Below are 72,089 nucleotides of genomic sequence, written 5' to 3'. Positions count from 1 at the left end.
TGGTCTCTATCTGAAATATCTTCATTTGCCTAAAACAAAAGCTTTGTGAAAGGGAGCAAGACTTTGATATTTGTTCCTTTCTGTGTGCCTTTATATGAGGACAGTGCCTAAGGACTCAGACATTTTCTTGTGTTTATATATGAATTTTTTGGTAAGTTGTTTTTTAAATAAAATTTTGCACTCTTCAGAAAAGCAAACTCTGTTTTCATCACCTTTAGCAGAGCATGGTATTTTCTCTCACTGTCCCCATAGCATAATATGTAAATTTGATAGCCAATGTCTTAGTTACTTTCTCATGGCTGGGACACAATACCCAACATCCACAAGTGTAGGAGGAAAGAGTTATGTTATCTCACAGTTTGTAGAGGTTTCAGTCTATAGTCAGCTGATTCCAAGGCAGGGTGGAATGGGAGAGGAGAAATAGGCCCTGGTGTGGCAGGCAGGAGGCAGGATGACTTCTTTCTTTTTTTCCCTTTTTATTCCATCTAAGCTACAAGCCTATTGGTTGGTGCCACCTGTACCCAGGGTCAGTCTTCCTTCTTCAGTAAGTCTACCCATCATCCACACCCAGAACTATACTAAACCCACCAGTGGACGAATCCAGCATCACTCACCCATGGTCTAGTCACTCCCAATCACCCCACCTATGAGTGCACGAGACTTTGGGGGGACATCTAGATATAAGCCATAACAAGCAGTTTTACTTTTAAATCATTAATAAGGATAAATTATTTTTTAATATGTTAGCTAGTTGTATTTTTTATTAGTTGCCACTACTTTCTGTCCATTTAAAAAAAATCTGAATTTTTTATTAGAATTTTAGATACATTTTCCTTTGTCATACAAGTGTTTACTTTTGATATCATTTGCATTTAAATTTTATGTTGCTGTAAAAAATTAAATTTCTTTGAATCTATGTATGCTTTTGATCTTTGATCTCATTACTTTTATGCCTTAAAAATTCATTTCCCATTTTGAGGTCAGAAAAATCTTTTAATTAAAAACTAACTTCCTTAATCTTGCTGCAGCATATTTTCTTTTTTTTCCATTAAGTTTATTGGTACAATTTAGGTATAAAATACAGTTACATTCATCATTGGGATCTTGGTTCTTATTTTTTCCCCTTCCCCTGCCCTCCCTTCACCCCCTCCACCCTTCCCTATTTGCAAAGACTTTGTTTCCTTTTTTTTTCTTTTCCCTTTCCTTTTCCCTACCCCTCCCACTTCCCCTACTCCTTTAGACCTTTTCTTCCTATTACACAATATCAATTATACATTTTTAAAATTACAATATTAAGATCTAGGAGACATTACCAAGGATTTTACAGAATTTAAAAGGATATAGAAAGCATATTACAAAGCTCTTTTTTGAAATAAATTTGACAACTTCTAAGAAGTACCTTGGAAGACAAGTTAATGAAACTAACTCTGGAGGAAATATAAAATTTGAATAGCACCTATTAAAGAAAGTATATTCCTAGCTTGAAAACCTACCTATATGACAACAACAGGCTCATAAACATTTTAACTGATAAATTATATCAAACAATTAAAGCAGAAAAAAGAAGGAACACTTCTCCCCTCATTTTAGGAACTCAACATTGTGCTAATCCTAAAACTGGATAAAGATAATAGAAAAAAAAAGTATGAACATAGATAAAAATTTGTTTAACAAAACAAACTATTAGAAGTCAGATCTGGCAGTATATAGAAAGTGGTTTTATTATAGGGATGGCAGTGTTGGTTCAGCATTGGAAGATCTACCCCCAAAAGTCATCATTTAAACAGAGAAAAGGAAAAAGCTGTATGATCCTGTCAGTAGTTGCAGAAAAAGTACTGGACTAAATTCTACAGCTGTTCATGGTAAAAGCTATCAGAAGACTAGATGTAGAACAGAATCTTCTCAACAGATAAGCCATGTACTCTATACTTCCAGCAAAAATGCCTTATATGAATGGATGCAGCATATTTTCTCATAAGGTAAAAGTGACTCTCTAATTAGACTGCTTATTTTTAAAGTTATTTATCCCCAATTTATAGCACTGTCTTTATAATAAATTCTTATATTTAAAAGACATTTTCCAGGGAAACATGCCTTTATCATTATTGCTTATTGAAAGTTCTGTGTGACTTTTGGCAGATTTATGGAGGAACTCCTGTAATTTACCAACCTAGAAATTCTGTGATGTGAAATTATCATCTATAACCTTGTGGAATTGTTCTGGCTCTTCAGATTACAGCTAACAGGACTACAAGACAGTAATGGAAATCTTACCTCTGATTTGAGTTATACAGTATTTTATACTATACATGGTATGGTTCTCCCTGTGGGAACTAGTGATTCCATCAAGAGTTGTATTCATCTCTACTTGTTCCAAATAAATATTTGATCAATTCTTCAAATAGTATTTTGATATCATCCACCCTAACATGTCACAGATGCTTCTCCTTGGATATAATTCACTTCTTCCCTGCTAATATTTGTGGACTACCAACTATGGACCAGGGACTGACTCTGGGTAGTTCTGGGGATGGAGTAGTGAGTAGGGAGAGGACACATGACACAAAACAGATCGTATATTGTGTGGAAAGTTTAAGGCAAGGGGGATGAATTGAGAAAGGTGAGAAGTATCTGGGATGTACGTGCCATTATATATGATCAGCAAATGCTTTTCTGAGCAGGTGACACTTGGATATTATGAAATGATACTGAACTATTCCTAGGAGTAGATGAGTTTGACTGTAAGAAACTCCTATGTTATTTCCACAATTTCTTAAAAGAACTTGAATCATTTTTAGAATTATAGCTATCAGTTTCCCTTCCATTTTTAACTTAGTTTCTCTAATAGAAGACTAGTTTCTTCAATAGAAGACTGTAGGCAAAAAACCCTTATTTTTTCAAAGAAAACTTTTGAGTAGGAAATGTTTCCCATTGTGGATTTTTGTGGTGAGCTTTTTTCTTTTTGCCACCCTACCCCAGTACTGGGTTAAACCCAAAAACCTTAGCCCTGAGCTATATCCCTGGCCCTTTTTTATTTTTAATTTTTGAGGTAGGGTCTTGCTAAGTCACTAAGTTGCCCAGGCTGGGCTCAAATTTTTCATCCTGCCTCAGCCTCCCAGAGTACTGAGATTACAGGTGTGCACCACCACTTGCAGTGTGGTGAGATATTTTAAATAAACGGATTACTTTTCTAGGAGAAAAATAACACATCTGGTCATATTTAAGATAAAATGGCTTACTACCAACTTTCCTTTAAGAAGGCATTGTAGACTGAGACTTTTTGGAGTCATGTGGATCTTAGGTCGATACTCTATCAGCTGACTTTGAATATGTCATTTGGGTTCTGCAGACCTGTTTCCTCCACTGTGCAAAATAAATTCCTGCCTCATAGGTTAAATTAATTGTTCTGCTCAAAACACAGAAATTGCTAAAAATGTGTTTTTATTTTAATAAAATACATGTAGATATTAATAAATAAAATATAAAAAGCATTCTCCTATGAAAAGTCATAACAAAAATAATTAGAGAATAACAATAGTTAATACACTGTTCACCATATTCTTAAAAGAATGTCCAAAATGTTATTCGGAGCACAAGTCATAGACAAAAAAGACACTCTCTTACAAAAAAGAAACAAACATAATAGCAAAAAACTTTCTTTTCAATGAACTAAGAGAAACTAGTAGTATGAATGAAACAAATTAGCATATTTTATTGAGGAATTTTTGAGTCAACAGAATAGAGAATTTGAGGAATTATTTGACCTTCTCCCTATTTCCTATTTCTCTATCTTCTATTTTGCTCTTTATTTATATATGCATATATTTTGAATTTCTCATATAAGAGAAACTGTAATATTTAAGCTTATATATCTCACTTATTTCACTTAACATTATGTTTTCAAGTTGCATCCATTTGCCTGTAGATGGCTCAAGTTTATCTTTATGGCAAAGTAGTCTTCTACTGTGCATAAATACGAAATTTTCCTTATCCATTCATCTGTTGATGGACATATACGCTGCTTCCAAGATCTAGCTATTACAAATTGTGCTGCTATAAACATGGGGATCCATGTATCCTTGTAATATGATGACTGTAACCCTTTTGGGAAGATACCTAGAAGACAGCTAACTGGGTAAAATAGAATCTCTATTTTTAGTTTTTTGAGAAATCTCCACAATGATTTCCATTGTGGCTGTATCAGTCTACATTCCCAGCAACAATGGAGAAGTGTCCTGTTCTCCCCACATCCTCACCAGCACTTGTTATTATTAATTTTTTAAGTAAAAAGAATCTTTAATAAAGATAACAGTAATAGTGGATATTGATTTTGACAGTATTTTTCTGTAACTTGAAACAAAAGTAAGGCATTTTTTGAAATTAGATGTTTTGATAATTATTAACTTAATTAATGTCTTAAGAAATAGGCATCTAATCATCTAACACATAAGTTTTTCTTTCTTCAATGTAGTTTTCAGACCACTTGCAAGTTAGTTCTGGATAAAGACTTGGTTTATGAGGCCAATAATCTAGATACACTATATTACTTGTTCTTTGGGGAACAGGTATTTCAATCTGGGTTCCTTTATGTCACTCATTAAAAAAGGTGGTAGAAATTAAACTGGGGTTGGTCTGAAATGAGGCACCCAGAGCAATTTCATAATATGCTCCATTGATTCAGTTCTCTGTGTTTTGAATGTTCCAAGGACTGATGCTGCTATCTCTGTATTCTGGACCCACTCTTTAAGGAAAAAATATTAAGCTGTATTTATCACAAAATAATTTTAGGCTATCCCAGTTTTGATGTGAGGATCCATAAGTAAAGCCCAAAATACACATAAACACCATCAAAACCACTTTGAAGAATATCATATTTTTCTGCTACTAGAAGTACAATAAATAATTCATCTTAAGGGGAATTGCGAACACTGTGAGACCTGGGGTGGTTAATAGATTGGCCCATTTTTCAGGCTTTGTGATATAGGAATCTTAGACATAAAACATAGCAAAAGATTTCCCAGTCCTTGTCTTGTCCTGTAAGACTAGATGTTTTCCATATCTGTTTATAATATATTTGACATTTGTGTATGTTTTGATCCTCTTGATTACTATATGGTTTTGTGTGAAAAGTGACCTTGAGATTATATTTATGAGCCTTATCCAAAATATTTGGTACTAAGTTATCAGCAGCTTCTCCATTCTCATCACTTGAATCAGTGATTACCAAGATGGAGCTAGTACACCAGTAGAAGCTGAGCACACTTGTCTCATGTGAGTTTTTATGACAGGGGGGTCCCCAGGCTGCAACTTCCCAACTCAGGATAAAAACTGGAGCCAAAGTCATCTGAGGGGTTATGTCTCCCTTGTGGAAAATTTTTGGCTATTCTAGGGTCCTAGTGTTCTAAGACTGCATGGTTTTAATGTGTATATTTACCATCAAGTTTTGGATTTCCATACCAACAGGCTCTGGTAGTTGGATACCAGCAGGGAATTGGCTGGTAAAGCAAGAGCAACCTGGAATACAGGGAAAACTGAGGACTGTATGGTCTGAGCTGACCAAGACCTCTAGAAAGGCTGGCTCAGGGTGTTTCAGGAGCCTGGTGGAGCAGGCCAGTGGGGCAGGGCTCTATTATTTGATTTGTTGATGTTAGCCATTCTTTCTGGAGTAAAATGATATCTCAATAGTGTTTTAATTTGCGTAGCTTGAATGGCCAGCAATGTTGAACATTTTTTTGATGTATTTATTGGCCATTTGTACTTCTTCTGAAACCTATCTGTTCATTTCAGTAGCCCATCTTTTTATAGTGTCTTTTATTTTGGTGGGGAGGGTTCTAATTTTTTTGAGTTCTTTACACATTCTAGATGTTAGTCCTCTGTCTGAGGAATGGAGGACAAAAAGTTTTTCCCATTCCATCAGTGGTCTCTTTACTAAGTTGGTTGTTGCCTTTGATGTATGGAAGATTCTTAATTTGATATGATTCTATTTGTTGTGTTTTTAAAAATTAGTTTGTGTTTGTTTGTTTGGTGACCAAGGTGACTTATTTTGAAGTGGGCTTTACCCAGTGACTCTCATGCACTCTGGACCACTGGTGAAGGTGACCTTTGATTCCCTTATATAAGGTGCTTCTGTCGTAAGCTCTATTGTCTTTAGAGTCCAAAATATATTGGTCATTTTATAAACTTATAAAGATTTTAAAAAATAAATGTTATTTTATTCTCTTTAGAAGTATTTCAAAAGATGTATAACATTTTGTAAGAAGTTATGTTTCTCTGGGGAAGGAATTTGAAAACAAATATTAAGTTCTAGCATTACTAATATAAACCATGTAATCCAGAGCTGTATTGTAGAACATGTAATTAATTAGCAAAGCTTTTTGGTTCTTGATCAATATGGACAACTGAAAGCTGGTTTCTCTTCTTGGCAACAAAAAGCATTACAGAGAATGTTTTTTAGGCCAGTGTATATTGCATGGTAGGGGAAAAATTAAATGAATAGTAAAGAAAAGCCTTCTTATCATATAAAAGCTTTCTCTTAGAGAACTGTACTAGGAATTTTGGTTTCAGATGGAATTGGGCAATTAAAGTACCTTACCTATAGTAATTTAATCTTTCATAGATCTAGGCTTTGTCAAATATGATGTGCTTATTTTCTGCACTTTTGAATGTTCAAGACTTTTTGTGAAACCAGCCACTTCTGGATAATTTTTTTCCTAAGACAATGAGGGAAGAGAGCTAATTGCTTAAACTGCAAAGGCATTTAGGAAGACTGTTTTAAAAGATTAGTTTAGAATCAGCCCACTGCAGACAGGCAGGTCTGCACACACCCTACCGAGGTCCTCAGGCATGTGGAACATGCTGAATCAGCCCGTGCCCTGGCAACAATCCATTGGACCCCCTCCCCTCTCCTCTGTACAGACACCTGGTTCCATGCTAAAAAGACCCAGAGGACACTGGACCACCAGACCATGGTACAGAGTCCTGCTGCTCCCGGCCGAGAGGTAGGGGCTTCTGAGCCACCGTCCCACTGCTCCTGGTTCAGAGGAAGGGGCTTACCAGCCACCATCACTCCCACTGCTCCCAGCCCAGAGGAAAGGGCTTTTGGGCCACCTTCTGTCCTGCCACTCCTGGCCCAGAGGAAGGGGCTTCCGGGCCACCATCACTCCCACCACTCCCAGCACAGAGGAAGGGGCTCTGAGCTGCCATCCCACTGATCCTGGTCCAGAGGAAGGGGCTTCCCAGTCTCCATCCCTCCTGCTGCTCCCAGCCCACAGGAAAGGGCTTTTGGGTCACCATCCCTACTGCTGCTCCCGGCCCCTGTCCCACCTCTCCCAGCTCAGAGGAGGTAATCCATGCAGGCACCAACAAGCCACCCCCCACACTCTAAATGAGAAAACATGTAAATAAGTCTCAAAACCAGACTTCCAGATCACCTACAGCAACCTCAAAGGGAAATGAGATGGAACACTCTGATACTCAACCACCTGGACCCACTGAACTGGCAACAAAAGGGGATCTGGAAAAAATGAAATCAGAAATAAATAATTTCTCAGATAACAGGAGAAATTGTGCCCCTAGTGCAAGACGTGATTAATAAATCTAGAGAGGAGCTCAGGAACATGATAGAATCCCAATACGGGAAACAAATGGAATCCATGAAACAGATGCAAATAGATTTCCAGGTCATGCAAAACTCCATTGAAATTATACACAGCAGAATGAGCCAATGTGAGGACAGAATTTCAGATATAGAAGATAAGATTGCAATTAGTGACCAGGAAAAGAAAAATTGCTTCAAAATTATAAGGGAACATGAGAAATCAATCCAGCAGCTGCTAGATGATGCAAAGAAACATAACATAAGACTGATTGGAGTCAATGAAGGAACTGGAGAGAGTGGAGATGACATAAAAAAATCTCTTCACAGAAATAATGGCAGAAAACTTCCCAAGCAGGGGAAAAGAGCTTGACATACAGATAAGTGAGGCATATAGGACTCCAAATAGCCTTGATAAAAAAAAACCCTAAACATAGTCATATAATTGTTAAGATTCCAGAAACTCAACAGAAGAACAAAGTTCTACAAGCAGTGAGAGAAAAGAAACAAATCACATACAAAGGAAAGCCCATCAGAATCACAGCAGACTTCTCAACACAAACCATCAAGGCAACAAGAGCTTGGAGTGACATATTCCAAGCCCTAAAAGAAAACAGCCTCCAACCCAGATTGATGTACCCTGCAAAACTATCTTTCAAAATGGATGGAGAAATAAGATACTTTCATGACAAAGAGCACCTTAGGAACTTTGTGAATACCAAACCAGCACTCCAAAAACTTTACACAATATCCTAGGAACAGACATTGAGGATCACAATCCCTGGAAGCAAAGCAGAATGAACCCATCTGGCATGACAAGAAATTCAATGTAAAGGGGGAGAACCCAACAAAAAGAAAAAGTCATGGCAATGACAAGTCAATACGTTTCAGTTATAACCATCAATGTTAAAGGTCTCAATTCACCAATCAAAAGAAATAGACTGGCAGAATGGGTCAAGAAGCAAAATCCAACAATATGCTGCACACAAGAAACACACTTAATTCAAAATGAAACTCATAGACTGAAAGTTAAAGGATGGAAAACAATACTCCATGCGACAGGAACCTGAAAAAAAGCAGGAATAGCTATCCTCTTTGCAGATCAAGTGGATTTCAAACCAACACTGATTAAGAGAGACAAAGAAGGACACTACTTCCTTGTAAAGGGAACAATCCAACAGGAAGAGATGACAATCATAAATATCTATGCACCAAACACTAGTGCACTCAACTATATAAAAGAAATACTAACGGACATGAAAAGTCAGATATGCACTGACACAATTGTAGTGGGGGACCTCAACACCCCACTGTCACAAATAGATAGATCAACTAGACAAAAACTAAGCAATGAAATACTAGAACTCAATAGAACTCTTGAACAAATGAAGTTAACAGATGTTTACAGAGTCTTCCACCCCACAAAATCAGAATACACATTCTTCTCAGCTGCACATGGGTCATTCTCCGAAATAGACCACATACTCACACATAGAACATGTTTAAGTAAGTGCAAAGGAATTGAAGTTATCCCCTGTATATTATCAGATGATAGGGTGATGAAATTGGAGATCTATAGCAAAAGAAACTCAAAAAATTTCATAAACATGTGGAAATTGAACAACACACTTCTGAATAACCAATGGGTCACAGAGGAAATTAAAGAAGAAATCAGACAGTTCCTTCAATTAAATGACAATGACAATACAACATAGAAGAATCTATGGGACACAATGAAAGCAGTCTTACAAGGGAAATTCATAGCAGTGAATACGCATATTAGGAAAACAGAACGAGCCCAATTAAACAATCTGATGCTGAACCTCAAGCTTCTAGAAAAAGAGGAACAGGACAACCGCAGAGCTCATATGAGGGAGGAAATTTAAAGATCAGAGGAGAAATCAATGCAATGGAGACTAAGAGAACGATACAAAAAATCAATGAAGCCAAGAGTTGGTTCTTTGAAAGAATCAACAAAATTGACAAATCCTTAGCCGACCTTATCAGAAAAAAGAAAGAAAAGGCCCAAATCCATGCAATTAGGAACAAAAAGAGTGAAATTACAACAGACCCAGCAGAAATCCAGATGATCATCAATACCTACTTACAGAACCTATATGCCAATAAGATGGACAACACAGAAGAAATGGACAGATTCCTAGATACATATGAATTACCAAAGTTAAAGAAGACCTAAAAATTCTGAACAACTCAATATCAACCAATAAAATTGAAAGTGTATTTGAAACCTTATCAACTAAGAAAAGCCCAGGCCCTGATGGCTTCACTGCTGAATTCTACAAGACATTTAGAGAGGAACTGCTGCCACTACTGTTTAAACTCCTCCATGAAATTGAAAGGGAAGCAATACTCCCAAATTCATTCCTGGAAGCAAGCATCACCTTGATCCCCAAAGCAGAGAAAGACCCAACCGAAAAGGAGAACTATAGGCCAATCTCACTAATGAACATAGATGCAAAAATCCTTAAGAAGATAATGGCAAACAGAATGTAGAAGATCATCAAGAAGATCATACACCCTGATCAAGTAGGATTCATCCCAGGGATGCAGGGATGGTTCAATATATGCAAATCAATCAATGTAATACACTATATCAATAGAGCCAAGGACAAACACCATATAATTATCTCCATAGATGCAGAAAAAGCATTTGACAAAATCCAACATGCATTTATGATAAAAACCCTACAAAAAATTGGAATACATGGTCTCTACCTCAAACTGATAGAAGCCGTCTATGAAAAACCAACAGCCAATATCATACTAAATGGTTAAAAACTGAAATCCTTCACACTAAAATCAGGAACAAGACAAGGATGTCCACTATCACCACTCTTGTTCAATATAGTTCTGGAAACATTAGCCACAGCAATTAGACAAGAAAAAGAAATAAAAGGAATAAAGAGAGGAAACGAAGAAGTCAAATTGGCATTATTTGCAGATGACATGATACTGTATATAGAAGACCCCAAGAACTCCACCAAAAGTCTTCTACACTTAATAACCAAATTCAGTCAAGTAGCTGGTTACAAGGTCAACACACAAAAGTCAATAGCTTTCCTCTCCACCAATGACAGACTCACTGAGAGAGAAATAGGGCAAATAATTCCTTTCACCATAGCATCCAAAAAACTGAAATACCTAGGAATCAACCTAACAAAAGAAATCAAAGACCTCTTCTCTGAAAACTATGGCACTCTGAAAAGAGAGATTGAAGATGATATCAGGAAATGGACAGACATCCCATATTCCTGGGTAGGAAGGATCGATATAGTGAAAATGGCCATACTTCCAAAATTGCTATATAGATTTAATGCAATTCCAATTGAGATCCCAGCAGCATACTTCATGGACCTTGAGAAAACAATCCAAAAATTCATTTGGAACAAGAAGAGACCCAGAACAGCAAAAGCAATTCTAGGTAACAGAGACATGGCAGAGGGTATCACAATCCCCAACCTACAACTCTACTACAAAGCTACTGTGATAAAAACAGCATGGTACTGGCAAAGAAACAAACCTGAGGACCAGTGGAACAGATTAGAAGATGCAGAAACAACGCCAGACACACTCAACCATCTCATCTTCGATAAAGGAGCCAAACACCCTCACTGGAGGAAAGATAGCCTCTTTAATAAATGGTGCTGGAAAAATTGGGCTTCAACTTGCCAAAGATTAAAACTAGACCTATATCTCTTGCCATGCACTAAACTAAAATCAAATGGATTAAAGATCTAAATATTAAAATAGAAACTCTGAACCAGTTGGAACAGAGGTTAGGTAGAACCCTTGAAGACATCGGTGTAGGAAAAGATTTTATGAACAAAACCTCAGTTGCCCGTGAACTAGCACAAACAATCAACAAGTGGGATCTCTTCTTATTAAAGTGCTTCTGCACAGCAAGAGAAACCACCAGCAGTGTGAAGAGACAACCCACAATGTGGGAAAAAATCTTCACCTGCTCTTCCTCAGACAAAGATCTACTATCTCGAATCTATAAAGAACTTAAAAAGATCAGACCTCCCAAATTTAAAGACCCAATCTGAAAATGGGCATCTAAAATGAGCAGACATTTCTCAGACAAAGAAGTAGAAATAGCAAATAAATACAAGAAAAAATGTTCAACATCACTGGTCATTGGAGAGATGCAAATGGAAACAATGCTGAGATTCCACTTCACTCCAGAAAGAATGGCTGCTATCATGAACTCAACCAATAACAAATGCTTGTGGGGCTGTGGGGAAAGAGGAACCCTGCTCCACTGCTGGTGGGAGTGTAGATTGATACAACCACTGTGAAAATCAGTATGGAGATACCTCAAAGAACTAGGACTGGAAGTCCCATTTGACCCTGCTATTCCACTGCTGGTGATCTTCCCCAAAGAATTAAAAGAATCATACCACAGTGATATATGTGCACCCATGTTCATAGCAGCACAGTTTGTGATAGCTAAAACTTGGAAACAGCCCAAATGCCCATCAACTGGAGACTGGATAAAGAAAATGTGGTTTTTTAATAAAATGGAGTACTAGTCAGCCATAAAAAATGAGAAATTAGAGACATGTATAGCTAAGTGGATGCACATTGAAGCAATACTCTTAAGCGAAATAAATAGTACACACATTTATAAGTACCAAATAGTTTCTCTGGTGTGAGAAACTGAAAGTGTAAACAAGGACTAAATGTATACTAGGTAATGTGAAATAGGAAGAAAAAGGGCAAAGGAGAAGGAAGTCGGAGAGCTAGGGGAAAGGATAGAAGGGAATGGGATTAATATAAGAAAATGGAAAAATAGGAACAAAATCTTTGTAAATAGGGAGGAATGGAGGGGTTGAAGGGAGGGCTGGGCAAGGGTGAAAAATAAGAACCAAGAGAGACTATGTAAATGTGCACATTTCCAATGATGAATGTCATTATATTGTATACCTAAAATGTACCAATGATTAGGATGAATAATCGATAATGCAAAATAGGAAGAAAAGGTCCAAAGGGGTAGGGGTAGTGGGAGGGGCAGGGGAAAGGAAAGAAGGGAAAGGAAAATGATGAGAAATGGAAAAAATGGAAATAAAATCTTTGTAAATAGGGAAGAGTGGAGGGGGTGAAGGGAGGGCTAAGAATGGGGAAAAATAAGAACCAAGATGCATTATGTAAAGGTACAATTCCCAATGAGAAACGTAGTTGTGTTGTATACCTATAATGTACCAATAAAGGAATTTAATAAAGTTAAAAAAAATAAAGTAAAAGATTAGTTTTATTCACATTTGCACTACTTTCTTTTGTCCTGTGTCCAAAAGGTGGTAAAATAAACAGACTTCCCCAGAGTTTATACCAAGAATATATGGTCACTTGTGAGGATATGCTGACCCAACCAGCAAATACCAGGGACTGGCCCAGTCCCAAGCTGCCTGCTTGAGCGGTATGATAGAGGATAAAAGACAAAGACAATTTTGCAGATAAATGGAGAGCTAGGTGGTCAGTGCCTAATGTTAGGTGAAAGACAGAAGACTCTCCAAGCTTGCCACTATTTATTGAGTACATGTAAGCAATCAAAGTCATAGGAGTGACTCAAGGAATAGTGGTGGTGAGTGCCATAGGCTAGGACAAGAAGAACAAAGAATTCTTGTAAGGGTAGAATATAAATTAACAGGGAATCTGAGTCTACCCCTAAAGTGGGACTTCTACTGCATTGTTCTGAAGAGTCAGGTCCTCAGCAGATGTTATCTTGTCCTGTGAGCATCATGGCTTTATGGGTCTTCCCGCTGTGATTGGGAAGAAGTCTCCACATACCAAGTGGCCCAAGGGAAAAGTATCCATTGGCCTTGAAGTCCCCTAGCTTTGATTCACAGATTGTGGGCCCTTAGAAGCAGGAATCATACAGATCCCAAGATGTTCTCATGGAACCACTATGAATTAAGTTATGAGTTCCAATATGATGACAGGAGTATAGGAACAATCACTAACATCAAAAAAACCCAGTATATTGTTTGACATTCATCTATGCCATAGCTGCCTCTGGAGGTTAACAGCCACTTTAAATCACATCATTCACCTTTATGTGATCAAATTCCAGGTGGAGCAGATACCCTTGGCCCTTCAGGCACCTTTAGGTTTATTAAGGACTTGGACTAGGAAAAACACTAATCAGTAATTTCGATGATGAACTATGCTATTAATTGCCATGCTATTAATTTTCTTTTGTGAAACATCTTCATGTTGTTTTATGTTTAGCATGTGGCTTACATGTGATATAAACTAGTCTCTTAGGTGGTGTTGAAGTAGCCTTACTGTTACTATTCTACATTCACAATGGAGACTAATATAATACCCTCTCAGATTAAGGTAAAGACAAAATCCAACTTTATTCTCACATGGGTAACACTTAGACTAAATATGCTAAGATATGCTAAAAGATGGATAAGGCAGTTTTTGACAAGAAATGCAAGAAAATGGACCTTAATATTAATCAGGCAAGATAATATTCATAAGAAAAAGCATCTATCAATTAGGATTATCAATCATGTAGTAGCTAGAATCCTGGTTATGGTGACTAAAATTCATTTTGAAATAGAAAAGTCCAGGTGCATGGCTAGTTCAAGAGTTCAACTCCGCCAGCACTGGAGTTACTGTTATTCTTTTGGCCTTTTACTAAGGATTGCACAATTGTTATGAGTTCACACCATCACATTGGAGGAAGAAGGGACAGAAAAGGAATATCCTTTTTCAAGGAAGCAACATAGTGTGGGGTGTGGTGGCATATGCCTGGAATTCTGGCACTTAGGAATCTGAGGCAAGTTGATTACAAATTCAACTTAAGGCCAGCCTGGGTTCTATAGTAAGGTCAAAGCCAGGCTTGACTACATACTGAGACTCTGTCTCAAAAAAACAAAACAAAAAAAACAAGAATGTTCTTAAGAATCCTGAATCAGATTTAAATCTCTTTGGCCAGAATTTTCATGGGGTTACAGCTGACTGGAAGGTCAATAGGAAAAGGAAAATGGAAAAAGATTTTGTGAGGTCAACCAACATTTTGAAGACAATATGGCAATCCATAGTTCTGGAAATCTTTTGTTCCTGGGCCTATACTTATTTGTATCTCACACTATTTCAGAGACATTGGGAATGATACCAAAGCTTTCTGAAACTCAATTTTCTCATTTGTGGAAGACATTCCTCATCATCACATATGCATACATGTGAACTATAAATTCTCAATTTCTTTAGGCAGGAATACAGGTGTGAAAATGATATAGGGGGAAGAGATGTAACTCCCAAACCTGCTAGGTATCCAAAATGTGAGTTCATTTTCTCTAAAATTGAAGAATGAATTCTAGGAACAATGGAGGTTAAGTGTAGGAAAAATTTATTGAGAGGAAGAAAGCTTCTAAGAGAGACAGAAGGGGCACTAGAAAGTGGATTGCCTGCTCACCCAACTTCTCAAAGGTGTTTTATGGGACAAAGCCATGAGGTGAGGCAGGTTCAAGGTGGGACAAAACTGTAGTCAACTAGTAAGATTACAACTACAGTTGCTTAGGTAGTATTGATGAAATGGGGATCCAGTGGGGAAGCAAGTCACATATCAAATGTACAAGGAATGAGCAAGGACTTTTGGTGGTAAGGGGTGGGGCAGGGATCTTTCTGGGAAGATCTTTGTCCTTTAACCAGGTGATTGATACCTATTTAGAATATCAATCACTTCTATTTATCCTTAGGGAAAATACATGGGTAGGGTAGTTTCTCTTCTTTTACAATGCTGGCTTTCAGTGAAAGTGTCTTGATTGTCCTCCAAGTTGGCTTCCCAACTGTCTCCATGTTGGTTCCTTGAAGGCTGGCCCTGTCTAACTGCCTACAAGATATCTAATTAACTTACCTATCTACAATAAAAAGAAACAAGGTAACAGCCCAGAGAAAGATGTATGCTCTTTAGGTTAGGCTTTGGCTATGTAAAAAGGACCCAGATGCTGGTGTCACTCTCCATTCTGGAGTTGATGGAACAGTTGCTGAATCATTCTCCTTTTTCTTGTTTGGATTTACATTAAGACCTTAGAAGTGCACCTGTTTCTTCCTAAGGAAATGTTAATAAACACTGAGCTTTCTTGGATCCAGAGCCAGTTTTGTATGAGTAAGGTCACAGCTTCTTGTTGAAAGAATGCAATATCCTTGAAAATTATGTTTTTACCTGTCTTGCATTACAGAACCCCTGTTAACCATGCACTGCCTCTTTAGGTGTCTTGAGAATTAAGTAAGAGAAATAGTGCTATGCAAAGGGCACTGCAGAGACCAGGAGAATGGGTGGCTAAAGAATTTACCAAGACAGAAACAGAGTTGGAGTTTAATAGGTGTGACATAAAGGAGCAGGCAAGACACAAAGAAGGGCTTTGTCCCCTCAGAGTCAGAGCTGTTCTTAAAGGGAAATGTGGAGGTTGGGAGGAGGGTGTGGCTGAGTTTGTGAAGGCAGTCAGTGGCCAGCATCTGATCACTCCCTGATCCTGAGACCTTTGTGACCTTTGGAGCATGCTGTTCATCTCAGATGATGGAAGGGGTGAGCTAGATTTTAAGTGTAAACTTTATAAAAATTTTAAAAAATGTTTTCCTCCTTCCTCTGCTCTCCCTTCAACCCCTCTCCATTCCTCCCTATTTACAGAGACATTATTTCCTTTTTTTCATTTTCTCATATTAATTCCATTCCCTTCTTTCCTTTCCCCTACCCCTCCCACTTCCCCTTCCACTTTGCCCCTTTTCTTCCTATTTCACATTATCTATTATACCTTTTAGTCTTTATTTACACTTTCAGTTTCTCACTCTAGAGAAACTATTTGGTATTTACACATGCATGTCCTATTTATTTCATTTAAGAGTATCGCCTCAATGTGCATCCATTTAGCTATAAATATCGTTAATTTCATGTTTTTTATGGCTGAGTAGTACTCCATTTTATAAAAACAAAATAAAACACCATATTTTCTTTATCCAGTTTATAGTTAATGGGCACTTGGGCTGTTTCCAAGCTTTAGCTATTACAAATTGTGCCGCTATGAACATAGGTGCACATATATCACTGTGGTATGGTTCTTTTAATTCTTTGGGGAAGATACATAGCAGGGGAATAGCTGGGTCAAATGGGACTTCCAGCCCTAGTTCTTTGAGGTATCTCCATACTGATTTCCACAGTGGTTGCACCAGTCTACACTCCCACCAGCAGTGGAGCAGGGTTCCTCTTTCCCCACAGCACCGCCAACATTTGTTATTGGTTGATTTTATGATAGCAGCCATTCTTTCTGGAGTGAAGTGGAATCTCAGGATTGTATTCATTTGCATCTCTCGAATGATCAGTGATGTTGAACATTTTTTCATGTATTTATTTGCTATTTCTTCTTCTTTGTGTGAGAAATGTCTGTTCATTTTGGATACCCATTTATGGATTGGGCCTTTAAATTTGGGGGCTCTGATTTTTTAAAGGTCTTTATAGATTCAAGATAGTAGACCTTTGACTGAAGGACGGTTGGTGAAATTTTTTCCCACATTGTGGGTTGTCTCTTCACACTGCTGGTGGTTTTTCTTGTTGTGCAGAAGCTTTTTAGTAAGAAGAGATCCCACTTGCTGATTTTTGTGCTAGTTCATGGGCAACTGAGGTTTTGTTCATAAAATAGTTTCCTACAGCAATGTCTTCAAGAGTTCTACCTAACCTCTGTTCCAGCAGGTTCAGCATTTTTGTTTTAATATTTACATCTTTAATACATTTTGATTTTAGTTTAGTGCATGGTGAGAGATATAGGTCTAGTTTTAGTCTTTGGCAAGTTGAAACCCAGTTTCTCCAGCACCATTTGTTAAAGAGGTTATCTTTCTCCTAGTGAGGGTGTTTGGCTCCTTTGTAAAAGATGAGGTGCCTGAGTGTGTCTGGAGTTGTTTCTGCACCTTCTGATCAGTTCCACTGGTCCCCAGGTCTGTTTCTTTGCCAGTACCATGCTGTTTTTATCACAGTAGTTTTGTAGTATAGTTTCAAGTTGGGTGTTGTAATACCCCCTGCCATGTCTCTGTTACCTAGAATTGCTTTTGCTATTCTGGGTCTCTTCTTGTTCTAAATGAATTTTTGGATTGTTTGCTCAAGGTCCATGAAGACCATTAACATCGATGATTATAACTGATATGTATTGAGTTATCATTGTTGTGACTTTTTCTTTTTGTTGGATTCTCCCCCTTTGCTTTTAATTTATTGTCATGCCTGGTGGATTTATTCTGCTTTGCTTCCTGGGGTTGTGATCCTCGTTGTCTTTTCCTAGGATTCTGTCTAAAATTGCTGGTTTGATCTTCATGAAGTTCCTAAGGTGCTCTTTGTCATGAAAGCATCTTATTTCACCATCAATTTTGAAAGATAGTTTTACAGGGTACATCAGTCTGGGTTGGAGGTTGTTTTCCTGTAGGGCTTGAAATACATTACTCCAACCTCTTGTTGCCTTGAGGGTTTGTATTGAGAAGTCTGCTGTGATTCTGATGGGCTTTCCTTTGTATGTGATTTGTTTCTTTTCTCTCACTGTGTGTAGAAGTTTGTTCTCTTGTTGGGTTTCTGGAATCTCAATAATTATATGCCTATGTGTACATTTTTTTGATCAAGGTTAATTGGAGTTCTATATGCTTCACTTATCTGAATGTCAAGTTCTTTTCCCCTGCTTCAGAAGTTTTCTGCCATCACTTCTATGAACAGTTTTTTTATGTCATCTGCACTCTCTCCTGTTTCTTCATTGACTCCAATTAGTCTTATGTTATTCTTTGCATCATCTAGCAGCTGCTAGATTGATTTCTCACGGTCCTTTACTATTTTAAAGAAAATTTTCTTTTCCTGGTCATTAATTGCAATCTTATCTTCTACATCTGAAATTCTGTCCTCACATTGGCTCATTCTACTGTGCCAACTTTCAATGGAGTTTTTAATCTCCTGGAAATCTGTTTGCATTTGTTTTATGGATTCCATTTGCTTCCTATTTTTGGATTCCATCATGTCCTCAGCTCCTCTATTTTTGCATCTGTGTCCTCCCTAGATTTATTAGTTGTGTCTTGCATTATGGGCACAATCTCTGCTTTTATGTGAGAAATTATTTCCAATTTCATTTTTTTCCAGATCCTCTTTCCTTGCTAGTCTAGGAGTCCAGGTGATTGAGTATCAGGATGTTCCATCTCGTTTCCCTTTGGGCTTGCCGTCAGAGATCAAGATGTCTGGTCTGAGACTTGTTTACATGTGTTCTCATTTTGACGATGGGTGAGGGTGGGGAATGTGTGCAGCTGGTGCCCATGCAGCTTACCTCCTCTGTGCTGGGAGTGGTGGTAGGTTGTCCTGGAAGCCTCCTACTCTGCACTGGGAGCTGTGGCAGGTTGACCCAGAAGCCTCCTCTGCACTGGGAGCTATGGCACATTGACCCGGATGCCTCCTCTGTGCAGGGAGCTGTGGCCCCCTGACCTGGAAGCCTCCTCTGCACTGGGAGTGTGGGGTGTTGACCCAGAAGCCTCCTCTAAACTGGGAGCTGAGTGATGTGCAGCCCGGCAAGTTGGCCTATGAAAGCCGCAGCAGGATGGTGTCTCAGGAGCTGCTCCTGGAGGTGAATGAGACTCCAGTGGCTGGGCTCACCACCACGGGCATGCTGGCCATCAACAGGCACTGAGAGGGCCCGCTGTGGGTCAAGTGCATCCCAAGTGTAAACTTTTTTCTTGAGGCAGCCAGTCAACCTAAGATGCCTGCACTCTGTCCCCTTACCTGACCCTACTGATAGAGTTCTCTACCAGACAAAATGGACCTGATGATCCTACATTCTAAAATGGCTTCCGTTCCTAAAATGGTTCCCACTTATGGAAATGAACCACTTTGGAAAAGTGAAACCTACTCCCTTTGGAGAAGCAAAACCTAACTTGTTGCTCCACATTGCTACCCTCATGATCTTCCCCTTACAATAACCAGGCGGCAGTGTCCAGTTGCTCAACTCTCATGATACTCTCACCACTGCTGCCCTATATTAACCTCAACACAGTTAGCCCTGCCCTCTCTTGCCATTGTTCGAGGCAGCCTGGCAACTCTTTCCCCCAGTGAAGGCTTGCCAAAAGAGGTGCTCCTGTTTTGGCTCATTTTCTTTCATTCCACTACAACATGTTTATCAATGTGAAAAGAAAATTTTGTGCTGCATTTGGGTTAGCAATACCCATTCTAATTCTTCTTAAAATTGTGCTGCTTAGATTAGCCTGTTGTTTTCCTTTGGCTCCCCCCCTTGGGTGAGAGAACACACAGAGATTAGAAGAACAAAGAAGGAAAGGAAGAGGAAGAATATAGTACATTGTCAGTTATAACTCACATAAATGAACTGCTCACTTGTTGCCAAGGGAAAACATGAGGATGGAGCAACATTTTTCTTAAACATGTTAGTAGCTGAGCCTTTGACCTGGGCTGCAGACATACTTACTCATCCACCAGAGTTGACCTTTGAAACCTCATTAACCTCTGCTGACCTTCTGTACAATGGGCAACCTTCACCAAAACTACTGAGAATGACACCAGACCCACTCAGTTTCTTACAAGATAGCTTAATTTTTCCAAGCACCAACCATAATTCCTACCTAGAAAATGCTATCACTTCCAGCCTTCTTGTGGTTCGGTTATGAATACAGCTGCCATTTTGTAAAACCTCAGAGCATATTTTCTCTTTTTTTGCTTAAATTCTTTTATTTGTACATTTTAGGTATACAAAACATTTACATTTATCATTGTGTTCTTGTACCTGTACATGATGTATCTTTTTTCTTATATTTTCCCCATTACCTGTGATCCCTTCACCCCTCCACTCTTCCCTATTTACATAGACTTCATTTCCATTTTTTTATCTTTTCTCATAATTTTTCCTTTCCATTCTTTCCTTTCCCCATCTCCTCCCACCACGCCTACACCTTTTGACCTTTTCCTATTTTAAAGTATCAATTATTAGCTATTAATCTTTTTAATCCTTATTTATACTCTCAGTTTCTCATACTAGAGAAACTATTTGGAACTTACACATGCATCCTATTTATTTCACTTAAGAGTATGGCCTCAATATGCATCCATTTAGCTATAAATGACTCTAGTTTCTCATTCTTTATGGCTGAGTAGTACTCCATTTTATAAAAAAACCAAATCTTCTTTATCCAGCTTGCAGTTGATTAGTACTTGGGCTGTTTCCAAGCTTTAGCTATTACAAAATGTGTCACTATAAACATGGGTGCACATATATTGCTGTGGTATGATTCTTTTAATTCTTTTGGGAAAATACCCAGCAGGGGAATAGCTGGGTCAAATGGGACCTCCAGCCCTAGTTCTTTGAGGTATCTCCACACTGATTTCCATAATGGTTGCACCAGTCTGCCCTCCCACCAACAATGGAGAAGGGTTCCTTTCTCTTCACACCCCAACCAGCATTTGTTATTGGTTGATTTCTTGTTAGCAGCCACTCTTTGTGGGGTGAGGCGGAATCTCAGTGTTGTTTTCATCTGCATCTCTCAATTGACCAGTGATGTTGAACATTTTTTCATATATTTAATTGCTGCTTTAACTTCTTTGTCTGAGAAATGTCTGTTCATTTCAGATGCCTATTTTTGAATTGGGACTTTGAATTTGGAGGGTCTGATTTTTTTCAGTTTTTATATATTCTAGATAGTAGTTCTTTGTCTGAGTTATAGCTGCTAAAATTTTTTTCCTACATTGTAGGTTGTCTGTTAGCTCTGTTGGTGGTTTCTCTTGCAGTGCAGAAGCTTTCTAATAAGCTGAAATCCCAGTTGTTAGTTCTTTCTGCTAGTTCCCATGCTATTGAGATTTTGTTCATAAAGTCTTTTCCTATGCCAGTATCTTCAAGAGTTCTACCTATCTTCCAGCAAGTTTAGTGTTTCTGTCTTAATATTTAGATCTTTAATCCACTTCAATCTTAGTTTAGTGTATGGTGATAGATATGGGTCTAGTTTTAATCTCTGGCAGGTTGAAATCCAGTTTTTCCAACACCATTTATTAAATAGGCTATCTTTCCTCCAATGAGGGTGGTTGGCTCTTTTGTCAAAGATGAGGTGGCTGAGTATGTCTGAAGTTGTTTCTGCATCTTCTAATCTATTCCACTGATCCTTGGGTCTGTCTCTTTGCCAGTACCATGCTGTTTTTATCATAGTAGCTTCGTAGTACAGCTTCAAGTTGGGTATTGTGATACCCCCAGCCATGTCTCTGTTGCCCAGAATTGCTTTTGCTATTCTAGGTCTCTTCTGGCTCCAAATGAATTTTTGAATTGTTTTCTCTAGTTCTGTGAAGTATATTGGAATTTCAATTGGCACTGCATTAAATCTATATAGTAGTTTTGGAAATATGGCAATTTTCACTATATTGGTTCTTCCTACTCAGGAACAAAGGATGTCTTTCCATTTTCTTATATCCACTGCAATTTCTTTTTTAGGGTGCTGTAGTTTTTAATGTAGAGGTCTTTTGCTTCCTTTGTTAGATTGATTCCTTGATATTTCATTTTTTTGGATGCTATTGTAAATGGAATTGTTTCCCTAATTTCTCTCTCAGTGAGTCTGTTATTTGTGTACAAGAAGGCTATTGTTTTTTGAGTGTTGACCTTGTATCTAGCTACTCTACTGAATCTGTCAATTAATTCTAGAAGTCTTTTGGCAGAGTTTTTTGGTCTTCTATGTAAAGTATCATGTCATCAGCAAATAATGACAGTTTTACTTCTTCCTTTCCTATCTTTATTCCTTTTATTTCTTTCTCTTTTCTAATTGCTATGGCTAATGTTTCCAGAACTATATTGAAAGGGAGTGGTGATAGTGGCCATCCTTGTCTTGTTCCTGATTGTAGTGTGAAAGTTTTCAGTTTTTGACCATTTAGTATGATGTTGGCTGTTGGTTTTTCATAGATAGCCTTAATCAGGTTGAGATAAAGATCTTCTATTCCAATTTTCTGTAGCTTTTATCATGAATGGTGTTGGATTTTGTCAAATGCCTTTTCTGCATCTATTGAGATGATCATATGGTTTTTGTCTTTTATTAATATAGTGTATTATAATTATTGATTTATGAGTGTTGAACCATCCTTGCATCCCTGGGATAAATCTGTCTTGGACAGGGTGTATGATCTTCTTGATGACACTCTGTATTCTGTTTGCCAGTATCTTGTTGAGGATTTTTGCATCTATGTTTATTAGGGAGATTGGCCTGTAGTTCTCTTTTTTGGGTGAGTCTTTGCCTGGTTTTGGAATCAAAGTAAGACTTGCTTCCAGGATGAATTTGGAAGCCTTCCTTCCTTTTCAATTTCCTTGATGAGTTTAAAGGGTAATGGCATTAGTTCTTCTTTAAATGTCTTCTATAATTCAGCAGTGAAGCCACCAGGACCTGGGCTTTTCTTTGTGGTAAATATTTTATTACATTTCCAATTTCACTCATTGTTATTGGGGAGTTTAGAATTTCTATATCTTCTTCATTTAACTTTGGCAATTCATATGTATCTAAGAATCTGTCCATTTCTTCTGTGTTTTCCATTTTATTAGAGTACAGGTTCTCAAAGTAGGTATTGATGATCCTCTGGATTTCTGCTGGGTCTGTTGTGCCTTCCCCTTTTTTGTTCTTAATTGCATGGATTTGAGCCTTTTCTTTCCTTTTTGTGATAAGGTTGGCTAAACGTTTATCCATTTTATTTATTCTTTCAAAAAACTAACTCTGATTCATTAATTTTTTGTGTCATTCTCTTAGTCTCCATTGCATTGATTTCTTCTCTGATCTTTATAATTTCCTCTCTTGTGTAAGCTTAGGGTTTGTTATTATCTTCTTTATCTAGGAGTTTGAGGTACTACATTAGGTTATTTATCTGAGTTTTCTCTGTTTTCCTAATATGGCCATTCACTGGTGTGAATTTCCCATGTAGAACAGCTTTCATTGTGTCCCATAGATTCCTGTATATTGTACTGGCATTATCACTTACCTGTAGAAACCGTCTAATTTCTTCTTTAATTTCCTCTGTGACCCCTTGGTTGTTCAGGAGGGTGTTTTTCAATTTTCAGGTGTTTGTGGGAGTTTTGCAGTTTCTCATGTTATTAAATTTTATTGCACTATGGTCTGATAATATACAGGGGGTGATTTGAATTCTTTTGCATTGATTTAGACATGTTCTATAAGCTAGCATGTGGTCTATTTTGGATAATGACCCATGTACAGCTGAAAAGAATGTGTATTCTGATTTTGTGGGGTGGAATACTCTGTAAATATCTATTAAGTCCACTTGTTCAATAGCTTGGTTCAGTTCTTGAATTTTGCTGTTAATTTTTTTCTATTTGCTCTGTCTATTTGTGATAGAGGGGTATTGAGGTCCCCCACTAAAATTGTATTAGTGCTTATTTGGTTTTTCATGTCTATTAATATTTGTTTTGTGTAGTTGGGGGCATTTGTATTTGCTGCATATATATTTAGGATTGTCATCTCTTCCTCTTGGATTGTTCCCTTCACAAGGATGTAGTGATCATCTACATCTCTTACTTAGTTTTGGTTTGAAATCTACTTTGTCTGCAAATAAGATTGATACTCCTGCTTTTTTCTGGGTTCCTGTCACGTGGAGAGCTATTTTCCATCCTTTTACTCTAAGTCTATGAATTTCTTTTTGAGTTAGGTGTGTTTCTTGTATACAGCATATTGCTGGATTTTGCTTCTTAATCCATTCGGTCAGTCTACTTCTTTTGATTGGTGAATTGAAGCCATTAACATTGATAGTTATAATTGAAAGATATTGACTCATCCTTGTCATGATGTTTTACTGTTGTTGGCTGTTATTTCTTTTTCCCCCATTCCCTTTAGTTTCTTACCTTGCCTCGTGTCTTCCCTCTGTTGAGCCTGATGGAGTTGTGACCTTCCTTGCCTTTTTCTGGGATATTGCTTAGAATTGTTTGGAGTGCTGGTTTGATGTTCATGAAATTTCTCAGGTGTTCTTTGTCATGGAAGTATCTAATTTCCCCATCGATTTTGAAAGATAATTTTGCAGGATACAAAAGTCTAGGTTGGAAGTTATTTTCTTTTAGGGCTCAAAATACTTGACCCCAGGCTCTCCTTGAGTTGAGGGTTTGTGTTGAGAAGTCTGCTGTGATTCTGATGGGCTTTCTTTTGTACGGGATTTGTTTCTTTTCTCTGCCTGTAGGATTTTGTTCTTCTGTTGCATTTCTGGGATCTTGACTATTATATGCCTAGGTGTAGATTTTTTTTGCTCATGGCTAGTTCTACTTCTATATGCCTCACTTATCTGTATGTCCAATTCCCCACCTCTGTCTGGGAAGTTTTCTACTATTACTTCTGTGAATGGTTTTTTTTATGTCAATTGCACTTTGTCCTGTTTTTTCATGGACTCCTATCAGTTTAATGTTATTCTTCTTTGCATCATCTAGCATCTGCTGAATTGATTTCTCATGGTCCCTTTCTATTTTTAAGAAATCTCTCTTTTCATGGTCCTTCACTGCAATGCTGTCTTCTATATCTGATATTGTGTCTTCAGATTCTCTTAGTCTGCTCTGCATGCTTTCAATGGAGTTTTTAATCTCCTGAATATCTGTTTGAATGTGTTTCATGGATTCCATTTCTTTCCTATGTTGGGCAATCATGGTTTCCATTTCTTTCTTATGCTAGACATTCATGGCTTCCAGCCTGTTTCTGAGCTCATCTATTTTTTTTTTTTTTTATCAGTTTCTGTTCTAGAGTCTCTAATCATGTCTTTCACTCTGCTTGCCATCTCTGTAGTTATCTGGGAGATTATTTCTGCTTTGAATTTTTCTAGAGCCTCATTCATCTGTTTTGTTATTTCTTGTGCTATCAGTTCAGGGTGTCCAGCTGGTTCATTATCAGACTTTTCTACCTCATTTCCCCCAGAATTTGCCTTTTGAGGAGGGTGGAAGTCTCAATTTGTGACTTTCTTAAATGTCTTCTCATTTTTGTTTTTGGTACTGCCCTTGGTTTAGTTCCTGGTTTGATTTTTTTGAAGTTGCTTGAAGTAAGTATCTTTGTTGATATATTTAGAACCCTTTTGGAATGATTGCTTTTCAGAGGTGTCTTCCAGATATAGCTGGTCTTTAGGTTTTGAGTCTCTAATGACTCTGAGGATATCTCATTTTCATTATACCAGGAAAGACAACTGATTAGATCAATCACAAGGCCTTAGCCCAAGTGATACAATCAGCAACACCATAGCATCAAATACATCTTAGAGAATGACAATTTGTGGTAGTTATTAATCTATCACCTTTCAAAGTGAAGGTCCTCCTTCAGGGTATGTCTCTGCTGTCAAAATAGACAACATGGGCAGCGGTGTGCAGTTATAAGTCAATGAGTCTCAGTAAGCTAGTCCCAGACCCATGAGATTCAGGCAGATTTCTGGCAGCAAGTCCTAAGTTGAGCTCCCTGTCCTCCTTCAGGGTTGCACTCTGCAAGGTTCTATTGCAGGTTTCAGCTACCTTTCCCCTGAAGAAAGTCCAGGTTCTGATGGGAGCTGATGATCCCTCCAACTTACCAAGCATGGTCTGGTGTGCCTTTATTGCAGAGATTCTCTTTACTTTTCCAATGGGCTTGTTTTCATTATGGAGCCTGAGAGAGGCCCTCTGTCTGTTGTTCACTTCTGCAGCTCAGGACAATGGCTTTTATGTCCCCCTGTGCTTCTGCAGTGTGGAACCAAGTAGCTGGACAGCCAGAAAGCCAGGGCGGGGGGGGGGCTGTTGTTGGAGGCACTGTGAGGCCAAGCTGGCAGCTGGTGGGCCTGCCTGGGGGTGTCCTCCTTACCCTGTCTTGGTTGCAAGCCTGTCTTGGTTGCAAGCTGGTGGAGCAAGCCGGAGGAAGTGGGTTCCAGTCAGGCTGCAACCTCTCAGCCCCACTCAGCCCCACTCGGCCCTGCTTGGCCAAGCTGTGGCTGGTGGGTATGCCCGGGGGGGGGGTCCTCCTCACCCTGTCTTGGTCGCAAGCCTGTCTTTGTCACAAGATGGTGGAGCAAGCCCCTCAGAGCATATTTTCAAGACTGCTTGAATCTGTTTCCTGGGGTGCGATGCTCATTAGCCTCTAACATGTAATTTTCTCTGTTCTTTACAGTGTAACTGGTCTGCTTTCTAGAGTTAAAAAAATGCTTTCAGAGGATCTCTCTCTCTTAAAAAAGAAAAATGAGTAAGATAAGTAATTGTTTTTCTCTGTGACACCTGATTGGCTGAATAATAATAATAACAATCCAAATCCCTGAGACTTTGGCCAGCGTTTAACCCAAGCCTCACATGGTACAAGATTGAAGATTCTTAATGTGCTCCTTATCTGATCCCTCCTCATCCAGGGAGTGTTAGAGTAGGACCCTAATGAAGAAACAAGCAGCAGCTACCGTGTCATGATCACTCAGCCTTGCCCTGAGATGCTATTTTTTTCACTGGTATTGCCTGGGATTAGATTCTTCTTTAATGGAATTTTAGAATTAGGGCTAATACCCGGATGATGATAATAATAGAAACCTACTCTGAGTTTAAGAGTATTGTAGTCTTTGTGTAATATTTACATGGGTAGGCTCCAAACTAACAGCCAGAACCATGCCTTTGACTGCCCCTCCCCTAAAAAGGGGAATGAAAAATTGCATATCTCATCAAGTCAAAGCCTTCTGTTCAAAAATTCCATGCTTTGCCCCACTCAGCAGGAAGTCTGACACTGGGAAAATTGTTTTCATAGAGCTGTGTTATGGTTTCTGTCTAGATGCTCCCCAAAGCCTCATGTGCTCAGAGGTGAAGCTTTTGGGAGGTGATTGGATCACAGGGCATGATACGTATCACTGGTTTACTCCATGGATAAGTTTGTAGCTAAATGTGATGCTGTGTGGTGAAGCCTGGTCAAAGTATTGTAGATAGCTGTTAGTTAAAAATATTATAGACAGTCAGACAGGGCTGGGCCCTTGAAGAAATCAGTGCAGAGGACAACTGTGGCTGGTGGTACATTTATTGAAGGCCAGGCTTCAAGACAAAGAGAATTGACTATACCCACATACTTCCCCTAGGGATGAACAGCAGTGACTGATATTCTAAATAGGCATTAATCACCTAGATGGGGGACCAACACCTAAACTCATCCATCCCTTCCAGGAAAAGTCCCTGACCTGTCCCTTACAGGAAAATCCATACTCTTGCTATGTGACTTGCTTCTCATTTTATCCCCATTTAATCAATATTGCCTAAATGACTATACTCATAATCTTATTAGTTGACCACAGTTTTGTCCCACCTCATACCCACCTTGTGATTTTCTATTGGATCAATATTACCTAAGGGACCATACTTATAGTCCTACTGGTTAACTATGGTTTTGTCCCACCTTGTATCCACCTCAACTCATGGCTTTGGTCTATAAAAGTCCCCTGAAAAGCAGAATCTATGGGTAATCTACTTTCTAAGGCCCCTTCTGTTTCTGTAAGAAGCTATTTTTCTCTCAATAAATACTTTCTACTCTTAACCTCTGTTGTTTCAAGAATTCATTCTTTGATTTTAGAGAACATGAACTCAGCACGTCAAACATCTATCATGTTGGAAGTTATAGTATTTCCCTTACATTATTTGGAGGTTCTTATATCACCCCTATATCATATTCCTATATCAGAAGGTGGGTCACTAGGGGCATGGCCTGGAGGGCCCATCTCCCTCTTCCTCCCTTGATTTCTTTCTCTGCTTCCTGCCACCATGACATAAACCATTTCTCCTTTGCCATGCTACCCTGTTATGTCTCCCCATCTTGGAGCCAATACTGATTATGGACTGAAACCTCTCCTAGCATAAAATAAACCTTTCATCCTTAGAGTTGTAGGTGTTGAGAATTGTGTCTCAGCAACAAGAAGGTAACTAAAACAAGCTCCCTTTCTTACTAATTTCTTTTCTTTTCCTGGCCCTCTAACAATTCATCCCTTTGAAGTGTTTGTTGGTTGGTTTGTTGGTTTTTTTGGTACTGGAAGATACTATACCTCCTGGAAGATACTGTACCTTTTTTGGTACTATACCTCCATCCCTTTAAAACTAATTTTTTTTACACAGGGTCTCATTAAATCACTAATTGCCTGGGCTGGGTTTGAATTTGTGATGCTTCTGCCTCAGCCTCCCAGAATACTGGGATTACAGGCCTATGTCACTAGCCTCAATTTGGTATTCTAATTTCTGAAGAGAAACCTCTGTAAACACCCCTTCCTCTTCTAAACTCATATGAATTGACTTGCAAAAAGGTAAAGTGTCCATTATAGAAATAAATTATCTGTCTGAAAAGAACCCGCAAATGCTGGCCCCAGGAGGCAGAAGTCCAGTTTCATTTGGAGGAGGGAAGAGGGGATCTGAGAATGGTCACAGAGGAATCAATACCCTCTGAAGAAAATAACCCAAGCATGGGGATTTCCATTCACTATTCCACTGTTCCACTCTCCCTTTCAATAAAAGCCCTTTGCACACATGAGCATGTGTGTGGTGAGATTGTGGCAACAAAGGAGCCCCTTTGTCTCCTTTGGAGCTAGCTTTGAATAAATAGTCAAAATTCTATCTCCCACATTTTGGCATAGCACCAGGAGATCTAAATCTTAAAGTTCAGTAATAACATGTTGATTTTATTCTTGGTCAACACGGTTCTTAGATTTAATTAATAGTATATTATTTTCTTCTAAAAAATTTTATGACTATTTTAATTTCTTGCAACAGGGTTTACAAGCTCTAGGGTATAGGGGAGAAAATTTGTTTGCTTCTACCTATCTTTAAGGTTATCTAAGAAAAATGTCTATTTGTTCTTCATCTCTGGCCAGCATTCCTGAAGTCCTTGTAATTTCCTAAGAGGTAAAAATGACACAGCAAGTACCTTAGGTAGAGTGAGCCACTTTCAACCATGCCTGAGGATGACTTTTGAAAAGGTCCTAAAAATGGGAGGCTGTTTCCTTCCCATTTCACATTATCTATTATAACTTTTAGTTCTTATTTACAATTTCAGTTTCTCACACCAGAGAAATGATTCAGTATTTACACGTGTGTCCTATTTATTTCACTTAAGAGTATGGCCTCAATATGCATTCATTTAGCTATAAATGTCTCTACTTTCTCATTCTTCATGGCTGAGTAGTACTGCATTTTATTTTTAAAACACCACATTTTCTTTATCCAGTCTCCAGTTGATGGGCAATTGGGCTGTTTCCAAGTTTTAGCTATTACAAACTGTGCCACTATGAACATGGGTGTACATGTATCACTGTGATATGATTCTTTTAATTCTTTTGGAAAGATACCCAGTGGGAGTATATCCAAGTCAAATGGGATCTCTAATCCTAGTGTTGAAACTGAAAGTGTAAATAAGGATCAAAATGTATAATAAATAATGTGAAATAGGAAGAAAAGGTCCAAAGGGGAAGGGGCAGTTTGGGGTAGGGGAAAGGAAAGATGGGAAAGGAATAAATATGAGAAAAGGAAAAAACAGAAACAAAGTCTTTGTAAATAGGGAGAGGTGGAGGGGTTGAAGGGAGAGCAGGGGAATGGGGAAAAAATAAGAACCAATATATATTACGTAAAGGTACAAATTCCCAATAACAAATGTCAGCATATCGCATACCTAAAATGTAGCAATAAAATTAATGAATGAAAAAATAAATGGGAGGCTGGCTGTCAGAGGAGTCACCCCTGTGATTAGAGGTTGGAATGTTTAGCCCATCCTGTGGGGAGGAGAGCAGGACTGTAAATTGACCTATTCACCAATGGCCAGTGATGTAATCAATCCTGCTGGATCGGGTGGGGAGCATAGCTCAGTGGTAGAGCATTTCTGAGTTGCATCCTTAGTTTAAAAAAAAGGAGTAAATGAAAAATTATAAAATGAGCCTTGCTACAGAAACCCACAGGATGGGTGTCAGAGAGTTTCTGGATTGGTGACACATGGAGGTGCTGGGGGCAGGTGGTCCATGGAAGATGATATTGAAGCTCTGTGTCTTCCCTCCATATCTCTTCCATTTGACTGAGTTGTACTCTTTATACAATGTTAATGAATATAGTAAAGTATTTCCTTGGATTCTTTGACACATTCTAATGAATGAGCAAACTGGAGGGAGGGACCATGGGATCTTCTCATTTACAGTAATCAGGTGACATGCTGGATTTATAGGTGGCCATTGTGGGGAGCATTGTGAGACACAACCCTTACCTGTGAGGTCTGCACTGACCCTGGTTAGACTGTGTCAGAATTACAGGACACTCAGTTGTAAGAAAATGAAGTCTGCCAGAAAATGACATTGAGTTGTTTTGAAGAAAAGCCCTATACATTTGGTTTCAGAAGTGAGGTATTGAGAGTAAGTATTAGAAATAATTTTCTCTCTTGGTGTATTTTTTTCTTAGACCATTTTAGGTTCATTGGCTGTGATGCCACAAATTAGACTGAAGAAAGAAAAGCTTATTAACATGTACATCATGCATACACATGGGAATTCTCATTGATGAACTCAGAGGTGGTGAGACTTGGATCTACACAGTCTCCTAACAAAAGGAAAAGTGTGTAGAGAAGTGAAAAGGTAAAGAAGAGGACTCAGAGTTTCTAGGATTGGCAAATTGTGTGAAGGCGAATATATTGGGGAAACATGGAAAATACAGGTTATTTTTAAAAAATTTGTTATGTAGATCCTCTGGTGCCATCTTTGGGCTTATACAAATCTGGGGTTTTCTCTGGTAAAAATTATATTCCTCTTCTTAGTAAAGAGGGGGAGGGCAGAGAGTGCTTCCTAAGTCTGCTTTTTAAAATTGCCTTCTTAAAACAATACTTATACTGAAGTTGCCTACTCTGAACCACTTTTGGTGGCTTAACTACTGCCTAAGTCCAACAAATTGTCCAATGAATATTTAACAAAACTAAGTAAGATTTATTCAAAGAATACAAGGATAGCTTCATACTGAAAAACAGTAATATCATGGTTCTCATCTAAATTAGAAAAATAGATATAAATTAAATGCACAGCAAATGTAACAGTAAAAATTAGAAGATATAATGGAAAAGTTATTTCAATTACAATAGGAAAAAATATAATAAATAGAAATAAAACTGAAATGAAATATGAGATTTGTTCAAAACTTAAGAGGTGGGAAAAAATATAATAAATAGAAATAAAACTGAAATGAAATATGAGATTTGTTCAAAACTTAAGAGGTGTAGACCTGTGCACATGCCTCACATACACAAAGATTTGAATGTAGAGAAGTACCAAATTTCAAACTGGAAGATATAATTAACAACTCAACCCACACTGGTTTACAAATAACAGTCTATAATAAAATCCCAGTGGGAATTTTTTGAAGAGATGAAGAAGATATTGATAATTGTAAAGTTTATCTTGTAAAATAAAGAGGAGAAAGAATGAACCTGACATAGGGTGCATGATATATGAACCTCCAAATAATGTAGGGGGAAATATTATTACTTCCAACCTGCTAGATGTCCAATATGTGTTGTGTTGGGCATGTGTTGTGTTCTCTCAAATTAAAGAATGAATTCGAGGAACAATGGAACTTAAGAATAGGAAGAATTTATTGAGAGAGATAGTTTGTCTAAGTGAGACAGAAGGGGATCCAGAAAGTGGGTTGTTCACGAACCCTACTTCTCAAGGGTATTTTATGGAGCAAAACCACAGGGTGAGGTGGGTTCAAGGTGGGACAAAACTATATTCGACTAATAAGATTAAAAGTATAGTTGTTTAGGTAACATTGATCCAATGAGAAATCACAAGTTGGGTGTGAAGTGGAACAAAAATATGTTCAGCCAATAGATTACAACTAGTATAGTCACTTACATAATATTGATTAAATTGGGATCAAATGGGGAAGCAAGTCACATAGCAAGCATACATAGAATGAACAAGGATTTTCCAGAAAGGAATGGGCTTGGGAGCTTTTAGTCTCCACTCAAGGTGATTGATACTTGTTTAGAATATCAATCACTGCTATTCATTCCTAAGGGAAGTATGTGGATATAGTTTTTCCTCTTTTTCTTGAAGCCTGGCCTTCAGTGAACAAGCCTCAGGCCACAATTGTCTTTTGTGCTGAGAGCCCAGCCTTGCCTAACTGCCTTATATTTTCTAACTAACTTAGCTGTCTACAATAATCAGGTGAGAATTGTTTTCTCACATACACAAGAATACTTTAAAACAATAATAATTGAAACTACTATAAGAAAAAATACATGAGTGGAAATGAACTAGAAGGGATGCAACAAAATTTTAGACTGTCATGTGTAATAAATTGCCATTAAGACGCAGGAAATGATCTATATTCATTACAACTCATAATAGCTGATTTAAGAGTTAAAGTTTGCTGGTTGTAATAGTACACACACCTGTAATCCCAGCTATTCTGTATCATGCCTGGACTGAATGAGATCTTCACAAGCAAAGAGACCATTCTCAGCAAACAACAGGCTATTCTCAGTAAATAGAACAGAGAGTCATAAAGAAAATTTAGGACAGAGTATACAATTTCCTAGGTACCAGAGTCCAGTATTGTATACACACCTGCACTGACCATTCTTGGACCCTCAGTCATAAACATTCCTTGTAATCATAGCTCCTTCCCAAAAACCTATATAAACCTAGTTTTATTTCCAAGCTAGCTGCTGATATCTCTCTCTTGATGTCAGCTCATTCACACAAAGATGAAATAAACTTGGCTTTTCCCAGCTAGTTGATGAAATCTACTGCCAATTTCAGTCTCTGTTCACACCTGGGCAGGAATAAACCTTTTTTCTCACAAAGCCTGTCCCTGAGTAGCCTCACACGTGCCATTTATAATATTTTGGTTTCAAAACCTGGGATAGGGGACTCTCCTTGGAGGGTTTTACACCCTATCTGGAATGCCCTACTGAAGCCACCTGGCAATATAGTCTCTGGATTTTGCTTTAGTTCTCCAGACAGCTCCCCAGCTCCTGCCATTCCAGCAAGCTTCAGACTGGGTAAGGATTTTTTACAGCCTCCTAGCTACCTCAGCCATGCTTTTCCGCTCCCCGTGCCCTTTTATGGTCTCATGGGTTTAGGATAGCTCTCTCTCTCTCTCTCTCTCTCTCTCTCTCTCTCTCTCTCTCCCCTTTACATTGCACCTTTAAGAGTTCCCCCTTGCTGGCTGTTGCCACTGCTGCCGCTGCAGCTCCTTAGCTCTGCTCTCTCCCTCCCTAGCTCTCCCTAGCTCTACTTTCTCCCCTCACCCACCAGGACACAGAGAGGTCCACCCTGCTTTTCCATGCCAGGTCATGGGGAATAATCTCATAAAAGAACTGTCTCTCCTTTTGATGTTTGACAGTCACAGTGATGACCATCTGGTCACTCACCCATGTTCACAGCCTTGGTCATAGCTAGAGATATCCATTGTTGACCTTGTTGCTGCTCTCTGTCACAATAGATGTAATAAATTACCGCTCTCTGCTCCCGTACCAGAAGGAGAGGCTCATCCTCCTTACCTCACTCCTCTGGCAACTTCCTGCAACTGCAACCACTCTCTCCCCTTCCCCAGAGGCTTCTGCCACTGAAATCAGCACATCTGCTGCTCCCTTCCCCAGAACCTCCTGCTGCAGCTGCCTCTCCTTCCTTCTCCAAGCCTCCTGTTACTCCTAATCAGTTTCTGGCTGAGTTATCTGCTACTTCTCTCCCTGCCAAAGCCCCAGCCCTGGACCTGACCCTCCTCTGTAGACTGTGCCCAATCCAACTCTGCCTCATACCTGGTCTGGACTGCAGTCTGGAGCTCCTTCTATACTCCTGACTCCCCAATTCCCATTTCAAGAGATGGCAGGAGCAGAGGGGATAGTTCAAGTCCATGTTCCTTTATCCCTGTCTGATCTCTCTCAGATCAATGAGCATTTATGTTCCTTTTTCACAGACACTACTAGATATATTCAAGAGCTCCAATATCTCACTCAGTCTTATGAAATTACTTGGAATGATCTAAATGTTATCCTTTCCTGAACCCTCTCACTCGAGGGACAAGAACATGTTTGGTCTTTGACCCAGGCCACTGCAGACGACTGCAAATGCCTTAAGCCTAATATTCAGGAGGACACTGTGGCCGTTCCCCAAGTCAAACCAAATTAGGATTTTAACTGGCTAGATGAGGAAGAACAGTCCCCAGCTCACAAAAGCCATAACTGTATGGTTACTTGCTTAGTTGAAGGACTCCACAAGGTGGAACATAGGGCAGTTAATTATGATAGATTTAAAGAAACCACCCAGAAAAAGGATGAAAATTCAACCCAATTCATAGTTCCTTTGGCTGCCGCCCTCAGGCATTATACAGCTCTAGATCCAGAGGTTCAAGAAGGCCAGCTTATTTTAAAGATGCATTTTATTTCTCAGTCTACCCCAGATATTTGTAAAAAAATTAAAGAAACTGAAGACTGGTTCTTAAACATCACAACAAGAACTATTAAATTCAACTTTCAAAGTTTATAAGAACAGGGTGAATATTCTTGACAGCACATTTCTGAGTTTCAGATGCTGGCCTCTGTTGTAAGAAACTCTGTACAGTCAGCTGCCAAGGTAACTAATAAAGGATCAAAGGCAGCCCAGACTCAAGGTACCCCTCCAGGGATATGCTTCAAATGCCAACAAAATGATCACTGGGCTAGGGAATGTCCACCACCCAGGATTCCCTTCAAGCCATGTCCTTCCTGGGGGGGTCCCCACTAGAAGTCAGATTGTCCAGTGCTAGCAGTCACTCCTGATACTTCTGGGTCACAACCCCAGGGACCCCCCAACTGGTTCCTTCCCAGGCCTTTGCCTGGCCACCAAGGACTGATGCTATCTGGAGGACACTGAGGCCTCTTAGACCATTTTGGATGTGAAGCTCTGGGTAACTCTTATGGTAGAGGGTGAGTTCATCCCATTTCTCTGCAACACAGGCACTACACACTCTACCTTGCCTTATTTTCAAGGAGCAACTTCCTTGGTCCCAATTACTGTTGTGGGGATTGACAGTAAAGTCTCCAGACCATTTAAGATGCCCCCAATTTGTTGTCAATTGGGCCAATACCTTCTCCCACACTCATTTTTAGTTATCCCTACCTGCTCCATTCCCATTTTAGGGTGACACATCTTAGCCAAGCTGTCAGACACTCTGACCATCCCCAGGACACAGCCAGTGTTTATAGCCACTCCAGTATCTTGTTCTCGGCCTATCCCTGGAGGCTCCCTTCATGTCCCTTCACCTTAACCCCAGAGTCTGGGACACTTCTACCCCATCCTTGGCCTCTTCTAAACAACTCCTTAACATCCATCTCAAGCCTGATAGCCAATAAGCCTGCCCAATAACAATATCTCATCCCTGGTCTAGCTTTAAGGGGCTTACAACCTCTTGCCTACTGAAGCACGGTCTATTAATTCCTGTCAATTCCTCTTACAATATACCCCTTTCCCATTTTCCACTATGGAAGGCAGATGGCTTTTATAGGCTAGTACAAGATCTCTGTGTCATTAATCAGATTGTCCTCTCCACACACCACGTAGTGCTAATCCCTACACACTCTATACTTATCACTTCATCCACCACTCATTATGCTGTTTTAGATCTAAAAAATGCTTTTTTCACTATTCCTCTTCACCCCTTTTCACAGCCTCTCTTTGCCTTCATCTAGATAGACCCTGACATCTGTCAATCCCAACAGCTGACCTGGACTGTCTTGCCTCAGGTCTTCTGTGATAGACATCACTGTTTTGGTCAGGCCTTTGTGCATGATTTACTCTCCTTTTATCCTTCCTTCTCTCATCTCATATAGTATGTAGCTGGCCTCCCCCTCTGCAGCCCCTACTATGAATAGCCCCGTAAAGATACCCTCTTATCTTCCTTTTTTTTTTGTACGAGGGATCGAACTCAGGACCTTGCACTTTTGAGGCAGGCAGCAGAACCACTGAGCTAAATCCCCGGTGTCCTCTTATCTTTTTATCACTGCAACATCTGGACTCCAAGGGATATCCCCCCTAAAGCCCAAATCTCTCCCCCATCTGTCACCTATCTGGGCATTTTTCTCCACAAACATACCTGAACTCTACCTCCAGATTGCATCCACTTAATTTCCCAGATTCCAGTTCCTACTACCAAACAACAACTTCTTTCCTTTCTCAGCATACTAGTATCTTTCCCCCTCTGGGTTCCCAGCTTTGCTGTCCTCACCAAACCCCTCTACAAATTTGCAAAGGGAGACACTACTGAGCCCTTAGATCACAAAACCTTCCCCCCAATCCTTTCACACCTTAAAAGAGGCTCCTAAAAACAGCCCCCACTTTAGCTCTCACAGATCTTACCCAAACCTTCAGCATTTATGCAGTAGAGTATAGGATATGTGCAGTAGGGGGTTTGATACAAGGTCCCAGCTTACATCCAATCACATTTCTGACAAAATAGCTTGACCCCACTGTCATAGGCTGGCTGGCATGCCTATGGGTGGCTGTCGCTAAAGCCCTGCTATTCCTAGGGACATTCAAAATTACTAGACATGCCCCACTCACCCTTTACTTTTCCCACAACCTTCAGGAACTTGTGTCTTCATCCTACACTTCACACTTTCTCTCCACCCCTTGCCTTATTCAAGTCTATGCACTTTTCATGGAGACTCCCATGGTTACAATCTCCCTGGGTCCTGATTTTCATCCAGCTTCTCATTTTATCTACCCACTACCCCTTTCAGAAAAGCTTGAACCACATGACTGAATGTCTCTGGGCACCTAGCAACCCTTCCTTTTCCTCACATTTCCAGCTTCTCCCTTTCTAACTCTAATCATACCTGGTTTATTGATGGGAGTTTATACAAGGCAAAGCCCAATAGCCCTGCCAGGGCAGGATGCACTATTGCCTCCCAAGACTATATTATAGAAGCTGAAGCTCTTCCCCACTCCACTATCTCTCAACAGGCTGAACTAACTGCTCTGGCCTGTGTTCTTAGTCTAGCTAAGGGCGTACAAGTTAACATCTATACAAACTCAAAGTGTTTGTTTCATATATTACATAAGCATGCTGCTCTCTGGGCAGAAAGAAGGTTTTTCTCCTCCCAAGAGTCTTCAATCATTAATGCTCCATTCATTAAAGACCTTCTTCAGGCCGCTATCCTGATGACATGGGTGACTGTGTTTCACTGCAGGGGACACCAGAGACTTTCAGACCTGATAGGTGCTGGGAATGCCTTTGCAGATAAAACCACAAAGAAAACTTCTAATCTCTCCCCCCATACTCCCAAGGGACAATATTTTTTGCCTTTCCAGCTTCTCTCTTGCCTATTCCCCTTCTGAGTACCAACAATATTAGGACCTCCCCACCAATGGTGGATGGTTCTTAAGCCAGGGAAAATTCCTCCTCCCTGCCTAGCAGGCCCATGCCATTCTTTTGTCCCTTATACCTATTTTCATGCAGGCTACAAACTGCTCATGCATCTGCTTGAGCTTTCTATCTGATTTCCCTCTTGGAAGGTGCTCCTCAAAACTATCACCACTCAATATTCTGTTGGCCAGGTAACCATGCCTTAGGGCTCCCTGAGGTCTGCTCCTTTCCATACACATCAAACACAAAGTTTTTCCCCAACTCAGAACAGCTAAATTGATTTCATTCACATGCCATGAGTACAAAAGTTACAATATCTCCTGTCTGGGTTGACTTCTTCATGGGGTGGATAGAGGCCTTTCCCACAGGCTCAGAAAAAGCCTCAGTAGTTGTTAACTCCCTCTTACCTGATATCATCCCCCAGTTTGGCCTTCCCACCTCTCTTCAGTCAGACAATGCTCCAGCTTTTATTAGCCAAATTACCCAGGAGGTGTCCAAGTCACTTGATATACAATGGAAACTTCACATCCCCTACTGGCCTCAGTCATCTGGGAAGGTAGAATGGGCTAATGGGCTCCTTAAGGCCTACCTTACCAGGCTCATGTTCCAACTCCATAAGGATTAGCTTTCTCTGCTTTCCCTTGCTCTTCTTTGTGCCAGAGCCATGCCCAGGGGACCTACAGGATACAGTCCATTCAAGATTTTATATGGCTGTAGCTTTTTACTTGGCCACACCTCAGCCAAGGACCTCACCTTATTGGAGACTCTCTCCCTGTCCTAAAACAGGTCTAAAAGACATACAACGTGCTGCTAACCTTCTCCTGTCTTTTCTTAAAACCCAGCCTCATGAGGATGGCCTGGCTAATAAATGAGTTTTAATAAAATCCTAAATCCCCAATCCCTTCAGCCTAAGTGGAGAGGACCCTTCCTGGTTGTCTACAGCACCCACATGGCTGCTCACCTCTGGGACCCTCCTCCATGGATTTATTGATCTGGGTTAAAACTGTGCCCAGCTGACAGCTTATCTGACCCCTTCTTGTTGAAATTGCTAGTAATCTCCCCTACTTCCATCAGGCTACCTTGAATTCCAAAAGATAAGCAGATGCCTTGCTTTTGTGTGTCTTGTCATTTTATTTACTTTCTTCATTCAGTCTGCTTTGATTTTACTTGGTTTCACCCTCAGACTTCCAGTTTGGAGTCATATCTCACACGAATGATCTCATACTTCAAGGCACTCTGTGACTGCAAAGAGATTGCATTTTTTCCCTTCCTTCTTACTCTCCTTCTGTTCAATGATTGATAGCAAGGACCTTAGATATGCCCTGTTTAACACTCTAACTCAATTATCTTTTGCCTCGAAGATAGAATCACTTCTCATGCTCATGCTTGTCATCATTGTCCTAGGTAAACATCTCCCTTCTTCCTCCTTGAGACTTTTAACCCAGTTAGTGCTCCTGTTTCTTTCACAATGCCCTTCAGTCACACCCTGCATCTTCTCCCCACAGTTCCTCCAGATGACTTTACAGTTAACTCTTTCCTTGTTAAACTGATGTTTGTCATGCCTCTTCAAACTTTTCTCACAGGACTGCATTCAGGATGCTGACCTGGCCACTTCTTGATACATTCCCCAAAATATCTCTCCCATCTAAGCTGTCCACATTGCCCATTTGTCATGCATAAAGCAGCCATGAGAAGCTTCAGTGGCTTTTCTGCCCTCCTCCCCATATAATAACAAAAAGAGGGGAATGTCTTGCCTGGCCTGAATGAGACCTTCACAACCAAACAGGCTGCTCTCATCCAACAACAGGCTATTCTCAGTAAACAGAACAGCCATAAAGAAAATTTAGGGCAGAGTATATAATCTCCTGGGAACCAAAGAGCCCAGTATTGTATACACACCTACACTGACCATCCTTGGGCCCTCAGTCAAAAACATTCCTTATGATCATAGCCTCTTCCCCAAAACCCACATAAATGTAGTTTTCTTTCCCAGCTAACTGCTGACATCCTTCTCTTTTGATGTCAGCATAGCCACAGACAGATGTAATAAACTCAGCTCTTTTCAGATAATTGCTGAAATCTGATCCCAATATCAGTCTTTGTTCACACCTGGACAGAAGTGAACCTTTTATTTTCTCTCCCAAAGCCTATGTCTGAGTGGCCTCATTTATGCTGTGTATAACATTTGACAGATTGAGACAGGAAGATAGCAGGTTAGAAACTAACCTCAGCAACTGACAAGACCTTGTCTCAAAAATTTAAAGAAGGTCAAGGGCATAGCTCAATAATAGAGTTAAATATTTTTTATAAGTCTTTATAGGAGAAAAATTGTAACCATCTTAACTGTATGGAGAAATATCTCCTCATATAAAAGCAATAGAAGAAAAATTTATGTTTTAAAATAAAAACTTTTCTCCTTCAGCAGAAATAAAATTAAAAAGTAAATTTGAGATCTTCCATATTTCTGAGAAAGGGTTAAAGGAATTAATATAGAATATACAAATCAATATTAGAAAAATCTGAAATCTGTAAAAATTATAGGTTCTGGATAGCATTTATATGGTCTTGTTTAAATTTAAAGTTAAACCTGATATCTGATATTTGCTTTTTACTTTTTTCCCAGGGGAATGGCTAACTATTGACCCAAGTGATTTTTGAGAACATAAAAAGAGGATTAACCATTAGTCTCTTTTGATAGATAAGGTTAGTGACTATTTACATACCAGTTGCATCTAAATTACATCTCTTGTTTCTTGTCACAACGAAGTTGATCTTCTGGTCATCTGTTCAGTAGAAAGGACAGAATTTTCCAGTAATAGTGGATAGCTTAATATGTCCTATGTTTATTGAATTTAAACCTTGAAACTATGAGTGTTATAGTAAACTGTGTTTATTAGACTTTTGCTTCAGAAAATACTGCTTATGATCATTTAGCTTAGAAATGATTTGTCATAGGAAGCTGATTTGTATTCTCAACCTTATAATTAACCCTGAATATGACCTTTCTAGTCCCCCTATAATTATCACAAGTATAAAACATTAGAATATTCTTTTAGAATTAGAATATTCCTAATATATAAAATTGTATTTTACAAGTACAATAAATAAGGGCTTAACTAACCAGTCTCAGAATACAATTCAAATCACCGTTGTCCCCCTTTTACCCTAATAGAAACTGGTAAATGATCTTTGTCAGTTACTGTGTGCAGGACTTTATAGGGGTGATCACCTATGCCAGTAATGGTGAACCTTTTAGAGCTTTCAATGATAACAAATAGCTGTGGCATGCACACCACAGATTCACCACCACTGATACCTTCAAGAAAGGCAAATGTGAGCTGCCCATTTAAATGACTGTCAGTGCTCCTTCAAAGTTGTTTTTTCCTTCAGCTAAGGCCTTCTAGAGAAACTTACAAAGAACCAGCCAAAATCACTGAACCATGTTAACTCTTTTTAGATGACTAAGAGTAAACTTTGCTCCTTACAATAAATTCTCCACCCACAGACATTCCCAGTTGTCATGTTTTTGAATACAGAGAATGTGACTGTGAGCTAGCATGCTTAGTAATGTGCTTGTCTTTCCATGTGAGTATAGGTCTTTCCTGTATGAATGTGTATGTTTCCCAATTAAAGGCCCTACTTTTCTTTCTTTCATGGAGGACAGTGTGCTTTGAGAATTATCTCCAGTGTGCTGCTTATTTCCCTCAAGTGATAAACCTTTTCTTGCTCTTTGATCTCCTGGTTGTGCTCATCAGCTTCATATTCACCACAGGGCTGGTGGGAGTCACTGTCCTGGATTACAACCAGGGTGACCACATAGGACTTCTTCCTGAAGGTGTAGGCATATTTTCTGCTCATATATCAAAAGCAGAAGCAGCAGGAAGTGGTTGCACATCCTGGGCTGACTCTCCTGTGTTGCTGTAAGCAAGTCCTGATCAGATAAAGCCAAGCAACTCCACAGTTAGGGCTCTTTGGCTCATCAGCCTGGACAAGCTTGGTGGCCACTCTGAACCTCCTCTTCTAAAGGTTCTGCCAGATCAGTGAGTGGTACCCAACCTTTGAGTCAGCTAACACAGTCTGGATGAAGGAGTAAAGAAGGCCCTAGATTAGAAAAGTGCTTGAGGACCAGTGACAGGACTGAGAGATTGTATGTCAGTACTAAGATCCAGAGACTGAAAATAATCTCTATCTTGGCTGGCAGAGGATATTGGAAGACTTCTCTATCCTGCAGATATGCATTATGGTAAAGGAGCTCCAGAGAGAAGTGTGTTCTTTTAATTATCAGAAAATCCAATTGTATAATTTTATGGCTTTAATATTCTAATATTTCTTAAATTCTATAAAAAGGCAGTGCATTGGGTAATGTTAATAAATAGGCTTTCACAAAATTATAGACATATGGAAAAGCAGTTTAAGATTGCTTTCTTCTTGGGTCTTCTTTAATAAGCAAGGTTACTACAGTTAAAATTCTAATTAACATATTGAATTATATATAAATTCAGATTGATTCAAAGAATACAGATTGATTTAAAATGTAAATTCAAGGAAGGAAACAAGACAGAAAGAAACTAGTAAGCAGGAGAGAGATATTGAGAAAGTTACAAATGTAAGAATGTATTTGGATGAGAAAAGATAATTGTATAGTAAAGTAAGATTTTTGTCCTAAGGAAGAGTGACTAGGATAGGGAAAAACTAAATGACTGATCAATTTGAACAAGGTTTGGAATGATGGTGGTCAGATAGCTCTGAGAATCTATTTCCAGTCTTAGAGTGCTCCTGACATCTGAGAAAACTGTAACAATTAGCTGAGAAACTACTTTATCTCAACTGGTGGAAATTGACTTTAAGATTTCCAATACGAGATGTAACTGAAGAAAGGACAAGAAGATAAAAGTCTAATGAAGCAAGCAGCCTATCTGGTTTTCATCATCCACTCCATTCCAGATAAGATGGGAGAAACAAGCCAGGGTAGCTGAGTGTCCCTGGCCCCCAGTGTAGAACTCAGCAGCCACCAGCAAAGCTAGGACTGGATCACCATTCATTTTGCATGCAGGAGGAAAATTGGAAGAGGAAATGCTCAAATTATCCCTGGAGAGAGAAACCTGACTCCCATCAGTTTTTCCTTTGCAGAAAATGAAGATTGGCAGGGTCTCCTTAACTGGCTCCCTCCAATACAATCCCACTTTCCTCTGAGGACCCCTGGGTTACTTTATATAAAGCCAAAAAGGAAAAAGTTGAATTTTTACTCAATACTGAAGCAACACACAGTTGTTGATTATTAAAAAAGGCACTCTGTCCCAGAAAGAGTGCAGCATAAAAGAAGAACCAGGAAAGTAAGAAACTAAAGGGTTTCTGGGGCCTCTGACCCATGAGGTGGGCTTGAGCTAGGGTATAAGAAATAAAAACTAGGTAGAAAGGAGACAAGAAAATAAAGATGTTAAAAGTAAGAACCGCAGCCTCAAAACACAAAAGTTACTCAAGCTTTATTTCCTTTCAGGAAACTCACTCAAAAAAATTCCTAAAGGTCCTTTTATATTAAGCCTGTAAATCTAGTCATTAGACCTGTTCTTTTCACCTATAAAGTGCACTTCCTGCCCCCCCCCAAGTATTTTAGAGGTTTAAGTCCATAGTCCACTGGCTCCAAGGCAGGGCAGCATGGCAGAGGGAAACAACAGAGGAGAAACAGTCCATGGCAGTTCAGGCAGAAGGCAGCAAGCAGCAACAGGCCTTCCTTTCCCTTTAATCTCATCCAGGCTACAAGCATATTGGTTGGTGCCACCCATACCTAGGGTGGGCCTTCCTGTTATTCACACCCAGGACTATGCTAAACCAATCAGTGGAGTGATATAGCTGTTACACATCCTGATTCTATATTCATACACCCTAGATTTAGTCACCTCTGAAAAGCTGCATATATGACTTCAAGAGGGTTTGGGAGGGCATAGATATAAGCCATAACACTGGGCATCTTCCAGTTATCCCCCCTAAAACATTAGAAGCAGACGTGGTGATTACTAGTCATGGCAGGTTTCTGCCATATTGACATCACCAGATTCATGGAGGAAAGTTTTATTTTGGGTCACAGTTTTAGTCCATGGTTGGCTCACTCCAAGGCAAAAATAGGATAGTGGAAGGGCCTCAGCAGAGGACAGCTGCTTACCCCATGGCAGTGAGGGAGAGGAGCAGCCAGATAAGAATACACCCTTCCAGGTCATGACCTCAGTAACCCATGACCTCAAACTAGGCCCTATCTCCTACCAGCACATTCAGCTATTGAACTCATCAATAAATGAATCTACTGATGAGTATAGTGCCCCTATGATCCAATCACCTTCCACACATGAGAATTTTGGGGGACTTTGTAGATCTAAGCCATAGGATCCTGCCCTATTTCCCCAAAGACTCATGTCCATCTAATGGGATGTAGCTCAGTGGCACTGCACCTGCCTGGCAAGCACAAGGTACTGAGTTCAATTCCCAGTACCAGAAAAAAAAAAAGAAAATGAATTTAGTCTATCTCTAAGAGTCGCCCAAATCTTAACATTTCCAGCATTCTAAAAAGCCTAAGTCCAAAGTCTCCTCTGAGACTCAAGGCAAACTCTTAGCTGTTAGGCCCTGTAAAAATTAAAAAGAAAGTTAAACACTGTGACGTACAATGGCACAGGGTAAACATCCCCATTACGAAAGGGAAGAATAGGGAATTAGAAAGAAATCAGATCAAACAAGCCCAAAACCCAACAGGGCAAACATTAAATACCATAATTCCATGTTCAGCATCCAGGGCAGATTGTGGTAAGATGTGAGCTCTGAAGGACTTAAGAAGCTCCACCTCTATGGCATTACTACTGCAGCCTGGCCTCTGTTTTAGGGTGGCTTTACTCACTGCTTGTGGCTTTCCTCACCAGACATTTTACATTTCTGACATCTACAACTTACTGGGATCTCCACTGCACTTTTGGCTTCACTCTCACAATTTCACACACTGCCCTCTCAGGGGCACACTGCCTGGTCTTCTTGGCCTCCTTCTGAAACCTGAGTGGAAGCCTCTATGACTCCATAACCTGAGCATTCTGCATGCCTGAAAAATCAGCACCATATAGATGAGTCAATGTCGGCTGCCAAATTGAGCAGCAACTAGGCCCCCTTGGAACATGGCTGCAGCAGTCATTGCATACCCAGATGGCTGAACTCATGGATATAATTCTGTAGGTGGCATGCAGAATGTTTGTTTGTGGAAGACTATGTGAAGAAGATTCACCTTCACTAAAATCTTATGATCCTCTCCAGATGTCAATTTTTATATAAGATGTCAGTTTAACTATGGAAGAGTTTTGATATTTTTTTATGTTTCTTACAAGTACATTGCTACCTCCTCCCACTTTCCTACCCATTGTTTTTTGGTTATTTTGTTTTGCCTACTTGAAGAAAAGCCATTATCAAATAAGTAAACTATAATTTGGGGGGGGGTTGGGTCAACATTAGTAGGGAAGAAAGAGATATTTAGTGTTGTAACTTCTGTAATTTTTGGAGGCCTCAATCTAAACCTACATAATATATAAGATTGATCAGATTTTCCTTTTTCTTATAGAACCTAATGATTTTTCTGAATGCTTGATGTGTCAGCTTTCTGTTAGTTACAGTAGCAAAGTACTTATGAGCATCAATTTCAAAAAGAGTTTTATTTTGGCTCACAGTTTTGGGAATGTATCACAGAGGAAGGAAGTCCTTACCTCATGATTATAAACTGAAGCAAGGAGGAAGGAATGTTGGGGTTCCATTATCTTTCCAGAGCAACACCAATGACCTACAAATTCTCAGTAAGCCTCATCTCTTAAGGCTAACAACTACCTCCCATAGCATTGCACTGGGGACATAGGCTTTTGGGGACATTCATATCGAAACTAGAATACTATAACATTATAGCAATGCAGTAGGAAACTTTATCCCAAACAAAAAAGCAATTTTCATCCTTTGGAATTAATTATTTAATATACTAATATGAAAAATAATTTTCCTTTCAAAAAGACTTTTGATGGTTAGTTCATATATATTCATTAGACCAGATTTTTGAGAGATTTGAACATAGTCATTGATTGCATTATGGAAAATGAAAAGTAATGAAAATTGTAGAAATTGGATATTACAGAAAAGTTATCTGCTGTTTTGTTTAATTCCAAAAAGTTAGTAGAATTGCTCCAGTCCTTAGGATTAAGCAATTCATACATATTTACAAAATAAATAAATCAGTGTGTTTTGGTTTGCTGCCTATTTCAATTTTCATTTTGCTTCTATCTTTTTCTTTTCTTCCTTTTTTTTTTGGTACCTGGGATTGAACTCAGGTTCTTGTGCTTGTGCAGCAGGCAGTGAAACCACTGAGCTAAATCCTTGGCCCTATTTTTTGTTTTCTTGACAAATATTAATTAGAATATAATTGGAAAGGCATTTATACTAAAAATGTTTTACTTAATTTAGTCTGGTAATGTGAGATGTATTTGAAGAAGATAACTAAAAAGAAATTTGTATCAAGTCAAAATTTTGTTATTGAAAATATACCTTAAAGCATTAACATAAACAAACTAGAACAGAAACTCACATTTAAGGCCATAATTGTTCAGACTATCAATAAATGGTTTTATATATATGCCAATCCCTGTTCAAAGTGCTGAGAATTCAGCAATCAATAAGATAGTTCTTACCACACATTGGGAAAGATACTTGATAATTTTTAAAAATCTTAGAAAATAGTGGAAACAAATTGTACTAAATTATGAAGGAAAATATAGCATGCAAGAAAAATACATAACAGAGGTGTCTTGTCTTTCTTGATGGAAAGGAGGAAAGAAAGTCTAGGGAAACTTGGATTTCTCTATTCTCTTGGAACCCAACTCCCTAAAAGTGATTTCTATTGTCTCCTCTATTGCTTTTTTGTTTCTCTTTTTGGTTTATGATTCAAATTCATTTATTTTTTAGATTGGTGAGATTTATAAATTAAGATCCTTGTATAACTTATTGCTTTTTCCCTCCCTTTTTATTAGTATATATTTGAAATACATCATGAATACATTCATAGTGGGGAATTGGTACATATTCACATCATATCTTGATCCTTTTTATTTCCATTTCCCTTCCTCTCCTTCCTGTCTTTCCCCATTTTCAGACCCCTTCCCATCTCCATAAACTCTATCTCCCTGTTTGCTATCATTTATCTTTTATTTTGCTCCTAAATTATTCATACTTTGAGTTTCTCTTATAAGAGAAGCCATGTGATATTTAACCTATGTCTGATTTATTTCACTTAGTTTTATGGTCTCAAAGTGCATCCCTTTTCTTAATGACTTGTTTATCTTTCTTTATGGTTGAGTATACTCCATTATGTATATATACCACATTTTCTTTATCCATTTATCAGTCGATGGCTAAGTAGGCCATTTCCAAGATTTAGCTATTGTAAGTTATGCTGCTATAAACCTGGATACATATATATCATTATAATTTGATGTTTTTAACTCTTTGGGAAAGATATCCAGAAAAGGTATAGCTGGGTCAAGTGGAATTTCTATATTTAGTTGCCCTGAGGAATCTCCACACTGATTTCCATAGTGGTTGCACTAGTTTATGTTTACATCAAAAGTGTGGAACAACCTCACTAGCATTTGTTGTTGTTGTTGTTGTTTTGAGGTCATAATGGTAGCCATTCTTTCTGGAGTAAGATGGAATCTCATTGTTTTAACTTGCATTTTTTCTAGTGGCCAGAGACATCAAGCACTTTTTCATGTACCTATTGGTCACTTCTAATTATTTTGAGTAGCATCTACTATTCATTTTAATTGCCCATTTTTTAAATCAGGTCTTTTATTTTGGGGTGTCTATTTTTAAAAATATTTTATATATCCAGATATTAGTCCTCTGTCTGAGAAGTGTCTGGCAAAATTTTTTTCCCACTCTATAGACTGTGTCTTCACTTTGTTGGTGGTTTCTTTTGTTGTGCAAAAAGTTTTAATTTTATATAGTCTCATTTTTACATTGTGCCATCGTGTCTCTATTCAGAACGTCCTTGCCTATATCTATGCCATCAAGAATTTTACCAATTTTTCTTCCAACAGATCCAGTGTTTTGGTTTTTATATCTGTATTTGATCTGTTTTTATTTATTTTAATGCAGGTTAATATATATGGACTTAGATTCATTTTTCTCTATGTGTATAAACACTTCTCCCAGAACTATCTGTTAAAGAAGCTAGCTTTCTTCCAGCATATGTTTCTGGAGTCTTTGATATAGATCAGATTGCTTGGGATTATTTTTGCACTCTCAATTCTGTTCCATTGATCCACCTGTCTGTTTTTGTGCTAGTACCAGGCTGTTTTTGTAACTTTAGCTTTGTAATATAACTTGAAATCCAGGATTGTGATGACTCTTGCTTTGTTCTTGTTGCCCAGAATTGCTTTTTGCTATTCTGGGTCTTTTCTGGTTTCAAATACATTTTAGGATTTTTTTTCTAATTCTGTGAGGAATGCTTTTGGTATTTTGATTGGGATTGCATTAAATCTAGATATTATTTCTGGTAGTTTGACCATTTTGACAATATTGCTTTGCTGATCCAAGGACAAAGGACATCTTTCTATTTTCTTATGTTCTTGTCAATCTCCTTTTTGAAAGCACTATAGCTTTCATTATCGACATCTTTCACTTTCTTTTAAGGTTAATCTATATGTATTTAAATTTTTAAAGCTAATGTGAATGGGATTGTTTTCCTGATTTCTTTTTTATTGGATTCATTGTTAGTATATAGGAACACTCTTGATTTTTATACATTTTGTATCCTGCTACTTTAGTGATCAGTTCTGAAAGTCTTTTGGGGGAACTTTCTGGGTCACCTATGTCATTTGCAAATAAGACAATTTGGCTTCTTCCTCTCCTAAACATATCCCTTTTATGTATTTCTCTTGCTTGATTGCTCTGTCTAAGCTTTCAAGTACTATTTGAATAAGAGTGGTAAAAGTGGACAGCTGTATCTCACTCCTGCTTTCAGAGAAAATGCTTTTAGTTTTCTTCCTTTAATGTGATGTTGGCAGTAGGTTTTTCATAAATGGTTTTTTATCAGTTTGACATAAGGTCCTCCTATAACTGTTTTCTTCAGGTTTTTTAAAGTCAGAAATGAATATTGAAGTTTGTCAAAGGCTTTTTCTGCCTCTATTGAGATGATTGTGTGATTTTTGTCCTACTGTTATATGATGTATTACATTTATTGATCTACATGTGGTAAACCATCCATACATCCCTGGGATGAAGTCAACTTGGTCAGAATGTACAATTTTTAAAATGATTTTTTGCATTGTGTTTGGCAGTATCTTGTTGAGGATTTTTGTATCTCTGTTCTTAAAGGAGATTGGTCAGTGGTTTTCTTTTTTGTTAAGTCTTTGTCCAGTTTTTGTACCTAGGTAATGCTAGCTTTCAGGAATGAGTTTGACAATGTTTCTTCCCTTTCAATTTCCTGGAAGAGTTTGATTGGAATTGGCTTTAGCTCTTTTCTGAAGTTCTGGTACATCTCTGATAAATCCATCAGATACTGGGCTTTTCTTAATTGGTAAGATTTTTATTACTATCTCTAATTTATTGCCTATTATTTGTCTCATCAGGGTTTTTATATCTTCTTGGTTCAATTTTGGTAATTCAAGTGCATCTAGGAATTTCTAAATTTCTTTCAGGTCCCCCAATTTATTGAACCATAAGGTTTTGAAATAGTTTCTTGTAATCTTCTGAACTTTGGTGGTGTCAGTTGCAATTTCACCTTTTCATTTCTCATTGCATTGACATAGATTTTTTTGTTTCCTTCTTTAGGTAAATTTGGCTAAGTATCAATCTTATTCATCCTTTCAAGGAAAAAAATTCTTTGATTCATTAAACCCTTTTATTGATTTTTTTTTAGTCTCAATTTCATTAATTTCCACTCTGATCTTTATAATTTCTTCTACTAGTTTTAGGCGTGGATTGTTTTTGGTTTTTTGGGACCTTGAGAGTCACCATTAGGTTATTTGGCATTGCTCAATTTTTGAATATGTGCATTCACAGCTACAAACTTCCTTCTTAGGACTGCTTTCATTGTGACCTACAGGTGTTGCTATATTGTGTTTCCATTATCATTTGATTCTAGTAAATTTTTAATTTCTTTTATGATTTCTTCTGTGATTTATTGATTATTCAATAAGTATTATTTAATTTCCATGTATTTGCATAGTTTCTATGGTTTATTTTGTTGTTGATTTTTAGTTTCATTTTGCTGTGATCAGATAGTGTGTAGGGGATTATTTAAATTCTTTTGTATTTATTTAAGAATTAATTTATAGCCTAAGATATGGTGTTTTGAAAAAAAGCTGCATGTACTGATGAAAAAAATGTATATTCTGTTGTTGTTTTGTATAAAACATTCTGTACACATCTGTTAAGTCTATTTGTTCAGTTGTGTGGTTAAATTTTGATATTTAAAAAATTTTTGTCTAGATAACCTCTGTATTTGTTTTTTTGTTTGTTCTGTTTTGTTTTTGGTTTTTTGAGACAGGGTCTCACTATATAGTCCATGCTGGCCTTGAACTCACTATGTAGCCTAGGCTGACTTTGAACTTGTGGTGATCCTCCTGCCTCAGCCTCCTGAAAGCTGGAATTACAGGCATGAGCCACCATGCTTGGCTGGTGACCTGTATATTTGTGAAAGTAGAGTGATGAAGTCCTCCACTATGGTTATATTGTTTTCTCTGTCCCGTTATATCGAGTAGATTTTATTTCATGAAGTTGGGTGTGCTAACATTTGGCATGTAAATCTTTATAGTTTTTATCTTTTCCTGTGGAATTTTTCCCTTTACCAATATGCAGTGGCCAAATTTGTCTCTTTTTTGGCTTGACATATGCTGTATTTGAAAAATAAGATAGCTACTCCTGCTTGTCTTTGTGCTCTAGTTTCATGGAGTATTGTTTATTATCTTTCATTTTCAGCACATGAGATTCCTTTTGGTCGACCTGTCTCCCATAGACAATTTATGATTTCATTTTATTTTTTGATCCAATCTGCCAGTCTGTCTTTGAATTGGAGAGTTAAGACCATTAACATTGAGAGTTATTACTGTAAAGTGCTTAGTGAATCCTGTCTTTGCATTATTTTCCCAGTGATGATTCCTTTATTTTTTCCTTTTCTTTAACTACTCTCCCAGATAAACGTATACTTGCCTATGGACTCTTTCATGTTGATGGCATCCTTGTCTCTGTCTAGGGTTCCTTGAATATTATCTCAAGTGCTGGTTTAGTAATTATGTATTTCCTTAAAATTTCTTTGTTGTGGAAAGTCTTTTCTTCTCTGTCAGATTTTTTGGGGGTGGGGGGTACCAGGGATTGAACTTGGGACCTTGTGCTTGTGAGGCAGGCACCTGAAACACTGAGCTAAATCCTCAGCCCATTCTCTGTCAGTTTTGAAGGCTAATTTTGCAGGATTTAGAAGTCTGAGTTGATAATTTTTTTCTTTCAGGAGTTGAAAACCTTTGCTCCAAGCTCTCTTGGCTTTTAAGTTTTGTGCTAAGAAATCTGCTGTTATTCTAGTAGCTTTGCCTATATAGTTTATTTGCTGTTTTTCTCTACCAACTTTTGGTCTTTTTTCCTTTAGTTGAATTTAGGGAATTTGGATTGTGATATGTTGTGGAGAGGTTCTTTTTTGGTCATGCCTATTTTGGATTCTATATGCCTCTTTTACTTGAGTATTGTATTCTTTCCCTAGATTTGGAAAGTATTTTGCTATAATTTCAGTGAATAAATTTTTTATACCTTTTGAGTCCTCTTCTAATTTTTCCTTTATTCATATAATTCTGAAGTTTAAAAAAAGTCATTTAGCAGCTATTGTATCCAGCTCATGTGGTCTTTATTGCTCTTTGGAATAACTGAGTTTATGATTTATTATATCCACAATGTCTTCAAATTGTGATGCTCTGTCCTCACCTTGGTCATATCGGCCACTCGTGCTTCACATTGAATTTCTCATTTCATGTGACTCTGCTTACTTTCTCTTCATAATCTCCAGTTCATTACCAAACTGGTCATTTATATTTTACATTGTCTTCTTTAACTCAATTAGTTTATTTCTTCTTTAAACTTGTAAAACATTTTTTAATAAAATCTATCTGCTTAATAAAATCTTCTTTAAGTTCACTAGACATCTTATGAAATTGCTTATGTATTTATTCTTTGATCACTTAAACCATTTTGATCATTTGTTTTTTGAGTTCTTCTCCTGCAGCTTCCTCTACTTCAGTGTCCATGAGATCAGCTTCTGGGGAGTTAAAGGCTTTTGGAGGCATCTTGTTGCCTTGCTTTCTCATATGTCTATTGTTTTTGTGCTGCAGGTTGAAGATCAATTAGGGTAGAAAACTGTGGCTCCTGTGGAGATATCTTTAGTTGGAATATGTCTTCCTGTGATATGTCCTTTTATTTATGTTTTGGTGTTTATACCCCTCTTCAATCTCTTTGGTCTAATATTTGAGGGTCTTCTTAGTGTCCAACCTTTTTCTATGGTTTTATTCTCAGAATCACTCAGAGAGGACACAATGAACTACAATAATGTTGATGACACAGTCAAACCACATATTGGCATAGAGTAAAAACTAATTAAAAGCAAATAACTGTGCTACCATTGGAATATGAAAGAAATCAACAATAATAGAGGTTTTTAAAAACTCTGAATATTGACATACCATAAAAATCAATAAAAACTACCTTAACTTATACCTTATACTACCCTTAACAATAGAAAAGAAACTTGCAATTATAATATTAATACAAAGACAGAATATTGACATATAATAAATACAATGGTACTATGGTTCATGAACTCATTTTTTGTAAACGGTTTGGATCAAAAACAGAAATTTTGGTAAAATTTGTTTTTATTTGTAAACTCTGCATTGGATGACAAACATGACCTCAACCATCTTTCTCACACAAACACAAATGTAGCCTTCTTTTCCAAAATCATAGAACAAATTAAATTCATGAACTGAGGAACCAATCTACTAAATGCAACACAATTAACAACAGAAAAGAATGCAGCAATAATAAATAGCATAGATTCAACTAAATAGCTAGAAATTAATAAAGCTTAATAGTAATAATATTTAATATGGAGGGGACACAGAAAGGGAAAAATGAAAGAAATAAAATCTGAAAAGGAAAGATGAGGAAGAGGAGAGAAAAGTGAGATGAAGAATCATGATTCTTCATCTCACTTTTAGGGATTAATAAAAGTAACCAAAAAAACTAGAAAAAGAAAAAAAGTAAGAAAAAAGAATAAATCGAAGAACAAAATTAAGTGGAAAAATAGAAACAAAAAATTCCCAAAAATCAAACCAAAAAAACCCAAAACAAAACCATGAGTCTAAAAATTCATCCATGTGTTTGGATGAATGGTTTCTTTTCACCGCCTGTAGCATTGGAATTCACCAGGTATTGGTGAGAGAGATTGAGTCACAACTAACGCCTATTTTGCTTCCATGTCTACTTTTTTATTTGTGAATTCTGAGTCCTGCCCTGTCTTCCCCACTGGGCAAGTTCAGTTAATGGTGTGGTGTCTGCCTTAGGGGTGTATTCACGTCAATGGCTCTTAGTGTTTTCCCTTCTGTGTATCCCAAGTCACCACTCTGTATGACTAACTTTTCTGCCTGTGGGCTTGTGTGGTGACCCTCTCTATATATACCCCAGGGCATGGCAACCATCACAGCTTAGTTGTATTCTGGATCACACTGGCAGATGGAGAAAGCAAAAATAACACTGAGCTCTGTGCTGGAAATATGCAGAGAGGTGGGAGGAGGTCAAGAAATTCACTTGGACTCAATCCCAACTTGTTCAGACACAGCACCCTCAGAAAAATCACAGGTGCCTGACATTGATTTACACCAAAAGGCCTGGGGCCACCATGTCTTTTCCAACCTGAGCTCATTGCTGCTCAGGGAGTCTGTGACTAGCCTGTCCCTGCTCCACAACTGTCCTTTGTGTTTATGTCTCAACTAGTCACTGTGGTAGTGTGACCCCACCAACTTCAAAGTGTTGTTTCTATGATTTCTGATTTCCAGAGTATCTCAGTCTTAAACAATTAAGCCTTGCCCAAAATGGCTCCTGATTTTGTTACTCCTCCTTGTGGTAAGTACTTTAATGATGTTGTTCTCCAACTTTGGCCTGCCATGTAGAATCATTTTTAGAGGACAATCCCATACTATATTAGCTGATTACAAAACCATGAGATTTTTTGGGGAGCTGATATTGCCATATGTTGCTTCTTTTTTTTCTTTCTTTCTTTTTGGTACCAGGTATCGAACTTGGGACCTTGCACTTTCGAGGAAGACACCAGAACCACTGAGCTAAATCCCCGGGCCAGCCATATGTTATTTCTCCCTGGAGTTGCCAACCTTCTCTGGGCTTAACTTGTGCTTGGAGAGAGAACTCCTCCTCCTCTAGAGCCAGGGTTAATGGTTCAGATTGCTTTTTTCATTTCTTTGCAATGCCTTCAGTTTCCCCAGTTGCCCTGTGATTTCTAGTTTTCTTCTTGGCTCTTTATTGATTCCAAGAGCTCTTCTTTTTCTCTTCACTAAATTATTTTTCAGGTGTCTTGATTCCAGATCCTAGAGAGGTTGTGATATGCTGTTGACATTTACTCTTAACTTCTTTCCCATGATTCTCCTGTTTTTTCTTGAATCCATTTCATAGGGCAGTGATGGCAAACCTTTTAGAGCTTTCAATGATAGCAAACAGCCCCCTGTGGCCCACATGCCATAGGTTCACCACCACTGCCATAGGGATTTCTCTTGCACCATTCCAAGCCATTGTTGTTAGGCCTAGATCCAATATTCACTTCTCGTGCAATACAAGTGAACTCTCCATCCTTCTCAAATCTAACTTTTTGTGACCTCCAGGAGACTACTTTTCCCTGGCGGTCCTTACACTGCACTAGTCTCCTGAAGAGTCCCTTGGCTATTGCACCTCATTTACCACTAAAACCTGAAGTGTCCCACCACTGAGTCATTAAATTTTTTCTTTTCTACCTATATACAGACCTAAGTGACCTCTCCTAATCCCTGGCTTTAATAACAGCTATATGCAGGAAGCTTCCAGATTTACATCTTTAGTCCCAATTTGTTTATGGAACTACAGCACTACATCTCCAATTGCCTCCCTCTGCACATACATATCTAGTATGTGTCTCAAATTTAACATCAGTTGAACTCTTGATTTCCTACCCCTGCCTCCTCAAAATTCTTCTCCATCAATCTTCCCCATATCTGTGGATGGCAAGTCCATCTTAGTTATTAATTGCTCAAGCCATTATACTTTGTCAATTTTGTCTTCTCATATCATGCATCAAATATAGTTAATGTTTTAGTCTTTGCAAAATAGACCAAAAATTCAACTACATGACAGTTCCATCACAAATTCTGGTATAAGCCTTCCTTTAGCCTATTTTACTCAGAAAAGCCAGAGCAATCATTTTAAAATGAACAATTCAGGTGGTGTCATTTCTCTGTTTAGAGTCTTTCATTCATAATAAAAGTCCTAATACTGTCTACAGATGCTACATGATCTGGTCCTTAGTTGCCACCTTCCGTTCTCCTACTATTTCCCCAAAGGTCACCCCATAACAACCTTAATTTCTGCTCATCACACAGAGAATGTCCCATTGTTGTATCTTTGAAATCTGCAGCCATGCCTGGTACATAGTCAATGTTCAATGAGTGCTTATTTAAGTAAAGGAAATGATATTTCATTGAGGTGCAGTAGGAGTAGAGACTAAAGAGATAGCTCCTTAGCTGAGGATGGGTAAAAAGTACATCTTATGAGAATCCCCTGCTGGAGTAGAAGGGATTTGTATGAGTAGAGGTTAACTTAGGAAAGAGGTTATTGTATGTTATATATTCAATTCTGTCTTTCAAATAAAAATAAAAAACCTTCAATGCAGAAAATTTTCTATTGACAAATAATTATAATAGATTTATTACCCACACATGAGGTTTGTTAAAGACCTGACTCCTTCACATTCTTATTGCAGATTAAATTTCTGCCAATAGAAATTATGGCACATGCAGGAATAAAAAATACAGAATCATTAAAATTTTATGTCATATTTACTAGCATTGGAAAATAGTCACAATAAGTTAAGTGGGGAAAAGGGTTATAATGGTGGAAGTGACAATGTTTAAATGTATATAGGAAAAGGTCTTATAAGATTTACATCAAAATATTAATACTGGCCATTAAAAGGTAGGATTACAAGAGATTTTTTTATCTTCTTTGGACTCTGTAGTTTTGAAATTTCTATAATGAGCATATATGGCTATAATATAATCAGAAGAATAAAGAAATGTATAATAAATGTTTAATTAGATGTATTAACCCTGAATAATCTCTTATTCTTGATTCCAGGGGAGGAAAATTGAGGGTTGATAATAAAGGTAAGACATTAAGGAGGTAAGGAATCTGTGATACAGAATTTAACTTGGTTTTTGTTACCTATTACTATGGAAATATGATAGGAAATATCTTTGCTGCTATCTGCCATCTAGGAAGTAGTATACTCTAATTTCTTACAGACACTTTCAGATGTTTATGGCCTAAATCTTTCTGATCTGTAGTAAGATATAAACTCATATTAAATTTCTTAGTATCAAACTTTAGGGGCAGGTTAGGGTACAGAATAAGGAGGCAGTTCTTTATCCCATGGATGGGTAAAAACCACATCATTTTGCTTATTGGAATCTCTTTAGAAATTTGAAGTTTGTTCATTGCTCTGCTTTCCATGTATATTATACTTTTTAGACTACATATTTTCTTTGCTATGTGACTGTATTATGAAAATTAAGGTGATAAGATTATAGATGAAGTAAATCGGTGTTTGGGTGATCCCAGTTTTCGATTGTACACCATCTAGGCATTTGGAATAGGCCCAAAATGTTATTGAGTTGCTCAGTTTCCTGTCCTGATATAGTATCCTCTTGGCCTTGTGATTCACCTTAATATTCTAGTTTCAACTGAGAGTAACCTAAATTTCCTTACCTTCTGCACAAATGCTTGTTATTTGAATTCTACATGCTGTGAGACTGAATTTGAGCAGTATGTAATTTACACAGGGATTTAATCTAAGCATCTAGATCTGCTTCTCAATTTGCTTGCCTTGTTCTCTATTCACATGATATTGAAGTTATCACTTCATTTGTGGGCAAAATGAAATATTGTTGTATCAAGTTTAGGAAAGTCTTAATGATCTTAGGACATATCTGTTGACTATTGAGTGTCAGTTCATTTATCTCTAGGCTAAAGATAATAATATATATTTTTCATGATTGTGGATGTTAAATATGATCATGTATTAAATAGGAGCAATAAAATTACACTGAAAAGTAGGTGTGAGGTGATTTAGTGGATTCAGAATCTATGAATTAAAACCAAAGAACTTCAGACTATCATCTTTTAGGGTGGCAGGATGTCTGTTTTTTGAAATAAGTCATTCAACCTGTGTCAGAATACATAAGGAACTGTGGTTAAAAGGAACAGTGTTAGAAATTAATAGAAGTGCACCACAGTTTAGGTTTCAATGACCTCGTTGCAGACATTAAAACTAGATACAAGAAGTAATTAAACTTTCTGGTTATTGTATTAAGTACTTTTTCCTGTTTTATGAGGGTGTCTCGTATTGGGTTTAATTCCAGTTGGTTCTGTTGAGGTCACATCTCCTAATTCTCCTAATAATTATACCAAGTTGCACTTGGGCTTTTTATTCTCTGTCAAGAAATAAAACAAAGGTACTGATTAAAGCCTTTATAACATAAAAAGTCCTGGAATTGTGGATGGGATAATATCAGTCAGTAGTTATAATAGACCTAATCAGCAATCAAGATTACTTGGTGACTTTCTATTTCTTTTTTTTTTCTCACTGCCTCATTGACCAGGTCTTTATTCAAAATAAGCTGTCCAATTTTATGTTACCTGTATGGGATAGAGATTTTGATTTTATGAGTTTATGCAGCAGGCTTCTTTTCTTCAGCAGGTTTCTTTTCAGCTGCTGGTTTCTTGGCAGCTGCAGGCTTTTTTCCTAAAGGCTTCCTCAAGGGCTCCTTGGTACCAGCAACCTTTTTTCCTTTCTTCTCTTCCACCTGCTTCTTGCTTTCAACCTTCTCTTCCAATTTGGCTGCCCGTGCTGCTGCTTTATCCAGATGGATTTTGTGATTCCTGGCCTGGTGAAGAATGGTGTTCCGGCGCGTGGTCTTTGCATAGCTTCAGCATGATCCTCAGGTTCTTCAGAGGATTCTTCTTCAGGACTCTATGTTGAATCTTCTTGCGTGGTGCCCGGAGGGCTCTTTGGATCTCTGGACTCTTCAGGTCTCTGTTCAGGTCGGTATTGTTCATTTTGTGCATGGGCAGGTTATAGTCACTCTTGAGGGAAGCAGCTTTATGTCAAGTGCCATACAACTCATCTAACTTCCGGAAAGCACTTTCAGTCCAAATGCAGAAGTGCCCCACATGCCCACCAGGAGCAAGTTTCAAAATATTCAGCTTAAAATATTAAGCAGAGTAATGCCAGGGATCTTTCTGAAGGCCTTGATGATCCCATTGTCTTCATTATAGGTGATGCAAGGTACCCTGCACTGCACGCGACTGCGGTTTCTCATCTTGCCCTTTTCAGCTCTCATTCGCTGAGAGGCATAGACCTCTTTGATATCATTCCAAGCCTTCAGTTTTTTCAGAAGCAAAATGGTCTCCATGGTCTTCTTGTAACCTTCAACTTTACCTTCTACAACAGAAGGAAGTTCAGGAACTTCCTCAGTTTGATGACCTTTTGACATGACCAGCGCTGGCAAAGCTGAGGCAGCCAGGGCAGAGCAGATGGCATATCGCTTCTGAGTTGTGTTCACTCTGCGGCGCCAACATCGCCGGCTTTTGATTGGTGCAAACATGTGGCCTCCTCGACACATGTTTCCAAAAGCACCCTGGGCAGAACGGTGGGTCCCACCTCCTCAAACTCTTGGAATTCGAGCTACAGCTCTGCCGGTCTCCCAAGACTCAGCACTGGTCTGGTGACCTGCCAATTGCTGACAGCATAGGGCTGCCTGTTGTTTTTACGCAAGTTGGTGTGAACAAAGTTCACAATATGTGGTCAAATGGGAGCCTTGAACACAGCAGGAAGGTGACATTTTTGCCAGACGACTCCCCTTTTCAGAGTACAGTGATATATCAGGGACGAGCACAAGCCATGGCGGGGAGAGGAGAAGGCTACCCTCCTCTCGACCCCCGTGGCTCCCAAGACTTTCTCTTTCTTCAGTGGCCTACATTTACTGACACTAGGAATTTATATAATACATATTTGTGGAAAGTATCACCCACATTTGCTTTGAGAACTATATCATTTTTTGTTGGTGATTTCTGATAATAAATCAGTTCCTTCATGAGCAGCCCGGAGTATTATTGAGCACAGTGGGACAAGCATGAGACCACATTCACTGATTCTTACTCGCCAATCCCAGCTCTTGATTTTTGGTCTAGTGATTCCTATAGCATTTTACCGCTAGTGGGCACTCTAATCTTGTTTTTCTCCGGAGGTCGGCTGTTTTAAGAGGTTTCATTCCCTAGATTGCATTTTGGTTAACGTTTCTGAAATTATTTTACTCTGTGTTTCCAGTGTCACAGAGAGATGAAATTTTTCAGCCCCAGGATTAAGGACAAATTTAAAAGGAGAAAAAGGCCAATCCATTTGAATGTTTAGAGACTTATCTATTACCTGGTATCAACTCATGCTTGACTACTGGGCAATATCTTATTCTGAGAGTGACTCTTAAAGGTAAACTTTCCCAAAGATTGTGTAATCCAATATTGCATCACATTCTCTATTTTCTTCCTGGTTCTACCATTGTGATCCATCTACCATAAAGGGCAAGAGAAACCTTTTTGATACTATCTTTTTCCAAGGACCTTGACCCCCCTCCCATGGTACTCCAAGATTTATAACCCAGTAAGTTCAACATTCTTATTGAAAGTTGAAAAGTTGGATTTTCCTTATTAATCTTAGAGATTCTAAAGCAACTAGATAATAGGGAAGAGCCAAGTATAAAGTTCAAGCTATTCTCTTTAAGAATAACATTAGTTCTCTCTAGCATCAGATTCTGCCAACATAACTCTCATCAATGCTTTCAAGCAAAGAGCCCAGAAACATACCTGGTTGAACAAATTGGATTTTCTATATACAGCCAACAAAGAAAAATCACACCTTAGGAAACTGTGGGGTATCTCAATAAGAGGGTGGATTTGGGCTTTGGGTCATTCTGGAAAGGGTCTAAGGAAATGAACTTTGTTCTAGATTGGTGGCTGTCAGAAAGTGTGACAATTTATGAGGGGCTCTGCCATAGGGAATTTAGGCTGGAATAAAGATAAAACTGTAATTGGTACAGGAGCTGTCCTTCATTTTAGACAAGAGAGGAGGATGCTTGGTATTTTAGCAGTTACACATGACCTTATTTTTAATTTAACTCTATCATGGCTACCCAGTGTTCCTTCTGATGTTGATGTTTGTTGACATTCTATGAGACTGTTTATGTCTAACAAGAGAACAATGTGGTCTAAATGTGGCCCTCAGAATGGTATCTGTAAACCAGAGGTTACTTTTTTCTTACTCTTTCAGATTCTCCAATCCACTAACAGTGTTCCTTTTTAAAAGTTTTGATTAACCAAATTTATTTATGTATCAAATAATTACAAATCAGACAATTTGTGTTTCTGTAATGAACTTATGTAATTCTACATAAAAGTGATGGAATTTGCATTTACTTGTGAGCTCATGTAATTTTATTTCAATGAAATGTGCAATTTCTATATGGAAATTTCAGCTGTTGAATATAGAGCCTCATTACTGCTCTCAGTCTCCTTGGGTTGCCATAATAAAATGCTGTAAAGTACGTAGCTCATAAACATCAAATATTTCTTTCTCACAGTTCTGGAGGTAAGGAAGCCCAAGATCCAGGAAGTGGCAGAGTGAGAGTCTGGTGATCCCTGCTTGGTTCCTGGGAATGGCACATTCTCCCTGGAAGGGGGAAGGTCACTCTCCAGAACCTCTTTTATAAGAGTGCTGCCCAAACAAACAACACTTCTTTCTCACTTCCTCAATCATTTAAGTGTTTTATTCAAACGCTTCTTTCCATGAGACCTCCTATATCATATGACCTAAAGAACCCTCCTGCACCTTTTTTTGCCCTTTATCATAACCTGACAGTATATGCACATGGTCTCCACTTATGATGATTTGGCTTATGTGTTTTTAAAAAATCTAACAATGGTTCAAAAATGATAGGCATTCAGTAGAAAGCATACTTCAAATTTTGAAAGTTTTTGGCTGTTTTTTTTTAAATTGACACAATGTTCCGGGCTAGGGATATTTGGTAAGATACACTCTTGAAATGCTAGGAAGCAGCACTGAACTTCAGCCTGCAGTCAGCCCTGCCATCAAAAGGGTAAACAATGAATGCTATACAGTGTACTGTTACTAAGCTGTAATGATCAGTAAGTTAGGTGTTTCAGATGCATTTTCCACTTGACACAACCTTATTATAAGTTAAGCAGCATCTGTATTTTGTTTACAATTCATCTCCTATACTAGAATAAAAATTTCTAGAGGGCAGGATTTAGCATTGTTATATTCCCACTTTTTAGAGAACTGTCTGACAGTAAATACTGAATGAGGAAATCAGTGTGAAGAAAAAGTCGCCATGAATATGGGAAGAGTTTGATAACTAAAAAACTATTAAAGGTCAGATGGCCTGGAGTCTGGGTGGGGACAGAATAAATGAGCTGCGGTGATAGAGGGAGGTTTTGCCCAGTTGTGCCACTCAGGCTGTGGTCATGAGTTTGGATTTTACTCCAGTCCAAGAGGAAATCATTACCAATTTCACAGGAGAGGGCTTCTCTTGGTGCTCTGTGGGGGAACTTAGAAAAAATAGAAGGGGCTGAAGGTGCCCAGTGGTGCATGACCACCATTTTGGATGGCACAGACATAGAAAGTGCCATCATTACAGGAAGTTCTTTTAGTACTGTTTTAAATAGACAATGATGCCTTAGAGGATGATGATAACAATAGAATGCAAGTGAAGTGACAGATCTGGAGATAGATCCAGCAGGAGGATTTCTTGTTACAATAAAATGTCTTAGTTAATTTCTTGTTGCTGGGACAAAATACTCAGCACTTCAGAGTTAAGGGACAAAAGGTTTATTTCAGCTTACAGTTTGTAAAAGTTTCAGTTCATAGTTGGCTGACTCCAAGGCAGAGCAGCATGGCAGAGGGGCATCACTGAGGAGAAACAGTCCATGGCAGGGCAGGCAGAAAAGCAGTGAGCCTGCCATCCCACTTTCCCTTTATTCCATCCAGGCTACAAGCACATTGGTTGGTGGACCGCATACCTTGGGTGGACTTTCCCATTATCCACATCCAGGACTGTGCTAAAGCAATCTGTGAGCTAATTTATTTATCACAAACCCATAATCCAGTATCGTGCCTCCATGGTCCAGCAACCTCCCACAAGCCTCACCTATGAGTACATGAGGCTTTGCTGGGACATCTAGATATAAACCATAACAATGAATACAGAAGTAAATGTGAAAATCAAGATGACTCTTGGGCTTGAGGTATGAGGAACTGGCTGGAGGTGATGTTTACAGATGAGAAAATATGAAAGGGAGAAATAGATTTGTTGGGGAGGTGACTAGTCCTGGTCAAAATTTTTAGTGCTTCATTACATTCAGGTTGACTTGTCAGTAAATACCTAGAAATAGAATTCTTGAACTAGAGGAGAATTTTGGACTACAGAAAAAAATTGGGATTTGTGTTTTTATCAATTTCCTTTAGCCATCCTTTCTTCCACATTATCTGTTTTCTCTCTCATTCTCATCAATTTCAAATATGTTCTAGTAGTATGCACCATATGTAGAACACAATAAAATAAATAATTGATCTATTTTCCCATTTATTCACTTCATTTTATTGCAAAATTTCTCATTTTTTAAAGATATGGACTTAGAAGGTTTATAAGATCAATGGCAAGAAGATCATGATGAGATCAAATAATTGTAACAAAAATAATAGAATTGGAGAGAGAAGCAATGGTGATTTAGAATGTGAATTGTTTGAAACAAAAATTGTAGAGGTATAAAATTATTACAAATTCAGAGCAGTGATAGTAACAAATTAAAAGATAAAGGAACCATGGTGCCATTGTATTATTAAACCCAGTGTCAGCATTTAGGTGGCACATACTAGCTCAGTCTCAGAAAATCTTCACAATGTGCCATCTAATTGGTTGTTACTCCATTGGTTATTAAGTATTTTGAATATTATCCTTGATCAAACAACAATTTTAAGGAACATTGTCAAACTGGAATGCATCCAAAAAGCATAATGATCAGCATGATAGAGTGTGGATACCTGGGCATATTAATTTGGAGATGAGAGAAGACAGAAGGATTGTAATTCTTTTTAAAATGTTTGTGGAATTGTTATGTAGAGGCTTTTAGGCCGTGTATGAAAGTTGTTCTGCTTACTATTGTCTAATGGTTATTTAATAGTTACCATTATCAGGCAAAGTCCTAAAAACTTGTAACTTCCCTAATGTTCTTAACAGTTCTATGGAGGTAAGATACATTATCTTTAATTTAAATAGGAGGAAACCAAGTTACAAAAAAAGATTGAATAACTTTCCCCAGTGATGTAATTAGTAAGTAGAGAACATGGATTCAAGCCCAAACCCTTGTGCTCTTGACCACTGCATACCAGTCATGTGGTGGGCAACATCTCAATGCCTCTTTGACTTGTGCAGAGAACAAGTTCAAAAGGAGAAATGTTTGTAAGTTCCATGTCATCTCTTCAAGGCTAACAATTATGTGTTGGGTTATTTCAGAGGGAATTCTATGAAATTCTATGATAGAAGGTTGAAATAAATCATCTCCCAGTATCTATATTTAAACAAGCCCCTTCTCAACCATGCATCTACTGATTTTGTAAATTTATCATCTGTATTACTAAGTCATTAACAGAAGTACTGTGCTTGGAAGAACCAAGGACAGAGTCATTTCTGTAACATTTAACACCATTCTTCTAGGTTAACATTTTTATATGGCTATTTAATCAGCTGTGGAACTTCATAGCTATGTAATTATCTATTTACCATTTCTATCTGTTAACAGGGGTATCCTGAGAAACTTATTAAATGTGGCACTGAAGTTGAGTCATTAAGTTTATCCTGTTCCCTCTAGCCACCGCCTAATTAGTTCATTTAAAAAATGAAACTAGGTTAATTTAATGTGGTATGTTAAAGCTCCTGCACTGGCTGCTCAGGATAAGTGATTTCTTCTCCAAGTGTTCAAAAACTGTCTAATAATTTCCTTTAATTTTTAATTTTTGTTCAACAAATGGTACTTTGTAAATACCAATGGATTTAATCCCATTTTTTAATCTCCATTTTACAGATTAGAAAACTAATCACTTGCCTAGGGCCACAATATTAATAAATGGCAAGGATGGCCCAAACCAGTAGTTTGGCTGTAGAATATATGCTGATAAGCACTAAACTATGTTCCTTCACTGCTTTGTGATTTGGGGAGCTCCCTATTTGTTTTCTGTGTTCTGCTTCTGAGGATATTGAGAAAAAACAACTCTAACTCCTTATCTCCTACTATACAATCACAGCACAGACCACTTTTCTCCACCAGCAACCAAGTAGTTCTGTAGCAGACACCAGCTGAACATCATCTAGTTCACTTCAGTGCTGACACTGCCCACCTGGAGACACCAGCACATCCCATAGCCCAAGTGCTCATACCAGAAGTTCAGGCCCCAAGACCTCCACCTCAGATGCTACCTCATATGGCAATTGTAAGGCCCTAGTTTTACCTGTGCTTCTGACCAGTTAAAAATCAGGGTTTCTCCAACCACCTTGGGTTAAAAAAATCAGCAGCTTATAAAACTCAGGAAAATGCATTTTTTTATTATAAAGGGTATTACAAAGGACACAAATGAAGAGATGCACAGGAAAGGGGTGAAAAGGAAAGGGGAAGGGGAGGGTGGAGGTGGGAGTAGGGATGTAGACTGGGGATGTATCTCAGAGTGAAGGCCCTGGTTTCTAACCCCCCTCCCTCCTCCTCTTCCTCCTTCTCTTCCTTCCCTCCTCCTTCTTCCTCTTCCTTTTCTTCAAGGCCTTGTTGAGACATAGGGTCTTGCTAAATTTCCCAGGCTAGGCTCCAACTCATAATCTTCCTGCTCAATCTCCCAGTGTGCTGGGATGAGATGATGTTATATTAAAGACAAATCAATAATGTATCAATGTTTTATTTTAGAAGATTTTACACCAAAGCAAATGTACAGGTAAATTAAAGCAAGTGTTGTGTCTCTGTCAGGACCACCTTTGTGCAAACTTTATGTTTCTGAGTTAGGAAAGGATCATTATTATTGTTAGACCTAGTGAGAAAGAACCAACCAGAGACTGATATTAAATCCACACAGGAGATTATTACTGGCCGGGACCAGAGCCGAGCATCAGACTCGAGCCCCAAGTCGGGGGAGACAAACATGTGTTTTACACCTTTGAGGCCAACAGTTTTTAGGCCCCCCTATGGGATAGAACTAGCAAAGCAAGCGAAAGGTACAGAAGTGGAATGTCCTGCTGTTAGAACATTTGTAAAACAATAGTTGATTAATTGTTATTTCGAAAGGGACTTTCGAAGGGGAGGAAGTTTCTAAGCTTCCTCCTTCTGAGTTCATCTAAAGGACAGGCAGGTGGGTCAAGCAGCAATATGGAGTCTATCTTGCTAACTAGGGTCCTTCATTCCCCACTGGTTTTTGTAACTTAATCAAATCTTTGATTCCTGTATTTACTCTTTGGATTTTTTAAAAAAAGTCTTCTAAAATCTCATAATTTTGTCTCAACACCATCAGTTTAACTGTATCAACCCTCTGTCTAACATATTTAGTCATAGCATTTATAATGCAAGGTCCCACCAGCAAAAGCAGAAGATACCTAGGGGGCCTGCTACAGCAGAAACTAGGGTAGTTAACCATGGGGACCATTCAAATAGATTTTGAAACCAATTTTGATCTTTTTGTTGAGCAAATTTAGTCTTTAAATTTTCCCTGACCATAGCTAAGGTATCTCTAATGACACCAGACCGATTAGCATAGAAGCAACAGGTTTCTCCTAGAGCTACACATAACCCTCCTTGTTTTATGAACAGGAGGTCAAGTCCCCTTTGATTTTGCAGGACCATCTCAGCTAGGGAATCAACCTGGTTTTTTAATCTGGAGATTGAGTCTTCCAGGTGACCCAAATCTCTGGCTACTTGGCGGCTTAGGGCTTTAAAATTTGTGTCCTGAAGGATCAGGGAGGAAGTTCCAATAGCCACTGACCTGCCTATTCCTAATCCCACTAGATGGGCACTAAATGGAGGCAGCCCGTTTACTCCTATAGTGTTCAGTGGTTAATCCCAGATGTTCACGGTCCCCTTCTTCATTATAATACAAGACTTGTGGAACAACATACATGGTGACACAAAATAAAGTGGCAGATTGGGTAGCCAAGACTGATTTGGGAATGTATTTAGTCAAGTCCTTGGTGCAACAAACCAAGCATATCAGGACCAGGTCTTCTGGCTTGAAACCATGGGGCTGGAACATCACAAAGGGTTTTGTTTGAGCCTGTTGTATTGTAGCCTGGATCTCACTCTGAAGAATCTGTAAGGCTTGAAGAGACTGAAGTAAAGAAAAACAAGAATTTTCTATTATCTGTTTAAGGTTTTGTCGGGAGCAATGCTACATAATTTTAGAGTAAAATCATTTGGTTAGCCTAGTTCTCCTGCCTACAGCCCAGCTATGGAATTCTGAGACATAATTCCATTTGGGCCTCCAGTCACAACTGAGACCTCAATGATCAGGTGTTGCTGTCTATGATTCTCCAGGACAAGAAACATCCTGGGAGCTGAGAACATCCTGGGAGGAACAAACATCTACTCAGTTCCTCATTGTTCTTGGATTGTTACATCTCATTTATGCAGGATGTACTCTCTGCAAGTCATTTGTTACATTTAGTTCTCCTGATGTACTGAATAAAAGGTGCGGTAAACTGGGGGCTTTTGTCTTTGCTGCCCAGAGCAGCACTGATCAGGCCCAAAGCTCAGCTTCTTCTCAGTCTCATTTTTCTATCTTTCCTGTAATTCACCATGTGCTGCCATGGCTCACAGGAGACTAGGACTTACTGCAGAGGTTCTGGTAACATCCCCTTCTGTTCCCTACATTTGGCACTCAACTTGGATGTTGAACCCGATCCAGGAGTGAACTCGCCTGTGAGACAAACTCGGAGTAAAAGAGACAGCACACGGATCTCCCAGGATGATTTCTGGACTTGGACGGGGGACGCTTATGGTAAGTGTGTCCAGCTGAGGGTAATTTTCTATCTTCGCTGATTTACAACTATGGGTCAGTCTCTGTCATCAGAGCAGCATAAGTTTGCCAAATTACTTAAGTCACTGTTAAAGCAAGCTATGTACCCAGTACCTAAGGATGCTGTGATAGATTTGTTTAAAGACATACAAATGTACGTCCCATCTTTTCCCCAGGAAGGGACAACTAACTTAATAGCATGGGAACATGTAAGTACCATTTTCCGTGAGGCCTGGTGAAGGGGTGATCGTCTCTCCCCCCAAACGCTCCCTACTTGGGCCTTTGTCCACTCTGCTCAGAGGTCAGAGTTGCTAGCCATTTTATTTGTGATTGAAAACTTCCCCCCCAACCTCTTAATATTTTAAGTGATTCCTCTTATGCAGTTTGGTTGACTCAAAGACTGGAAGGAGCTATGGTCTGCTCTACCTTAGAACCTAAATTATTAAACTTGTTTTTAAGATTACAAAAGGCCATATGTCAAAAAATTGCTCCTGCCTTAATAACTTTGGGGGAGAGGTTTTGCCTGTGTCCTAACAGATAATGATGTAACCTTGTGGCTGCCCTCCCGGAATGTGAGACTGTGGGTCACACTGGTGGAACCAACAACATCTCAAAGGCCAGGGATAGCACCCCCGCTGAGAGCGATGAGCCAGCAGCACCTGAGTGACCTACCTCACCAGTGACAACCAACAAATCCATGGCAGGGTCCAGGCTGAGATGATGCCCCCAGAGGAATAATAATTATAGATTTATGGTAAAAAATTTATAAATGTGGGGGACAACTTCAAAATGTTCTTTTTATGTTTACAGGTATAAAAGCACTTCCATTCCTTCTGATTCTAATTTCAAGAGATCTCTGTTAATTGACTATTCCAAAGTTTTTGACCAGTCAAAATCTAATAATCATAAAAAGGATATTATAATTCAATTTGGCCAAATATATTTGAGTGTGCTCTAATTTTATAAATTGTCTTATATGTTTGTCTGTTGTCTGTTTGTACAGTTGGGCTCAATTTTTTTCTTTTCACTTTTCCTTTTCACCTTTTGAAAAAAAAATTTTTTTTCTTAAAAGATATTCACCTATTATTAAATTGGCTTACAGATAAATGTTATTAAATTAAAGGCATGCCCTCCTTCCCAGGTTGCTAATTGATCAAAGTGCCACCGAGATTAATTTTATAAAAGTAATTTGTATTATCATCTACATGCAATAATCAAATTGCAATAATCAGTTGTAAAATAAGAAGATATATATATTCATATTATTTGTTTGTCAAAGTAAATAGAGACTGTGGGTACTCCCTTTGGTGAACAAAGAAGCGGCTGCCCAGAAAATAATTATTCTGGTCTTAATTTACTAAAGGAACCCCCCTAGTAATTTTCATAATCTTATGGGAGACACACCACAATAAATATTATCTATGTTATTATAAATTGATTACATTGGTTATCATTGAAGTTTAAGTTCTAAATATGTTATTATAAAATGTTTATATTGGTTAAGTTCCAATAATGTTACTGGGATATGTCTACATTGCTCATCTTCAAAAGCTTAATTTCTGTGGCATAAACAAGAGTGTTATTAGAAAGATGCTTTTGGTACCAAACTACATTGAAGAACATAAGGTTTTATGTAATTGTGGTATTTATTGCTGCTCCTTTTCTGGTGTGCAAAATGTATTCATGCCCTCTAATTGTATGGGTCTTCCAACATATTGTTTATGGTAATAACCTTTTGATTCAGATATTTGCCCTTCTCCTATGCTCCAGCCAGCTATGGTAATAAGCACACTTGTAGGCTGATTTATTTTCCTTAGATGATGTCCTATAAAAAAGATAGCTACTCAGGGATCCAACCACAAGAACAATCATGATTGGCAATAATAACAGTTTAACTATATTTTTATTCCAAAATGCTTAATATCCAGGTAAAATTATAATAGTTGAGTTCACTACTCCTCTTACAATGCTAATGTTATTGATCTTCTCTTCTGGGTGTTCAGCAACCAAAGTTTAGAGACCAAAATGGAAGAGGTATCTGGGCAAAGAAAGCAGCCAATATTTTGGCCCTGGCCCTTCAAGGTCAACAACAATAGCAAAAAAGATCCAGGTCATGAGGGAACCATCTCCAAGATCCTGCGTCTTTGGTGAGTCACCCAACCTCCTGAGCAGGGAGATTGCTTAACACCAGAACAGTAAAGATACAACAAAAAGTGTGCCAAAGGAATGTCACCTGGAGGAAAAAATCTCCCATGCTTTCACAGAAAGCAACATGATCAAGCAAGGCCGTGACATAACCTTATGGCTGACACTGACAGAGGAGCTAAGAGGCTCTATGCATGGTTCCAAGACAGTGCCTGAGGAGACTCGATTGACCTTGTTAGAGAGCAAGAGATTGATTTTATTTAATATAGGTCTCACCATAACTTGGTCTTAAACACCCAGTAGAAAAGTATAACTGAAGACAATATTTATTTGAGTTCAACAAAAGTTTTAAGTTTTTTAGCCAACAATGTTTAAAAAAAATTGTTAGATTTTTAATCCTTTTACAGCCCCAATTAAGAAAAATTATGCTTATTATAGACAGCTAAGCCAGTCAAACACACTATAGATCCTCAAAATACATAGGGACAAGCCATTGTTGGGTGTGCTTGTTTTTCCTAAAACACCTTCACATAAAACAAAAAGAAAGGGAGATATGTTGGGAGCAATGGTACATAATTTTAGAGTAAAATCATTTGGTTAGCCTAGTTCTCCTGCCTACAGCCCAGCTATGGAATTCTGAGACATGACTCCATTTGGGCCTCCAGTCACAACTGAGACCTCAATGATCGGGTGATGCTGTCTGTAATTCTCCAGGACAAGAAACATCCTGGGAGCTGAGAACATCCTGGGAGGAACAAACATCTACTCAGTTCCTCATTGTTCTTGGATTGTTACATCTCATTTATGCAGGATGTACTCTCTGCAAGTCATTTGTTACATTTAGTTCTCCTGATGTACTGAATAAAAGGTGCGGTAAACTGGGGGCTTTTGTCTTTGCTGCCCAGAGCAGCACTGATCAAGCCCAAAGTTCAGCTTCTTCTCAGTCTCACTTTTCTACCTTTCCTGTAATTTGCCATGTGCTGCCATGGCTCACAGGAGACTAGGACTTACTGCAGAGGTTCTGGTAACATCCCCTTCCCCTGTGCCCTACAAGGTTTAACTTAGGGAGGAGTGGCAGTAGCCTCCCATACAAGATTTTAAAAGGGGTAAACTTGTCAACATATGGGGTACATCAAACTCTTAACAAGGCTAGAGGAAGCAGATCAGGCCACCTACCACCAATTTCAAGAACATATTTAGGGTTTCTTTCAGGGTTCTATTTATCCTTTCCCCTTGCCCTGAACATTGTGGGTGATAGGCACAGTGTAACTTTCAATCGATATGTAGTGCCCTTGCCAACAATTTGGATATCTGTGATGTGAAGGCAGGCCCATTGTCAGACCCCAGATAATGAGGGATGCCAAATCAGGGAACTATCTCCTGGAGCAAAACCTTAGTTACTATGTTGGCTGATTTTCCACAATTGAGGAAAGCTTTTACCCAACCTGAGTAGGTGTCAGCCAATACCAGTAAATATTTGAACCTATTGCTGGATTTTATTTCAGTGAAATCAAGTTCCCAATGTTCCCCTGGCTCTCTTCCCTGCAGTCGATTACCTTTGCTCCTTGGTCTTTTTCTTGGAGTTTACCTGTGTACACACCTGACACCTGGAACTGATGTTCTGGACCATAGAGGTCAGTCCTGGGATTGAAAACTTAGAGCTCATTAGTCTTTTTAACTTTGATTTTCCCAGGTGAGTTAAGTGATGTAACTGATGAACAAATTGTCACCCCAGGGCTTGGGGGAGACAAATTCATTCATTTGTCCCTTTCCACCAGCCTGAGTCCAGTTTTGTATCCCCTCACTTTTGGTTTTCCTCTTCCTCTTCTGGGGTATATGTGGGTCTTTCTGGCAGGTAGCCAAAGGGTCAGATGGGCAGAATGTCTCTTGGCCCCACTGGTTCTCTGGCCACTTGTTGGGCCGCATCATCAGCCTCTTGGTTACCCTGGGCCTCAAAGCTGTCTCTCTTTTGGTGGCTTTTGTAATGAATAATGGCCAATGTCCTGGGTTCCCAAGTTGTCTCCAATAAGCCCCCAATTTTTTTTTTGGTAGTTTTCCCTTCTGATGTCAATACCCCTCTCTGCCTGTAGATGTTGCCATGCACATGGGCAGTGACGAATGCATACCAGCTGTCAATGTAGATGTTTACAGCCTTGTCTCAATCTAAACTTAGGGCTTGAGTTAAGGCTATTAGTTCAGCCCTCTGTGCCGATGTCCCCCAGCTTAATGCCTGTGCCCAGTGTACTTGTCCTTCTGGACTGACTATGGCCACCCCTACATACCTGATTTTGTCTTCCACAAAACTGTTACCATTGGTGAAGAAGGTCTCATCTGGGTGTTGCAAGGGAATGTCAGTCAGGTCTGGGCGGTTGGTGGTGGAAGTTGTCAGAATGTCCAGACACTCATGGAGGGGCGTGCGGAGGTCGGCATCTGGGAGTAAGGTGGCTGGATTAAGGGCCATTTCTCAGGCAAATTTGATGTGTGGCACATCCACCAACAGGGCCTGGTACTGATTCAGGCAGGCATTGGAGAG

At 38.6% G+C, this 72,089-nt stretch overlaps 2 pseudogenes; both read right to left on the bottom strand.

Annotated features, from left to right (window-relative positions):
- Positions 1 to 4,431: 4,431 nt before the first annotated feature.
- LOC101719758 (glycoprotein endo-alpha-1,2-mannosidase pseudogene) lies at positions 4,432 to 41,787 on the bottom strand (annotated as a pseudogene).
- Positions 41,788 to 57,852: 16,065 nt separating this feature from the next.
- On the bottom strand, positions 57,853 to 59,208 carry LOC101699605 (large ribosomal subunit protein uL4 pseudogene; annotated as a pseudogene).
- Between the last annotated feature and the right edge of the window lie 12,881 nt (positions 59,209 to 72,089).

Source organism: Heterocephalus glaber, unplaced genomic scaffold (assembly GCF_053883595.1).
Source record: "Heterocephalus glaber isolate CG9 unplaced genomic scaffold, H.glaber_assembly_v1.0 deba00001733, whole genome shotgun sequence".
Taxonomy (NCBI): domain Eukaryota; kingdom Metazoa; phylum Chordata; class Mammalia; order Rodentia; family Bathyergidae; genus Heterocephalus; species Heterocephalus glaber.
Note: the sequence above shows the minus strand (reverse complement) of the source record. Positions and strands in the feature narration are given on the sequence as shown.